The 72,089-nt window shown below is 32.7% G+C and overlaps 1 protein-coding gene, 1 long non-coding RNA gene and 2 pseudogenes across 2 annotated transcripts; 1 reads left to right on the top strand and 3 right to left on the bottom strand.

The window, feature by feature from the left end:
* Positions 1-8,610: 8,610 nt before the first annotated feature.
* LOC128172313 (CX3C chemokine receptor 1-like) lies at positions 8,611-9,933 on the bottom strand. The gene has a single exon (XM_052838106.1). The coding sequence runs from the start codon at positions 9,904-9,906 to the stop codon at positions 9,031-9,033; it is 876 nt and encodes a 291-aa protein (XP_052694066.1). The 5' UTR covers positions 9,907-9,933; the 3' UTR covers positions 8,611-9,030.
* Positions 9,934-27,110: 17,177 nt separating this feature from the next.
* Positions 27,111-27,992, bottom strand: LOC128172317 (uncharacterized). The gene is made up of 3 exons (XR_008242246.1): positions 27,863-27,992; positions 27,557-27,688; positions 27,111-27,140 (listed from the first exon to the last, which is right to left on the bottom strand). It is a non-coding gene; the product is annotated as an uncharacterized LOC128172317 (long non-coding RNA).
* A 6,423-nt stretch (positions 27,993-34,415) lies between these two features.
* Positions 34,416-60,707, top strand: LOC128172312 (uncharacterized; annotated as a pseudogene).
* A 9,765-nt stretch (positions 60,708-70,472) lies between these two features.
* LOC128174279 (uncharacterized) lies at positions 70,473-71,789 on the bottom strand (annotated as a pseudogene).
* Between the last annotated feature and the right edge of the window lie 300 nt (positions 71,790-72,089).

Raw genomic sequence — 72,089 nt, 5'->3', positions numbered from 1 at the left:
TAAAAAGAGTTCCTCTGGTACAATGGCAGAAAGTTGATTCCAGTAACCCAATGGTCATGATTGATACCCGTTTTGGGTACCTTTTTTCGTAAGCAAAAGCCGTTTTTAGTATTTTATTTAAACACTTTAATGATAAGCTATTAATTTATTAACCAAGTGCAATGATAGCATATTAATTCTTTTTTTTAAATTTTTATTACTTCCAGTTCTAAGCAAAATCTGCTAGACAGGTTTAGAATAATGTATGTTCATATAGAAGCAATTATTTTGTTTAAATCTTTTTTTAAAATTTTTATTACTTCCAGTTCTAAGCAAAATCTGCTAGACAGGTTTAGAATAATGTATGTTCATATAGAAGCAATTATTTTGTTTAAATCGTTGCTTCTTGTATCTCAACATGATTTCATTTATTCGTGTATATCCATGGCGAGAACAATTATATTGTGCATCAGTATAATAAAGCTGATATAGCTTGAACGTCAATTTTGTTGACAGTCTTGTTTTTATCAACCGCTCGCTGAATTCAGGCGACCATCGACGCTTCGTCGCCATCAGATTAACCAATAGACCAATGCACTGAATTATGTTGAAAGATTAGCTTAATATGCTTACATTTCAATTATTCAAAACAAATTGTTTATATAATAACAAAAGTGTGAAATCAGATGTTAATTTGTTATCCGTCTCTTTAGCTGTCATTAAGTTTGACATACGGGATTTACGTTTAGAATTGATGAAGACTTCGGTAGTTTCTCGCTTCTAGAGATCGACCCAATTATGTACAGTGGCTTTGTGGGGATTCTTCAAACACAGTCCATGCAACAACATTTCCAACCGAATCAATTTGTTGTACGTAAAGTCATGTAATTTCTTTTATTTATATTCATTCATGTATTATGTTTTTATTTTAGTTTTTGCTTTGAATTTAATTATTTTTTTCTTCGGTTTTTCAGTGTCGCTTTCAATAAACGATCATGCTCTTAAAAGTTTGGAATTTTGAATAACATTTGCTGGATATTTTTGCTTTGGTTGGTTAAATGTGTTTCTGCGTAATTTCCATCCAGTGTTGTTCTCAAGGATGGGGTATTTCGGTGTTTAATGTTAATCTTCCACAGTTGCCGCACTTCAGTTGTTGTTGTTTCGCATGAGTATATTTCTGTTTGGTTTGAGAACCATGAGTGATTTGTTCTTGGCATGTTTTTCGAAGTTGATACTCTTTTGCAATTTTCTAGCTTTGAGTCTCATGCTGATTTCCTTTCATATCTTGCCGTTGTGAAGGAGTAGTTTTGCTGTGGTTTTTATCAGTTTCAAGCATTCTATTGAAAACATAAGTGTGCTGGGGACATTCCTTATACTTCTAGAGTGGTGTTTCTATAGGACAACATTGCTCTGTATGGATCTCTGCCCAACTTGAGTAGAATCTTGAGAGTCTGTATGTTGCGTTCTGCTTCTCGATTACTTTGTACAAATTGAGGGTTGCTGATCTTTTGAACAAATCCATAGCTTATTGAGAAGTTGGCAAATGTCGTACTTGAGCATTGGGGGCCGTTGTCTGAAATCACTGTATCAGGAATACCATATTTTGAAAATAAGCTTTTCAAATGAATCACGGTGTTTAAAATGACTTGTTTTCAACTTCAGTAAACTCCGATCACTTAATCACAAAATAGTAGTCAACACAAAGGATAATAGTGCCCTCTTCTGTATTCAACCTGGTAAGTAGACAAAATGAACTATAGTCTGTCTACAGTCTCACTGATAATCATTGAGTTATGTTTCTGTTTTCAGACACCTGAAATAAGTTAGAACGCCAACAAGCAGTGCGCCACCTATCTTTTATATAGGGGAAATAACCGACAACTGTCGGCAACTATTTCCAAATTAAACTGACTTCATTGCCAAGTCAGAATTACTAGTGTTTCACATTTTAATCAGTAACTTATAAAAAAGACATTTCTTATAATGAAAAATAACCATTGTGTTATCACTGGATAATTGAAAATAAGTTTAGTATTCCTAAAATTGTGTTATTTTTTACATTATTTTAATCAAAGCAACCCCCCCCCCCCAAAAAAAAAAAAACAAGGGGGGGAGTATATCATTTTAAGATACCAAAAATGTGGATAAACAACGGCCCGCTAGACTGGATTGACGTCAACAGCTGTGTATTGGTGTCTTTCATTTTAAAAGAGACATTTGGTCCCATGTACTGCAACCAATTAGAACAGAGCGGGATTGAAACTCCTCTTGGCCAGCAGCCTCTCGACCACGCTGTCAAAAAGTTATATGACAAATGTTATATACCTGAGTCAAGATATAAAGAAATATTAGAACCAAAAAAAAATACATAGTGCTGAATAAACAAAATACATGTAAATATACAAAAATTGATATACCATGTAGATAAGTACAGCTTTGTTATAAATGGCGTCATGTGGATACTAAAAAAAAATCTTAAGCAATGCATTAAAAATACAATCAAACCTAAGTTGAGATTAAATTATCAACAGTTTTAATTATACTATTTCATACAGTTTGTGTGCTTACATATATATATGCCTTGGATTTACTTATTAAAACCATGTTAATATGGATTTTATGCACACCTGCCTTTGTTTTTAATTTTCAAAGCTGACATGTAGCGTTTTTAATCAATTGAATCGAAACAGTTTAAAAATTCGTGTTTTGGATTAAAGTATTTTAAAGACAAATATTTCCCAGGATGGGCCCTTGTACATTCAGTCAACTGACTGTTAACTGAAAGGTTTTGAAAGGTAATGACAAGATGGCAGAACTATTACATTCAAAAATATTTCCCATATCTTTTAGCTATCTTTCAGTTTATTGAACGACAAAAATATCTATTGTGATATTTACGTAATTTACCGAATGACTGTGTTTGATTCAATGCTTATTATAAAAGTATAAACAAATGATACACAATAATTATTACTAATTGTTTTGATAGTGGTGAGGTAGAATATTTCACTGTTTCTAATGTACTGCTAGATAGAACCAGCTTTGTTGTTTAAAAATTGAACTGTTCTGTTATTCATGAGTATACACGATGTCATACATGTATAGCGAAGACGAGGGCTTATATAATATCAAGTCAAATCGAAGATTGTTTGCACTATATATGAAGTAGGCGCCCATTCATTTTTTTTAAATAGACTATTCATAGATCTGTGTCATCTGCATATTATACTTGCACATACATTTTCTTCCCGTTTTGTTTTACTTAACCATCTAGCATCGCTACTTTGCAATGCAAAAAGGAAGAAAACGACCAAACAAAGGATGGGAAATGGAATTCGGGTCATACTGAGAACGGTTTAAGAAGACTGTATAAAAAGGAAGCTTTTAGTTCAAAATTTTGATAAACGTTTCAAACCTATGGCTTTCAATGGAAATATAAAGCAAGCTTTATAGGTCATAAGAAGATATGAAAATATATTCTTCACTCACATAATACGATTATGTACCTTTTAAAGTGTTCACAAAGAGTAGTCAATTTACAAAAAAAAGTATTTTTGGAATTTGAAAGATAATGAGAACTTTTTAATTTTGGTAAAATTATCATACGTTTGAGCTAATAATCTTGTTGATTAACCTTTCCTTGCGCTAAGAATCTAAGAATGAAATATTAAACTACTTTTTGTACGTTATTAGACAAAACACTACGGAATAAGATTTTACAGGGCTGCCAAGATGTATAAGTTTAATCTTATGTTGACCACATAATCTTTGCTTGTACAATTTAAGCTTCAAAAAATGCATATATGTAACTTAAGATAGATAAACTGTTATATTATTTATAAAAACAGGTCCTTGTGACACAATTCTATTAGACAAAAATGTATCAGAAAACTTTTGGCCATTGAAAAAAAATAGCTGAGTTTTGATATGATAACTATTTCTATCCTGGTCATATATAAGTTAATACGGTACAATTACACAAATTTTTGCAAACAATAACATAACAAAGACAAAGTATATAGCATATTGTACATACATTAATACCAAATTATAAGAGTCAATATTCATAACGAATTTCTTTGAATAGATTATATATATATATATATATATATATATATATATATATATATATATATATATATATATATATATATATATATATATATATATACCTACATCTTTCTATTTATCTTTCTATCTATTTTTGTATCAATCGATCGATAGAAAGATATAAAGAAAACTATTTTTCAGGAAAACGCGTTTATAAGAAGTAATTCACACAAGCATTATACTCAAAATCAACAAAGATTCATTAACTGCAAATGATGTTGAAATAGTTTTAATGGAATTATAACAAAACTGAGAAAAAACACACTTTGCTGAAACGCACCCTCAAACTTGCCAAATTTCAAAGCACGGCTAACAAAAGTTTAAGGCGATTTTAAATTTATACATTTTTTTATTTCCCTAGATATACATGTACATGTATGCAATCTTTGAAAAGAATTCATATTGTATGTATAAAATTTTTCTTATATTATATTCTGCGTTTTTTAGTTCTTCACAAACCCTTTTTTTTGTTTCATCATACAATTTTTGAATTCCCGTCTCTGAAAAATGTGATTCCCCTGGCATGTCATACGTTGGATCTAGTGCACGGTTCATGTTTATGAATCCGCTATTTTCCAACATCGAGAACGGCCTAATATCCTTCGCAATAAAAACGCCGATATATCTCGTAATGTCACCATGTTTTGTCAATGATCTGAGGTTTTTATTTCTCAGACCAAGAGCTTCTGGTAAACGAAGTTGCCCAGTTGATATGAGTTTGTTTTTCTCAGAATTATCGGCTGCAGCTTTTGTTTTCGATAACGTGATCTCATGTCTTCGCAGGATATGAGCAGTCATAGTTGACGTTATACATTTACCAGTCATATATACTTTATCTGCGTTTTACAAATGTTACAAACAGCTATTTTTCTATCATCTGTTCCATCTTTTTTAAGGAAATCAAAGTTATCCTAAAACTGCCGACTTCTTCCCGGCCATTTTCGTGTATGATGTTTACTTTAACAGGTCGAGACCACTATATTTTGTGACGTCGGCATACATTTGCATACTAAATTATCCATCTGTTTACTTTTTCGACAAACCAATCAGGTCAATGAGTTGCAAGGCATTCTGGGCTACTATAAGTTTCACTGTATACAAAGCGTATTGAAAATATTTACCATTTTGAATTGTCCTTTGGAAACTCAGTTTGAATGATCTTTCAGAATTTATGAAATTAATATGGACAATTATGTCTGAACTTCAATTTCTATGCTCACATTAAAAAAAATATTGCATATGACGACTTATATCAACCTATTTAAATACCACATTGTCAATGTTCAAAACAGGGGTATGTTCTATTGAATTAGATACAGTGAGTACCGTTTTTTCGCGTGATACCCCATATTTGGGACAACATTGGTAGAATGCACGTTGATATTTTCTTCAGGGACATAATCAGAATGTTTAACGGACAAATACTTTATGATGCATAGCTTGCGCTTCTGCGTTTGTACATTTGTGCATTTCTACTACCGTCGCTATTCACGTATGTTAAAGTTAAAAATGAACAGTTACCTGTATTTATTTCTAGTGCACACACTTATTCAATAATTTCTTATGAAAGTTTGTTTGTACTTGTATGCGTATGTTTGTCAGTCGTTTGATACTGACCATTTTTGAAGCAACAATTGATCAACAAAAACAACAGTATTTTTCAATGTGAGCATGAAACAAAGTTAATGGTACGTAATATTTGCTTTTTTATCTTCAAAAGTAAAAATCAAGATGTACAAACATTCCGGCAAGCAATTAAATATTGTGAATGAAACATACAAAATTCACGTGCGTTTGTTGAATCGTAAATCCGTTGTAGACCGTCATGCATTGCAACTCATTCACTGGATTAGAGAATCTGTTTGACGTTAATACTGTCACGTGCTAAATAATGCTATCCATATAAGGTAGTGTACCCGATCTGTTTAACGGACTAGCCAATCAGAGAGAGCGTGTAAAAACCAAACCTCAATCGAATCAAAATCCGGGAAGAACGTGCCGAATCGAACCGACTTTTTTTCAATCGCGAAAAACCGATCTTTCGGTTAATCTTGACAGCCCTACTTACATGTAGTTCATATCTAATAATCACTTAATATGTCTATTTAGTCTGTAAAAGTATTATATTAATGAAGGCATTTTTAATGTTCAACAACAAAGCTAACTATATTGTGTATACTGTGATTTACTTAATCAGGCATTAATTAAATTAACAAAAAAACCTTCAAACCATCAACAGCGTGTTCCAATTAAAGAGCCAAAACCACTGCAGTAAATATATGCACTTATATGCCGTATAAAATTTATGTTTTATATGAACAGATCGGCAATAAGTATATAATATTCAGATAGCAAGAGTTATTCTTAAAGAGTCGTGCATGTTTTTTTTAATTAAATACAGGATTTCTTTTTTTCAGATTATTTATCATAGATTTAAAGGTTGTGTATTTTAAAACCCCGAGACATGCATTCATTGCATTATTTTCAAGTTTGGATGAAATCCATATAATCGTGTTTTAATATGTACAAGGGGTGTTCAAAAGGTTTGTGAATACATGCATTGTCATTCCAAATAACGCCGCATTTTTTTTTTAGAAAGTATTATGATATTTTAATATGTACTCTCAAATGTGTATGTATAAAAATAAGGGCATGTATCTTTTTACATTAGAGTTATCATTATTTATACGTTGTTTATGTAAGCTGCAGTCATTTAGTTATATCGACGTTTTTATAACGTCTAGACCCTTGGCTTCTATGATAGTAATATGCCTCATTCGCCCTCTGGGCAGAGGGTACAATAGCACACCCATAGAATAATTCCTCCTATAGTTTTCAAGATACGATGTTGTTCTTTTGTAGATCAATTGTACATACATCAGAGTGGTGATATTGCTAGCTAAAGATTTTTATTTTTGATTATTAATTCCTTTTTTAAATACCAGCTGTTGAACGTTGCCATGTTTGGCTTAATATTGCATATAGGGTACCCCTATTGCAGGGTTAACTCTTCCTACAGTTTTCAAGATAGCAAGTAAATATTTTCCCCTGTTCTTGTTTCTGTATGTCTTTTGTTATATTCGAGAATATCTGTGCCGTCAACTATTTTTTTTTATTTGATGTCCACCAATCCTAAATTGTAATGTTCTGTCACACCTCTTAAAACAAAACAAATGCTATTATTCAACCAGAGAGTGTACAAAGGTGCTTCAGGAGTTTCATTGCCAAGAATCTTATTTTCTTACAATATGTTAATTTCTTCGTCTGTAATAGCGCCAGTTTTCACTTGTCAGGGTCCGATAGGTATCGATAGGAGGTCATCTTTACAGGACTTCTACATTCGCATACCATCTAAATACATCCCAACTTATAACATACATGCCTTTATCTGTTTAATGAGAGGTGTAACTCTTCAATACTTTGCAGCTGGAGGTTCCATAGAAAACAGGTATGATTTATTTGCCTGTCAACTTTTACAGAGTTCAGAATGATTGTCTAAAGTCTTGATGGGTCAGATGTTAAGGTCGTGTGAAGATGACTTCCTATCAATACCTGTCAGATCCTGAAAAGTTTAAGGGGAAGTGGGTGTTTTTTTTAAGACTGATTGACAATCCCATCTTGACTTGAAGCTGTAATTAGAGACCTCCTCGTTTTTTGCAACGAGCTCAATTCTAGTTTTGTTGTATTTTATCACTGTTTCTTCCGATATGATTGGCTATATTTTATCTTTCGTTCAGGTATATCCCCAAAAGTTACAACTATCAATCGATTTTGTACCATATATTGTTCAAAATAAGAGGACAATGTGCAATAGTAAGTCGTTAACATAAAAGACATAGTCGCTTTCCAACACCTTAAATAAGCTGCGACAAGACTTTGACCATGCAGCTTTATCTCTCTCCGGCTACATTGGTTACAAGCAGCACTTCTTTCTCATGTTAAAAATTATGTCATGTCAACCAGTCATGGAGCGAATACACATACACCGTGCACCTCAAATATGTATATCTTTTTACGGGTAAACGCGATGGATCAAAACGATGCAGGTGTGCTGTGCATTGCATTGCATCACATCACATTCATTCAATTGGGAGGTTATTTAATTGTGAGCGCATACCTGTTAAAAGTAGCGAATGAATAGAGTACTGGATATCAATTCTAAGGATTTCGGATTCGAAACCCATTATAGACGTTGTATTTTATTCCCTTTTTATCCAAGATCAGAGATCGATTTTACAAGTGTTAGTACAAACTATCTATGTCCTCTGTTGTACAACTTTCATCTTCCTGTGCTCTCTGTTAACTGAATAACTCTGGAGTTTATCAAACACTGATATATCTAATTATAGCTACAGTATGCTGACCATTATCGAAATAAGATTTTTGTTATAAACTGCATCTTTATTAAAGTACTCAAGATTATAAGCCTTTCAGGTTAATATACAAAAAAGGACTTTTTCATATTTTAAAAATGACAATTTAAACGTGACTGACTTAAAAACAAACTTAAACACATGCAGTTACATTTACAAACTACAAACAGTAATATTTTGCGGTTAAAAAATACGAAATTGAATTCCATCATTATTTTTTTTTACAAGCTTAAATTAAGTCTATAAAACTTCTAGCTGCAGGTCTGTAGCTCCTTGTCTAAATAATTGATGGACGACCAATTTGAAAAAGCTTTATCGGTCAATAATTAGCCGAAGTTTTAGTTTTAGTGTGTTGTAAATTGCAACTTTTTTAACAGTACGAAACTAGATTCCCGGTCGCTCATCTTAAATTGTTGCAGATGGAGAACTACTTAAATTCAGTTATAAAATTGGAAGACGTATATTCAAACAATTTTATAATATTACCGGTTTTTTGTAGAACAATTTTTTTTGACGACGGAAATCACAATTACCAGAGAGAAGTGATATCAAATGGTACCGTATTTACTTACAGACCCGAACTAGGATTACTTATACATGGATATGTGCCATGATTACAACATTTTCTTAATCGGGATAGAAGTCTTAAAACAGGGGGTGAAAACATGAAATATACCAATGGATTCAAACAACTATTAACAAGCAATGAAAAGAAAAACATTTTATGAACGAAGTCTAAACTTCTATTAAGAAGTGACCTGTCTTTTAACACTGCAAAGTCGATTATGTAAAATACAGGATATATTGTGCTCAGGAGATAAATCACGATAATAATCCAAAACATCACAGACATTGAGTTTGCTATTCTGGTTCGTCGAACAGAAGCTGTTTGGTTGTACAGATAATACAACTTTCGAACATTAAAAACAATTACAATAATAAATGGTAATCCACAAACATACAAACCAAACCCAACCTCAGCAAAAACTGCTGTTTCGAAAGATACTACGTCTAATAAAAGTAGCACTTTATCTGCTCCGTATCCGATGGAAACGACAACAGAGCTTAACCAAATGGCAAAAGACATCAACAAAATTTGTTTACAAGTCAGATTCAAACTGTGCAGAGGATTTGTAATGAAAACAAAACGTACATATGATACTAATACCATATGGAAAAATGCCGAATGAATACATAAAAATGTAAATATCCCATATATAGAACCTGTATATTTATCATCAACATATATTTTTAGACCAGGTAGAGTACGAACATATTGCGTCACGGAGACGAGTACGTCAGACATTGCTAGGCAACCAATTGTGACGTATGTCGGAGTGTGCAGCTGTTTGGACACACCAATAAAACACACGGTGACAGAATTTCCAATAAATCCAATGCAGAACAAAATTGATGCAGCAATCAGAACATACGTATTCGCCATTGTACTGTGTGTTTTCCCGATGCACAATTTTATTCATATGAATATAAAACTTTTTCCGCAGTGCTGCTAGTATTGGTATATAAGTTGCATATGTCGTCTGTAAATAAGAATTGAAAAATAACTACACAACATTGAGATGATGACTATCTCAAAGGGCCCCCTTAAATAATAAACAGTAGGATGAAACGCATTTCAGAGAATTTTGCTTTGACCCTGACCTGTAACTTACAAATTTTCAAGCTGGCATAAAACTTTTAATTCAATCAATCTCGTTACCCCTGACATACAGGCATTTGTGTTTAACTTGAGCAGGATAAGGCAAACTGGAAATAATAATTGGAAACGATCTTAAACTGTTTATCAGGAGATCTGCTAAGACTTTCACATTGACTTTGTTCAAATTATAAAGTCAATGCACACCATTAACCCAAAAGTGCTGTTAACGTGAAGAAGGAGCATAACAGGGCCAAGTAGAGAGTATATTTATGTACATGCTCTGAAAAAGAATTTTGCGTGATCAAATAAGACCTAGACACTTGGCCAACAAATATTATTCAAGGTTACTGCACACCCTTGATCGTAGGCACACTGTGTGAGGTGTGAGCCAGATTGGACAACCAGGAGAACAGATATATACCGGACACGGATTGCTCATGGAATTCTGCTGTGACCTTCACATTTGGCCTTGGAACTTTGTTTAATATCACTGCACACCTTTTACTCAAAAGAAGTATGAGCCCAATAGGGCAAAGTGGAGAGTATATTTATGCTGTGAAAAAAAAGTTTTTGTGTGACCAAATATGACATATGACGTTATGACATTGACCCGTTGACCTACGAACTTAATTCAAGATTACTGAAACTCGTTTGACCATAGGCACTCAGTGAGTGAAGTTTGAGACAGATTGGACTAAGGGGAGAGAAGATATGCTCCGGAAAAGGATTTTTCATATAATTCTGCTAAGACATTCAGCTTTGACCTAGAGACATGGTTCAAGGTCACTGCACACCCTTTAGCCAAAGGCAATCTGTGGGTGACTCAGGATTAATGACCATCTTTAATTTCCCCCTTAATAATAGCTTAAAGATGGCTTAATGACGATCTTTAAACCACCTTTAAGCTATATATGCTGCTTAAAGATGGCGTAAAAAAAGCTTTAAGATGGCTTAAAGGTGCCTAAAGGCAGCTTAAAAACTATCTTTAAGCGACCTTGAATGACAACTTATTTGTCATTCATGTCCAAACCTCTTTAAGCCACATTTAAGCCTCTTTTTAAAAACTGACAGTCTTTATGTAATATTCTGCCTACTTTATCAACAAAATGTATTAACTTTATGAAAATTTAATCAATTGTGATCAATTGACAAATATATTTAACCTTTATGTGAAGTATTTATTTTGAAAAAAAAACCCATAGCCGTGCGTCTGGGCAAAAGACACACCTATGTGTATATTATGTATATTTATACCCCCGCAAACAAAGTTTGGGGGGTATATAGGAATCACCTTGTCCGTCCGTCCGTCTGTCTGTCTGTCTGTGCAATCGTGTCCGGTCCATATCTTTCTTATGGAAAAACATTGGAAGTTCTTACTTCACACAAAGATTGCTTATGACCTAAGGGTGTGTCATGATCTTGACCCAAGGTCATTCGGGCAAGGTCAAGGTCACTGGCAGAAAAAATTCAAAATTCGTGTCATGTCCATATCTTTCTTATGGGGAAACATTGGAAGTTCTTACTTCACACAAAAATTGCTTATGATTAAAGGGTGTGTCATGACCCTGACCCAAGGTCAATTGACAAAGTTCAAGGTCATTGTTTCAAAAAAGCTAAATTCTGTCTGTGTTATGTCTTGTATTAATGGGAATATTAGAAGCTAAAAATAAACAGTTTTCAAAAAAAAAACAGCTGTTATTTATAGAAAATGGACAGTGAAATAGATTCATCCAATATTTTCTATAATAACAAAAATACACGCGTTATGATTTTTTTCTTAGCGGGGGGGGGGGGGGGGGGGTATCAATTGTGAGCTTGCTCACAGTACCTCTAGTTTGTGTTAGTTTCAGGGTTTTTCTGAGGTTTAACATACGAAGATCTAAATTAATTATAGACAAAAAAATTAAAACATGTCAAGACACACAACGCAGGGGAAATTGACTCTACATGAACATGTACGGTAGTTATGAAGTGAATAATGTATATACTATCAAGTTTCAATGATTTTAAAATAGAAAAAAGTATTAAAAACGGAGTTTGCTCTAAAAAAAATTAAAAATGCCCAAATTGAGTATCCATCCTGGGATTTTGTTACTAGAATCAGCTCATTCCACTGCTTCACGGTAGCTCATATGTGGTAAGGTTTTTATATCTAATAAATCATTGGCTATTGAATTTACTTTAAATTTTTTGACTTCCATTCAGATTATAATAATCAATTATACCTAATTACATGCATGCATGTATTAAGAATAAATTACGGTACTTGTTCTACAGTGAAAAAAGTATATTATACCTGATTGGAAACTGTTAGGCTTACTAGAACTCTATAAAATTTAAAGCGGTTAGATGTACGTTCACCTAGTGTTAGATTTAAAGTGTCGGTCATTGAAAAATAATCTTGTCTTTACCGGCCTTTGAGATGAGACGAACAACGAGGACACAGAAAGGAAACTCCGTGACTTCATATATCACGAGCTTGAAATCGAGAACAACATTTAATTTAATAATGTGCACCGGTTTGGTCGTTTCTACCCCGGGAAAGATCGTCCTATTGTCTCTCGTTTCTTGTACCACGGAGATTTAGAACATGTTTTGAAAAATGTCCACAAACTTTAATGGAAGCGTCATGGAATCCATGACCAGTTTCCATATGGAATCGAGGACAGACGTCGCTTTCTGTATCCAGAACAATCCAATACAAAAACGATGTTGAGGAGCCGGTCATAAGACAAAACAAGTGATGGACAAACTCTTCATAGATGGCAAATTGTACGAACTCCAGGACCCCGCTGTAACCATCGAATCCGCTCGCGGCGCCTCCTTGGCATAGGAATTTCGTCAGGATAGTGAATTTTCCATTCGTGAAAAAATATCAAATCCCCGGATCTGTCTCGTTAAACACTAATAAAGTCTGCTCCTGGAACATAAACCGTCAGATATACCATAGAATAAAAACAAAGAACTTATATCAATTATTGACTCGTATTATATCATTTTTCTGTCCGAGTGTTGGCTCGATTTACATATTGATATTAATGATAGTCTTATTAAACACAACTACTCATATAAGTGTTTTCCTAGAACGGCATGTAAAGGTGGATGTTTTATACTTATATACACAGATGAGCTGCACAACGTTTGGTGTGTATAGAATATTGTACATGAATCTATTTTGTGGATCAAGCTAAAAAAAACGGTATTAATGATGATAATACTGACCTGTATATCGGATTTGTGTATATACCACATGAATTGGTTAACCCACCAACAACGCAATGATAGCAAAACATTTTGTCAACTATTTGAGTTTTAAAGAAACCTGTATTGGTGATTTCAATTAAGTACAAATATGTAATAATCGTTTTGTCTTATATTTCACTGTATAAATTTGGTGAACAAACCAAAAATGAAAACCGCAGACAAAATTTTATATCCAAATATTTGCTGGATCCACCAAAATGAAATTCAACATACAAATATAGAATACAGAGTAAGTGCATTCACCAAAAGTTTCTAAACATTTAGCGATGGCACTAAATAAACAGAAAATCCTCAACACATGTGAGTTTCAATCTACATACAAAACAAGACGGTTGACGAAGCCGCCAGAAAGGATATCAAAATTCAAAATACCCATACTTGGTTGATAAATAACAACACCTAGGTTTGCAGCATATCAGCTGTTCGTCGTTTTTCATATTATCGACACATTTGAGAGGATTACAACAAAAAAGCAACTTCATATTTACTTTGAATTTGCGTTTCGTTACATATAAGTTCAAACAGAACTTTCCCTCTGTCACCCCATGTATCACTAGACAATAGTTGACTACAATCCTTTCAAACCTATTATTTTATATCTTCATTACCTCGTTAGTATTTTTGTAGCTTCGTTTGCTATCAGTCATGACCATGGGACATAACAAATCTCATGATGGCCAACTGAAGGAGGCTTCCTTTCAAATGAGAAGATAGACCAGTTAGTAAAGACTCTGTCTTCATTTAATATCAAACCGAAAAAGCTGACATTCCAGCAGACTTGCTTGGATGAATGTCCAAACTTGTTGATGTTTGCAAAGAGACGGAAGCAATCCCTAAGATGCCAATCAAGACAGATCAATTTTTACTTTCCAAAGAGACGGCAGATGCTACATCGTCATCTGTTTCAGTTCAACATTTTATTAATAACAACATTCAATGACGTCATACACAAGTACACATCCTAACATCTCCCTTCCTTTAAAGTTGAATCAATTGAATGATAACCAAGTTAACACACAAACATTAATAAAATGATAATACTGTTTTGACATAACACGAGTATAATTCAAGCATGAGTATTTCTGAGCTAAGAAATGAAGGAAGAAAAAAAATTATCAATGTACAACATACGTTCGAAACAATGCATAAACATTTTGCAACAAATGTTCACATGACATAGTGCGCAAATTTCCTTGGAAGTTTGTGGTCCCGCGAACTTGTACGGAGGCTTGTATGTGGATCACTGGGCTTTTGCGAAGACGGATCTTTCACGTGTTGGTCTTTCGGATTCGAACTGTCGGACATGTCTGGGGGTGGATCTACCAAAACATCATATTCTGGGAGTGGCTGCGTATTGGCATTCTGAGGTTCCTTTGTAGCGCGAAGATCTTTGCGGTTTCTGCGATATTGTCGATTGTTGACCTCAACTAAGTACGATCGCTTTCCGACGTTGTCCACGCAAGTTCCATAACTCCATTTCTTCTCTGGGTCAGCGGTTGCTCTCATTCTGACCAGTTGTCCTATTTCCAGTTCTGGAAGTTCCTTAGTGGTTTTATCATAGTAGAACTTTGCCTTTTGTCTCTTAAACTTCACCTTCTCTGTAACATCATCCACGAGTTTTGGTTGGAATAACTCCTGTGACATTGGTAATGAATGACGAGTTCTTCGTGACATCAGACGTTGTGACGGACTGCTGGCCATGTCAACCGTTGGGGTGTTCCTCCTATCAAGGATGCTCTTCCAAAGGTCATCTTGATTTGTTGCATTTCTTCACCATGTTCTTGGCTATTTTTACTGCTGCCTCGGCTTTGCCGTTGGACTGGCTGTGATAAGGGGAAGAGGTAACGTGCTGAAATTCCCAATCACATGCAAACTGGTGAAATTCCACTGCTTTGAACTGGGGCCCATTATCTGTGACAACAACTTCCGGAGTTCCATGGCGCGCAAAATGTTGTTTCAAACAGTTGATGACTGTGGCTGCTGTCGTATCTGGAAGTAGGTCAAGCTCAAAGAAATCTGAATAATAATCGACTGTAACAAGGTAGTCATCAGTCTTCACGGAAAAGCTGTCAATTCCAAGTTTCAATCAAGGCTGCTCTGGAATATCATGTGTCATTAACGGTTCTTTCTGTTGCTTATGTTGAAATGTGCTGCAGGTGCTGCACTGGCTTACAAAGTCTTTGATCTCTTCGTTCATTAAGGGCCAATACAGTGAATCACGAGCTTTACGTAGGGAAGCTTCGATTCCAAGGTGGCTTTAGTGTGTACGTCGAAGCATATCTGGACGAAGGGCTGTCGGAATGACAACACGGCTACTGTGGTAGATGATACCATCTTGTACTGTGAGGGTGTCTTTGACGTTCCAGTATGGCCGTATTGCTATAGGTGCGTCGTCTTTAGTATCAGGCCATCCAGAGAGATGGATTTTGACTTTTGCGAACCACTGCTTTCCATGTGTGGTCTTCACAGTATAACACGCTTCGCAATCACTACTGTCACAACGATCATCAGTTTCATCATCAAGCTGAAAAACAGCTGAGTTAGAACTCAGACACACTGATGCAAAGTGATTTTTCTTGTTGCACTTGCCGCAAACCTGTTTGTATGCAGGACACTTCTCTCTTCCTCGCTCATGTTTTCCACCACAGTATTTGCATCTGAAATCTGCCTTCTTTGGATATTCTGGTGGCTGTGCTGTAAACTTTTATGTTGGTGCTTTACATCTTTTATGTGCCTCTTATGTCCTCCTCTAGCTGCGTAATTGACTTGGGCTTGGTTGCTGTGTGTTTCACCTTGTCCCTGTAGTTTCTTGAGCTGACTTGCAGTTCTCTCGCTGGTTCTACACATGTCTACGGCACTGTTGAGGGTGAGCTTAGATTACCTAAGTAATCTTCCACGGACGCTTTGATCATTTGTTCCCAATACTATCCTGTCACGGATCATCTGGTCTGCAATGTAACCAAATTCACACGTCTTAGCGAGTTCTCGTAAGCGGCACAAGTAGTCGTCAAGGGATTCGTTGGATAACTGGTCTGCAGTATTGAATATATAGCGTTCATAAATGACATTTGTCTTGGGCATGAAATGTCCATCTAATTCTTCTAAGATTTTGTCAATATCCTCTCTATCCTGAATACTTAGAGGTAAGTTTTCATATATTTGGAAACAGTCTTTACCCATCACTGTCAGTGAGGTTGCTAGCCGGACAGGCATTTCCTTCTTAACGAGGCTTGTAGCAATTTGATAGTTAGACCACTGAGATTTAAAAAATTTCCAATTGCCTCTCATGTCACCTTTCACTACCATCGGGGCAGGTACAGGTAAGTCTTTAGACGCCATCGTGCCTTACTTTTGGACGGTACTGTACTCTGAGAAATGTGCGTAGTATTCACAGTTTATGAATGCACAAGGTTATAACTGCAATGTTACTTGATGAAATGTCCTTCACAATGTACTTAGTGCAAAATATATCGATAACAACACCTAAACAAGGGTATGCGCATATGTGGATACTCTTTGCGGTTTTAGGAAATATGGCGGCGGCCGTACTGAGTACGTGTGATGCTGGGGCGAACTACAAGCGAAGAATGTGATGAATTTACGGAATGGTCGGGGCTGTGATACAGCCGGTATACCCGGTATCCTGGCTTTGTTTTCTCACACTCCGCGAAGGCTTGGTCCTGTTCGCTGGCTAGGAATTATGCGGCGAGGTGAATTCGTTGGAGGACTTCTGACACCATGTTTCAGTTCAACATTTTATTAATACACAACATTCAATGACGTCATACACAGGTACAGCGGATTCTTTGTTCTATGGTGTAACAAGTGATTCAGCCTATGAGCTTTGGCGATATGAGGTAACATGCCTTAGGAAAGAAGGATATTCCAAGAAGACCATCTTAAACGCTATTAGAAGGTCATTTAAAGGTGAGCCACAAACTGCCTTGATGCTATTAGGTAATGTTGACAACAAAAATGAGATTTTGTAGAAGTTCGAAAGTACATATGGCAATGTGTTTGGTACCGAAGGTATTCTAGCTAAATTCTACAGTGCTCAGCAAAAGGATATAAAGAATTGTGCAAATTGGGGTATTAGGCTAGAAACCCTCTTAACAGAGTAATCACCAATGGTTAGGTTTATAGTGCGATTGAAGCAAAAGAGATGTTCCATAATGTAACGTGCGCCGAACGTAGAAATCATAAAACAACCCCAAATCTAAATATAGTGACATTTACAAAAGACAGATGTCAAAACAATTAAATTCTACACATTTAATAGATTACATACATAACAAAACACACAAAAGATTCAAAGAATACAGATTCGATCAATCATAAGAAAACTTCACATATACTCAGCTGATGGAATGCCGACGGAATTGACAGGACTGTGTAATTGTATGGGAAGTTACGTACACACGGACGAAAAACAGTTTACAGACGGATCAAAGTTCCCCGAAAAGTAAAAAGACAGTCCAACAGTCAGCTCGATTCCGCACGGCATAGCCGATTTACCGAGGATTCTTTAAACTATATGTCCTTCCTATCTGAGGCCTTGGCGTCTCTTTCTCCTCGCAGACGACACTACCAATCCTGTCGCGCGTTTTGACGTCACACACATGAATAAAACATAAACACACTAGACACCTGATAATCATAACAATATCGTGTTCTAAAAAGGTCTTAAACAAGATTTACGAGACATATAAGGACATCTTTTTCCGCACCATTATCGACTTTATCCAGTTGTACGTTGATGAACACATGTTGGAATTAGAACATTAGTGATCCAAATCAAGAGAAGCGACAATGAAAACATTGTGTTTCTGATGAGTAGATTGACACAATACAAGTTCAGTTTAATCAACTATCTGACCAAGAGGCAGTGAAGAATTACCATATTCCATGTATCAAGCACCGAGGATATGTCCCAAGACAGGATTACCAGAGAAGCAGGGAACTTACAAGAGGGAGAGGATTCTCGATTTGTTAACAAATTTTGAACATAATTTCGCACATTGAAATTTGGCTTAATTTACTGGGAAAACTACTGCAATGTCGATTTTTATACATAAATTTAGCATAACAATCGTTTAAAAAGGTGGACAAAATTTGAGAGAAAATCGGACCAAGCAGCGTTCGGAAAAATAATTCTTGAACAAAATCGTGACCCTGCCCGGCCCTTTAATTGTATAATATAAAAATTGTTTATGAAAGTTGAAAACAAAATGGTAATGGAATTACCACATATGATTTGCATTTTGCTAGTACAGAATTGCCAATTAAATGTCACAGGCAGTATACAGATATATTATTGTTTAACGCCAAGCATTTATTTGTACATATACACTCTACCCAAGCTGTCAATCTGCAAAGGAAGATACTTACATTCGTCAAAAATATCTTCCTTCCTAAATCCTTGCTCTTCGTATAATGGCGTGGGTTTTCAAAAATGCCGACCTATTTAGATAACAAATCGAGCGGAAACTGCAAAGCTAAGATTATCTGCTTTCATTCTGGCTGTGGTATTTTGCTGTGGCATTGAATTTACTCGCAATAAACACATTGAAAAGGATATTAAAAAAAAACTCCCCTGCACTTTAAGTATGTTTCATGTATTTTCCACAGATGTTCGGATAAACTGCAAGTTTAAAATATTATGCTTTGTCTTTTAAATATTATATTGTCTTTTAAATATTTTTTCAAACAATTCTAACAAACAATATACATATAAACATAAATTAATCTTTTTTTTTTTAATAATGATATCGGAATATACTATAACATGATTATTGTTTTTCGTCCGCAACTGAAATATGTCAATCCTAAGCATTTTAAAGATAGAAACATTTGATTACTTCAATGTTTTAAATAAATGTGCAAGCATTGACGGGCTCTATTTCTTTCACCCTGACATAACATTTTTGTCTGTATGATAATCAGTTTTCCGACGATCAAAATATATTCATTTGTATTACTAACAGAACAAGCATTCTGAGAGTATTGTGTAAGCAAAAAAGGAATGGTACAAGTAATGCACGATATTTTTACTGACCACATACTTTCCTCGTTTATTCAATACACATCGAACCCAATAACGAACCCAAACATTAAAAATATGGAAAATAAAAAAAAATCTCGAAAATATGTCAACCAGGAGCTACAAAAGTGTAAACTTGATCTGTAGTTTAGCATGTTAAAGCTGTTCAGCAAATTTCATATAATTCCTTAAACGCATAAAGAAAAAAAACTGTGGAAAACTGAAATGGGACAGACAGACTAACTGACGGACGCAGAGGAAAGCCTCCGGTGAAACTGGTAGGGGACAGTTTAAAACAATTCTGGTCAGACATTTCTCATGGATTTTGTTATAAAAATTACAAATGTTACATTTTAGAAATGTTTAACGCTAAAAAATTAAACATTTTTCGTTAGGATTTTACATCACTGTCAAAACTAAAAGAAAATGCTACAAAATTTTCAACGCTTAACCCGTGCTTGTTTACCTTCTTCGGTTGTCTTGGTAGAAAAGTCACCCATACCTTTGTAGAACGTCCTTCATCGAATCATTGTTTTTTAAATTGTAGTGAAGTGGACGAATGAATTTTCACAAATTGCTCGTACGATTTAGCATCAAATTCTAAATGTCATAATTCTATAATGTTAATGATCATGGTGACATTTAGAAGAGGCTCAATGAAATTACTACAGGTTTCGGAATTATTTCCTCTTTATGTTGCAGCCATGTTGCTGAATTTGGCATTGACATCACCCTGTGCATATCCTACAATCAATACAGAAATATCCACACGAAGATACATATTCTTCTCAGTCTTTTAAATCAAATCTTCGATAAATGCAACAAAACTATGATTATTATCAGAGAAATGTTTCCTATATCGAAAATTATAATGCATTTCTATCTTAAGAAATCAAGACATATTGTCAATAAACTAGGGAGGTAACTGCTTACCCCTTAGTATCTTAAGACGTGTGAGAAAATGTCCGTTAACTCTGTATAATTTCACGTTTGCTTGATAAATAATTATTGTACAATTAATAAAAGGCCTACATGTTCGATAAACCATTCCGAAAGATCACAAATGAAAGTAAGGTGGTGGACACGCTTTGGCGGATCTAAGTCAGTTGGAGTAAACATAAAAAAATATATGTACTTGCAATTAAATAATGGAGACGTAAAGCAAACTAACATGTACGTGCAGGTGTACGTGTAGAACGTAAAATGTTCATTACGTCATCAGTTTTGTAATGACGAGCTTCTACACGTATATAAATAGAAATGAAAAAAAACCGTGTAGATTGCAAAGTTCACGTCAGGTCAAGCTTGTGTTTCTTACGAATGAAAACGTTCATAATACAATACATGTAATATTTAATTGATATATAAATTTGATTCTAACCACAGTACTCAAATCCAACATCCCTGGACAGAAAATATATATTCCTTTTATAGTCAAATGTACATTAATTGACGAGCATCTTCGCGCTTTTTTTTTTGTTCTTATGCAAGATAACTTTTTAAATGATGGTTTTTTCCAAAACCTTCATATGTTAGAAATTTGAAAAAGTTACAAGAAACAGCCAACGATATATAGGTTTTCAATAACTGGTTATAAAATGAGTTCCCTGGAGGCAGTGGCAGAGAGCATCTTCGTAGCCAAGGGTTTTCGGTCCACTCTGCTCCCCATAAACCTTTGGCGGATTTCATTACGAAAACTCAGTGACAAGCTCCGTTTTATTATAGGCTGCAGCTGCGAGTAGCTGATCCAATCGCAGTGGTTGTAAATATAAACTTTAAAAGAAAACACAAGTGTGATCTTTGGTAAAACAATCGGTGCTTCTAACAAGTTAAGACACAAATTCTCGAGTACAGTGCCTCCCAAGCGATGGTCTAACCAGATCGCTTTAAAAACCTATATATTTTACTGGGATTGAACATAAAACTTGTCAAGGCTCGCGTGATAGCATGGGAAGTAAGCATGGCAAATGTAGAATTTGCCTATCCCGTTGATATATACGTTCCAACTTATGGTTATTGCTTTTAAAGGTTCAATGAACTTTGTTTTATATAATTTCTTTGGTCTGCAATATTCAGGACAACGATACCTGGTTTTATGGCATGAAAACTTTCATATAAATCGGCGAAGTTTTCATTCCCGGTAAAGATCCTTACAAAAACACTATCAATAAAACATGCCGTGCCTTCCCTAGGCTATAACTTAGTTCGTATTTCATAGCATCGTTATATATGTTCCGATATTTGGTAGTTGTATTAATGCCATAGTGCAGTGGTTATATAACCCGTTTAATTCAATTAAAATGTAAATATGCAAGGGGCGTAACTCAAGTTGCTCGCTAGATAGCGCAACCACATCACCGAGTTTTCGGAATGAAATCCACCAAGGATTTATGGGGAACAAAGTGGACCGAAACCCTTGGTAGGCGAAGATGGACAGAGGGTTGATTTCAGTAACCCAATAGTCATATTTGATTTAAAAACTTTAATGATAAGCTATTTAATTTATTAATCAACTGCAATGATGGTATACGCATTTTTGTTCTAAATTTCATTTTTATTACTTCTAGTACTATGCACGATCTTCAAGACAGAGATATTTTCATATATAATCAATTTATTTTGTAAAAATCGTTGCTTCTTGTGTCTAAACATGCTTTTTTTCTCTTCGTGTGTATTTTTGGCAGATACAATTACATTGTGCATCAGTGTAACAAGGCTGATATAGCTTGTGCGTTGATTTTGGTGACAGTTTTGTTTTGATCAACTGCTCTCTGAATTCAGTCGAGTGTATGTATAGTGTATGCATGGTACGTTCTGCTTATCTATTACTCCGAGCAAATTGAGAGCTGCTGATCCTTTGAACTAATCCATAGCTTCCTGAAAAGTTGGTGAATGTCGTAGTTGAGCATTGGGGGCCGTTGACTAAAATCATTGTATCAGGAATACCATATTTTGAAAATAAGCTTTTCAAATGAGTCACGGTGTTTAAACATCAAAAGTTTTCAATTTCAGCAAACTCGGATCACTAAAAATAATGATCAACCCAAAAGAGATAGTGTCTTCTTCCGTATTAAACCTGGTAAGTCGACAAAATGAACAATGGTCTGACTGCAGTCTCACTGATAATCATTGAATTATGTTACTGTTTCCAGACATCTGAATAAGTTAGGACGCCAAGAAGCAGTGCGCCACCTATTTTTTATATAGGAGAAATAACCGACAACTATCGGCAACTATTTTCAAATTAAACTGACTTCATTGCCAAGTCAGAATTACTATTGTCTCACATTTAAATTAGTAACATGTAAAAGAGATCTTACAATGAATAATAACCATTGTGTTATCACTGGATAATTGAAAATAAGTTAAGTGTTCCTAAAATTGTGTTATTTTGTACATTATTTTAATTAACGCACCCCCTCCCCCCCCCCCCACAAAAGGGGGCCGTATATCATTTTAAGAGACCAAAAAATGTTGATACACAACGGCCCACTAGAGTGCATTGACGTCAACAACTATATAGTTTAAAGTCTGTTTTAAGCGAACAAAAAATAGATAAAATTAATCTATATTAAATAGAGATGCAGGCATAAATTGAGAAATTATGATGTTTTTAATGGTTTAATTTATTTTAAAAGAGACATTTGTGGTCCAATGTAGTGAAACCAATGGAACAGCGCGAGATTGAAACTCTTCTTGGCTAGCAGCCTTTCGACCACGCTGTCAAAAAAAAAAATTATATGACAAATGTTATATACCCGAGCCAATATATAACGAAATATTGGAACAAAAACAAAATACATAGTGCTGAATAAACAAAATACATGTAAACATACTAAAATTTAAATACCGTGTGAAAAGTTCTTAAAGGAGCCTCGTGGATACTAAAAAGAATTTTAAAAAATGCATTCAAAATATTATCAAACCTTAGTTAAGATAAAATTATCAACAGTTTAATTACACTATTTCAAACAGTTTGTGTGCTTAAATATATATGCCTTGAATATAACAAAAAAATACTTGTCAAAACCATATTAATATGGATTTTATGCACAACAGCTTTTTTTTATTTTCAAAGATGACATGTAGCATTGTTAATCAATTGAATTGAAACAGCTTAAAATATGTTTGGGAGTACGGTATTATGAGAACAAATGTTTCCCAGGATGGACCCTTGCAAATTCAGTCAACTGACTGTTAACGGAACGGTTTTGAAAGGTGATGACTAAATGGCCGAACTATACTATATAATAATATTTCACGTTCCTTTTAGCTATCTTTCAATTGACTGAATAACACAAATATGTATCGTGATCTTTACTTAATTTACCGAATGATTGTGTTAAATCCAATGCTAATCATAAAAGTATATTGCAAAAGCGCAAAGGATACATAATAATTATCATTACTTATTATTTGCTAGTGGTCTCGTTAAATATTTCACTTAATTGACTGTACGATATAACCAGCTTTGTTGTTTAAAAATTGAATTGTTTTGTTCCTTATAAGTATACACACTGTCATACATGTATATCCTAGATGATGGCTTGTGTTATTTCAATATTGTCAATATAGTATTATTACTGTTGTCTTTTGATGTGTTTAAAGTATAATTTATTTGAAATGTCAAACTCAAAGATTTTTTACTGGTGTTGCACTGTATATGAAGTAGGCGACCATTAGTTTGTTTAGTAGACTATTCATAGATCTTAGTCATTTGTATATAATATTTGCACATACATTTTCTTCTGTTTTGTTTTACTTAACCTTCAAGCATCGCTACTTTTCAATGCAACACGGAGCAAAATGACCATACAAAGAATGGGAAATGGAATGCAGGTCATGACGAGAACGGTTTAGGAAGACTGGAAAAAGATGAAGCTTTTGGTTCAAAATTATGCTAAAGATTTCAAACCTGCGGTTTTATTTAATAGAAAAAAGCTAACTCAATAGGTCTTAAGAAGATATAACAATTCATTTCTCACTCACATAATACGATTATTTACTTTACAAAGTGTTCCAAAGAGTAGTCATTTTACAGAGGAAAGTGTTTTTTATTTTGGAATTCGATAGATAATGAGAACTTCTTAATTTCGGTAACATTATCTGACGTTTGGGCTAAATGTATCGTTCAATAACTTTTCCTTGAGCAAATAAATCTAAGAATAAAATATTAAACTACTTTTAATACCTTATTAGAAAAAAAAACACCAATAGTAAAGAATGATATTTTTAAAAAGACTGACAAGATGTATAAAAGTATAATCTTATATTGACCACATAATATTTGCTTGTACATTTTAAGCTTCAACAAATGTATAACTGTAACCTAAGAAATATAAAATGTTATATTAGGTATGAAAACATGTCTTTCCGTTTGTCATTTCGTCACAGCTTAATTAGACACAAATGTATTAGAAAAGATTCAACATTATTCTCAAAACCATAGTTTTGATATTTAGTCTATATTTTCGTCAAAAGCATTAAATAGGTATACATTGCTTTAATGCAATAGCCCTTCAAAGTGCTAGTTTTGAAGAACACGCATTTAAATGATATTGTGACTTGTGATGTTTGTTCAAATAGTTACTGTACTTTTTTCAATGTTTAATATCTATATTAATATCTTCTTATTGAAAACTCAGAATGGCGAATTAATTCAATTATTATTTGGTTTGATCTCTCTAGCACAATATATCCTCTATTTAAGGACGTTGGATCCTACGATCAAAAGGTTTTTTTTTCTATAGTATTTTTTAACATCTACACACATAGCTAAACAAATATTCGAAACAAAATGTTGGGGTATATATGCTCCTTTTGGTGCACTGAATGTGCAAATTCCACACAATGGCTTTTTCCTCTATATTTTTTATCGCAATGAAACAAGGTATCAAATACAAATTAACGTTATTTAGAATTAATAAAATTCAAATTATCATAAAGTTAAAGTTTCCAATTGCTTACCCTAATTAATATTTTGACTTTTTTGCACGAAAAAACCCGCTTTTTTTGTATAAATAATTCAACATGCAATGAAATTATTTAAAAGACTCAAACATTTTCTTAAATTAGGACAACTTGTCAAAAGAAACTTACAAATTCAGAAAATTTAACCAAAAGCAATAGGTATATAATGTTAATTTTGAGATATGGTATGGAATAAGTTATTTTAGGGAAGAATAGAATTTCATTTTTTCTTGTTTTCTATGATATCATTTAAATTTGCCAATATATGCCGATAAAAATATTGACATATTGTTAAAATATGGGTTTTTTTTAAACAACACGAAGATATGCATCAATGCATAAACTATCTGGAAATTTGCTCTGAACTGAAAATAAGAAAGCAAAATTACGTTACTTAAAAACAACTAAGTTATGAGAAATGTTCTGAAAAACCTTCCGCCACAAAATATAATCCCTTGCTGACCTCGCTAAATGTTATTTTTCCTTAACTATTTTATTCAATTTAGTTTATTTTGCACATTTAAAAAGATTTTACAAGTAGAATTCATATTTGACACAGTTATTCCAGACTAGAGGTGACACCCAAAATGGCTTCCCAAAATAAGAGGAACATACCGCTTTAACACAATTGACTGCAGTGTTAAGAAACATCAGGTGATTTCTAAATGGAAACAAACTTTCTGTTCATAACACGAGCTACAACGTTTTCTTCCATGACCAAACTGCAAATGGTGCTGTGAAAGTGAAAAAAAAAGTGTGCAAGCTTCACAGATTCAAAAACAACTTTAAAACGTAAAATGCCAGAGTAAGAGAACCTGCTTTGAATGTTGGATATTTTTTTTTTGGGGGGGGGGGGGGGGGGGGGCGTCGTCGAAAGTGAATAAACTTGTATGTTAAAACGATATACATGTATGTATATATGTTACATTAGTTCTTTTTTAAAAAGCGACGTTTTAGAGATACATATTCAGGCAAAATTATACTGTGTTCATTATTTGCGATTGTAAGATTGTTATATGTCAGATTTCACTTTAATATAATGCACGTAAATGCAAATTAGGAATTCAAGCTACGGAGAATCTTAATATGTTGAAAACAGATCAAACAAGAAATACATTCTGCAGAAATACAATTTATTATTAAGATGCCTCAAATATGATATATCAGAAGTGCTAATTTTATTTTAGAGAATTAGAGAGAGAGAGAAAGAGAGTGAAAGTCAAGTAAAAAGTGGATTCAAGATGTTTCAATTCGTATCAAAAATTTCATTTTCGCCATTTTTAGAAGAAAAAAAAATCTGTGTTTCATTGAAAACCTTTAAAGACGACATTGCATAAGACAAACTCATTTGTTTCTCAGTACACCTTGCTGTGTAAATATAGTACTTTAACCAAAGAGAAATGAAATTTACGATTATCTTTGCTTTGATTAAGGATGCCTAAAATTAAAGTTTTTGTTTTGGTAAATGTATATTCAACAATAATAGACCTCAAAATACAATACTCCTTTTTCTAGAGAATTTTTAAAATATCAGTCTGGTTCCAGATAACCCCTTATTTATCAAATTTTTAAACATTTCTGTTTTAAAATTCTTATGAAAGTGAAATGTCATTAAGTTTAGAAATAAAAGACAAAATCATCATGAATGAAGTTTGTATGATTTTTATTGGAATCCACATAAATATGAAACTTAAATATAAAAAATTCTTTTTAGGCAAACTCCTGGACAAAATCCCACAAAAATCTGAAAATATAAACAATATTCATTGGTTAATAGGATGAAAAAAAGAAATTGAATGACATTGAAAAATTAAAGAAAATACTGAATTATTGCAAAAATCTTGGTATGAAAGATCCTATTTAAGAGTTGTCTTTCTTTATTTTACATGGTCTCAAATATCTTGGGACCAGTTTTTAATTAATAAAATTCACGAAGAAAAATTTAAAAAAAGGAACAAGTCTATGCTAAATATGTACATGTGTATATATAAGATTTGTAGTGCTTATGATGATATTTGAAGATGAAAAGTTATAATTTTGATGAACGCATTAAATATATTTAACTATTCAAAAAACTAAATATTAGTAGTGAAATTGTCTTTTCCTTTTTTATATACAAAAGCAATTACAAACAACAACCATACGCATATTAATACATACATAAGATGTCCATAGTGATACACATGTACGTGTGGAAATGAAAAACATGCTCCTTTTCAGAATTCTGTCCTTCCCTCAACTGGCTTGCAAATACGGGCTTCCACTGCTATTGCTACATGTACCTAGCTTTATCTATTTAAATCAAAATACATTAGTTTAATGTCTAAGTTTCAATGCAAGTAGTTTTATACTGCAAATGTTTTACATTTGGGAAATTGGGATTAATTCAAGAGATCGTACTTCGGTGCTTTCGTTTTATATTCATCGTACATATATAGTTTAAGTGAAAATATGATATCTGCCTACCTATATCGATAATCCGTCACAAATGTATGATCGTCTGTTGCAGATGACATGACTAAAATGTATAGCCAATAGCGGTGAAACAGTAAATTATTTAAATTCCACGTTTTCCGTACAAAACAGCTGATAATCAGTGTTAGTTGAAAGCTTTAAACAGGAAGAAAATTGACAAACTTAAAAGCGTTTTGGTGACTATTCCTATATCATCTCCCTAGTTAGAAGAGTTCAATTTAACGGTGTATAGCTATTTTGTACCACGACAAAATATTATCAATCCGGAACAAAATGGCGTTTCGAACGGATGTCAGACATGTTGTGACGATGTAGCCTTCCACCTTAATTCATATTTTTCACCCGGTGCTGACAGGCTCATTACTGGACATTCAAATTGCACATTTCTCATTGAGCAAAAACGGGATACGTTTTCTTTATAATGTACATCCAATTCCTGTGTGTAAATACGTCTAAACTGAAATAAACAGAAACATTCTTTAACGCTTTTCATGAATCACTAAAAAATGGAAGGAACAAAATTAAATATATTTCGTTTGTGACATTCCACTTTGCGTCGATACAAACTTGAAATACCGTAGGAAATCAGAATAGACATGTATCTTTGGAACTAGGCTTATAACTACTCACATATATTGATAACTTTTACTAATTATCACATTGTATTTTTTCGCAATTAAAAGTACATGTACTAAGTAAACAAACTGCCTTCTTCGTGTACTCATGATGCATTTTTTTTTACATTCGATCAGGGATGTATATATAAGAATAAACCTTCCTTATTCACGCACAGTTAAAATATTTTTCAAAAGGGATGGATTCTGAGATGAGAAGGTCAAAGGCCTATTTCGGTAACTTTACTTTGTGAATTTAATAAATTTACATTTTTTTAGGTGCCAGAGTTATCTTTATTCGCGTATAACATTCTTTTAAAAGAGTTTCAATTAATATTGAAGAGAATTGGCCATTATTAGCTTGGGTATTAGCAATTATATCACAAAAGCCTTTGTTATCAAAGGCATGTTTGCATCGAGTAATTATCCTCAGATATTGATTATCTTAGGTACAAAATGATATGATACCTTGACTGACTGTTTTTCAAACGACTGGAAGTAGCGCGTGTCCTTATCCTTATAAAAAAAACACATTTTCTAAAGAAGATGGGAGAATAAGATGGCGCAAATGCCCATTCGGTTTAGTAGTGAAATACAATTTTGAATTTTGTTTCCCCAATTAAATCTATTCAAATATATTATAATACAACTTTGCAAAAGCAAAATGTCTAACTATAGTCAGTTTTTAATATATTTAACAAAAAAATAAGAAAAAAAATATTGTCAGAAATTTTTAGTGGTATCGAACCTGTAACATAAAAACTCCAGATATATAAGGTTAGCTTATGCCAGGTACTCTAACCACTGAGCAATTTCCGACACAACAGAGTGGGCTTTTTAAATATTATGTGTGACTAAGGCCACGAACTACCGGACTTGTATTATTTTTTCAAACCGTTCAATTGTTAGGATACAAAATGATATTTTTTAGTGAAGTGGGTCATCTCTCCACGTTTTTGTTGATTGAAATCGGTTTGTTTTCCAATAGACCTTAATTAGACTATGAGAAAAATAAGGAGCACAGACCCACTCTATAAAAGAAAATGCCTTGAAGTTGTAAAAAATGACAGTATTTGCAGGTTTTGATACGTATACGCCTGTTTGAGTCAGCATATCCCAAGTACTGAACATACCTTTAGTTTAAAAATCAAGGATTCGTTAAATATATATTGTTTTAAATGATTTAAAAAAAACCATCAGATTTATTGATACTTTAATTTTTCAGTAGCCTGTCCGACCGCGTATGGGCATTTTACACGCCTTATCCACCCATCTTCTTTAATTTAATTCTTAAAAATTACCAAAACAAGAAAAACATACAAATGATGATTTACAAATGGTTATATACAATATTTGAAGACTCAATATCTGAATTTACATTTCTCTGTTACTGCTTTAATAATGTTATTGGAAAACACACAACCATAATTGCATGGAAGCACTTACAGGTCGAACAATTATATAGTCGCACCGACAAGAAAGTAAAGGAAACGTTTACCGTGATATGACACAAAACAAAAAAATAATATTAATATAATACTGAAGCCAAAAAATAATAACAAATTATTATTATCTTTTAAATCTTAATTAAAGAAATGTTTACTTGATCAAAACGTGTTGTTTTTCTGTAGTCTAAGAAATAATTAATAAATGTTCAAAATAATAAGCAGAAGTCATGTCAATTTCAACCAAAGCTCATTTTTTTTATGTTTTTTTGTAATAGAAGACTAACTAAACTCAAATCAGCGGAATGAACTAGGTGCTTATAATTGAATTATAATTAGCTCATCTGAGCTAAAAGCTCAAGTGAGCTATTCTGATCACATTTCTATTGTCGTCCGTCTGTCCGTTCGTCTGTCCGTAAACTTTTCACATTTTCAACATCTTCTACTGGGCCAATTTCAACCAAACTTGGCACAAATCATCCATAGGCAAAGGAGATGCAAAGTTGTGAAAGTTAAGAGTCACACCCGTTTTCAAGGGGAGATAATTAGATTAATTATATTTATGAAAACTTTCGACAAATATTCAAAAATCTTCTTCTCAAGAACCATAAAGCCAGGAAAGCTGAAACTTGTGTGGAAGCATCCTCAGGTAGTGTAGATTCCAAGTTGTGAAAATTATGACCCCAAGGGTAGGGTGGGGTCACAATGGGGGTCGACGTTTTACAAAGGAATATATAGAGTCAATTTTTAAAAATCTTCTTCTCACAAACTAATCAGCCAGGAAAGCTGAAACTTGTGTGGAAGCATCCTAAGGTAGTGTAAACTCAAAGTTGTGAAAATCATGATCCTTGGGGGTAGGGTGGGGCCACATTGGCGGGTGGGTGTTTAACATAGGAATATATAGAGTCAATCTTTAAAAATCTTCTTCTCAGAAACTAATCAGCCAGGAAAGCTGAAACTTGTGTGGAAGCATCCTCAAGAAGTCTAAATTCAAAGTTGTGGAAATCGTGACCCCCAGTGGGTAGGGTGGGGCCACAATAGGGGGTCGAAGTTTTACATAGTAATATATAAAGAGTAAATCTTTAAAAATCTTCTTCTCAGAAACTAATCAGCCAGGAAAGCTGAAACTTGTGTGGAAGCATCCTCAGGTAGTGTAGATTCCAAGTTGTGAAAATTATGACCCCGAGGGTAGGGTGGGGTCACAATGGGGGTCGACGTTTTACATAGGAATATATAGAGTCAATTTTTAAAAATCCTCTTCTCACAAACTAATCAGCCAGGAAAGCTGAAACTTGTGTGGAAGCATCCTCAGGTAGTGTAAACTCAAAGTTGTGAAAATCATGATCCTTGGGGGTAGGGTGGGGCCACATTGGGGGTGGGTGTTAAAGTTTTACATAGAAATATATAGAGCAAATTTTAAAAAATCTTCTTAGAAACTAATTAGCCAGATGATTCTTTATAATTGTTAAGACTTTGTCTCCGGACAATTCTTCAGCCTCACAAGAATGTTAAGAGTTTAATGTAGCTTTATATCCCACATATAAACAATTGTTAAGGATTCTTTTGAGAACTGCAATACTGAACATGTGATATGACTATAAAATCATCCTGTTAGAAAAGGGACTAATGATTATAAACATAAGGATATCCAGGGGGGGGGGGGAGGATTTTATTTATACAGGATCTACATGTATTATTGTACATTGTCCAGATTGTTTGTATTATGACTCCATTAAGCTGATTTTATCATACCTATTGTTCCTCAGGTGAGCGATGTGGCCCATGGGCCTCTTGTTTAAGGATACCCCCTTGCCTTGCAATGTTGAATATTGCATATCACGTGACTTTTAAATCAGACACCATTACTAAGTGAAATCGTTGTGGCATTTAAAATGCTCTTTTATTTAACGTCAGATTTTTATCATAATATTATAACTTTATATTAACAATACCTTTTTATATATTCACCTTTTTGGAACGTTAAAAGTCCGTAATATTTTCGTAGTGCCTTGTAACAGTGCTGAGAATACAGAATATTGAGCCCTTCGGCTTTCCATACATTATTGGATTTCCCGCTTGGGGTCTACGCTGCTCAAAGAATGTCAAGTGATAAGGAAAAGCTAATTAGAGTAGCCAAAGCAGTCCTGGTATGTAAAATTTATGACCATTTTTTTAAAATTTTTATATCATGTTACTTAACAGTACTTCGTACCATTAACTAAATATGTGCATCAATAACATGACTAAGCATAGAATCATAAATTCATGAAAACCATTTTTTAAAATTTTGATCTTAATTTCTGATGGATTTCAAAAACAAGTCGTCGTTTATCTTAACGCTTCTTGTTAAATAACTTTTTAATATAATTTTGCTCCTGTTGTTATAGAAAAATACATTAATTTACCTTACAAATCTCGACAAACAAACAACAATGACGCACATACAAAATTCAAAACTTGAATCGACCGGGTTATGAATAAAAACATTACGAAAACTCGATAAGTCTTAGAAGTAACTATTTACAAATTATTTACAATCTGTGAAGACTCAATTACAGGAAAACATATATCTGTTTACATTTAAAGAATAACGTAGTTAGAAAACACAAATACATTATTTCATACGCAGCACTGTCAAGGTCAGCTATTTAACTGCATCAACAAAAAAGTACGGGGAATGACACGACATAAAAACAAAACACGTCATCAACATTGAATAAAAAAAAAGAAAAATAAATGTGTAATTTCTATCTAATCTAACATATAAAACAAAAAAAAATTAATATTATATTATAACCAGGCCGAGCATTATATATACCAATCTGTTTTTAATTGTTTGACCCACCATGTACTTATTTTAAAATATCAGATCGGTTAATTTATATTTTTGATGTGTTTGACAATAAAAAAAAAACTCAACGTTTTACAAGAAATGCATATAACATTATTATTATTTATTATATACAACCTACAAGAGTGTTTAATTATCAAAAGGTGCTGTTGTTTTGATAAAGTCTATAGTATAAAAAAATATAAATGCTCAAAATATTAAGTCATCGCAATTTCAAGCAAAGCTCATTTTTATGTTTATTTTAAGTACATATGAACATATCATAGTTTTAATTAAAATAAGAGTTTTTTATTTGTGATGTAATGAAAGTTAAATGATAGTACACCTCAACAGTTATTGTTAAAAAGAATATTGAACCCTGTGGCTTTCCATACTATATTGGATTTCCCGCTTGGGTTCTCCGCAGGTCTCAACATGTTTAGTCACAGAGCAAAACTGAAACCAAATGAAATAACAAAAGCAGTATTAGTACATGCATGTAAAATTAATGAATATCTTTTAATTGTTATATCGTGTTATTTTGTGCCATGGACTAAAGATGTGCATCAATGGTTTTACTTAGCATTGAATCGTAAGTTCATGGAAACCTTTTTTCATTTACATTTATGATTAGTCCATAAGTAGTTTTCTTTTAAACTAAATGCTTTTTGTTAAGTAATTTTAAGTCGTGCTTGGTAAATGTCAAATCTGATATCAATCAGGGTAATGTAGTTTTGAACAATTGTATTTAGTTTCTTGCAAAGAGCTAGCCTTTAAATGGATCACTTTATTGATTATACATTATTATGAAATAGTTTGTCCCTTTAAAGTCTTTGTTCCAACAAGTTGAAATGTTTGTACGATTGACTGATTTTCTTTATATATTGTAATTTATAACATGAAATCTCCGCAAGGGGGGAAATGAATATTGAATGAATGAATGTTGTGCTGCATTACAAATAATTCACAACAAAGGAGAAATAATAGTGCAAGGCCATCACTTTTCTCAATGTTAATTGAATGACACCTACTGTATGGATAATTCTGAAGAGTGTTCACTGATTACAATGGTTTACGATCTGTACGTATCATAAGATAATAACATTATCTCAATTAATGATTAAGTCGGGATTTCATTTAAGGTAGATCCTTACTCACCAAATTTGTGTATAGCATATACTCTCTCAATTAATTTATATTTGTTTAATGCATAAAAGAACTGATTAACATAAAATATGCATAGCAGGCTTGGGGTAATGCTAAATGTAATGGTAATGCATTGTAATGCATTTCATGTTTTCAAAGTAATGCTAGTAATGTGTAATGCCTCAAAATTAGCATTAAAAGTAATAGTGTCATGTTTCCTGGAATGACAATCGCCCCTTTCTTCAATATTTATCAGCTGAGGACGTTGGTTTAAAAAAATATTTCCCCCTTCCTTCTCGAACCGATTTTTTTTTCCATATACATGTTTAACCGGTTCCATTTCGCGCAGTGTGAAATCAAAACCGATAACGGTAAATTCTGGCTTCCGGTTTAACACCAATAGGCACCTACTTTAAAGCAAAGAGCATTCACGATAGAATATCAAACATAACAATTTAGTCATTGGTGATTTTTCAAAAAATATAGAATGCTTATCAAAACCCTAACATTAAAAAAAAATATTCATTCTGACATGTTAAGTTTCAGATACAGGAAGAATAACGACCATTTGAATAATGGGACTTTTACTGTTTCGTGCGTTTCTTGTCATTAACGCATTAAACATCGCAACAGAAAATCCGGTAAGTATTAAAAAAAAACTTTAATATTTCTGATTGTGCAAGATTATATTTAGTCAATACAAGTATGTTACTTTAAAAGAATCATTTTTATGCAGGTGTGGTGTAACAATTCTAATCAACAAAAATAATGATTTGGCCAAATTTTTAAAGGGTTTCTTTCTTATACATGTATCATATATATTAAATATAACGTTTCATGAACTTAAATGTTATGTAGTCGATTTGAGGTTCTTTGGTAAATTCCTTTAGTGTCTATTTATTCGCTTAGGTAAAGTTCATGCTGAATAGGATTTAAACAATGCACTATATAGATTTATATTACATTTTTAGTTTTGACCATACTATATTTATTATCTTAAGTTATTCGATATTTGTTGATACACCATGATTCAAACGTTCGTTCAATGCTATTAAAACTATCTAATGATTTATATTCTAAAACACCCAATCAATCTTTACAAGTTTCAATAAAATGGTAGAAATGCGCCAGGAATAAAACTATCCTGATGAAAACGTTGAGATGTTTGCTAGGTAATACGAGTTATCTCCATGGGAGAAAAGATGTCAATATTTCCCATTATAAATTTGCGTAAGAAATAGTTTTTGTTTCTTTTCACACGATGACCCTCTGCCATTCAGTCAACTGAATGTTAACTGAATTTTCTGAAAAGGTGACTGAATGGCACATCTATGCCACCTTTCAGTAATCATTCAGTCCCATTTCAGTTGACTGAACGGCAGAGATTCATCCTGTGTTTCGCAGTAAAAAATTATAATATGCCATTACAAATGTCTTGGATATTTTAAATTGCCTTTTTTTCAGAGGACTGATTTTTTTTAAAAGGACAAATGCGCTGCATGAATACCTTTTGACTTACTATAATGATAATGTTACAAGCATCTAGCACAAAACAATATTATATATATATATATATATATATATATATATATATATATATATATATATATATATATATATATATATATATGTGTGTGTGTGTGTGTGTGTGTGTGTGTGTGTGTGTGTGTGTGTGTGTGTGTGTGTGTGTGTGTGTGTGTGTTATTTACTTTTATTGCATGTATATGCATTTGCTGTGCATGCATCACAAACAACACAAACAACAGCAAAAACTTCTTTGTAGCACGAGATCAAAAAGATCAAATCTTAACTTTGTCATAATTGTGTGCAATATAAAGGTAAAATTAATGTTGTTGTAAATTCTGTACATAACTCAATTCAGATATCCATGTTTACATAGAAATAAAAACATTTCTTTGCAACCTACATTTAGTGACTCACTAAGTTAAACGATAACGTAATTTGAACCAAGTTTTTGCAACCAACCCCGTCATTTCTAGTAATTAGCTGATCATGACCCCTGAGTAAGACACTAATCCTTACGCATTATTACGCATCTACAGGGCATCCCCAATGATTTTCCCATAAATGATATTTGATACGAGGGTTGTCCCAAACTAATGTAGACAGGACACATCATTTATAATTTGTTCACTGCAATTTTATTAGACTTCTATGTTTTTCTCAATGACCCTTTGGCTAACAATACTGAACAGTTCAAATCTGTGCTTTATTTATTTCTCGAGAAAAAACCTAATTATTAAAAACAAGTTTTGTCAGGCGGCGCGATGTGCGACGTCGAAAAATTCCAGTTTTACGTTGCTGCTAAAACCTCCACATCGTTTTACGATAACATTTACGTTTTATTTCCGAAAATGTCTTTAAAAATAAAATCTTTGAACATGTACCCTGAGTGCAAATTTAACATACATTTCTAATAAATATTTTTTAAGTACAAACGATATGTTGGCTCAAAACTTGTCCTGTATTACATGTTGTCCTACGTCCGTCTTACCAAAATGTGTCGTTCTGCATTTTGACGTCCATTGATATCGTTCGTGGTTTCTTTTTTTCACTTATTGTCATCATACTTGTTCAAATATTCCAATGGTGTTTAACCACTTATTCAAAAAACGCATTTCTAATCGATTTTGTTAATTTCAATTCAATAGCCAAAGCCGCTAAGGATTTATTTCATGTTTTTTACAAAATTGTATCAGCTACTGCTGCGCCGCCTTAAACGCTGACATCGTCATTTTATTACGAGTTAACTTTTCAACTTGTCACAAAACGCGCTATATAATATTTAAAAGTTTTGTTATAGACAAAACATTTTCTGAGTAACTAATAGAATTATTATCAAATATCAATGTATGTTTTATTTGTTTTTTTTTCTTTCAAAAAGTACTTTTAATCGCAATTTTCATTTCATTATGTTGATTTTACCTTTTTGTTTTTGACATTGTGCCGCATGTCGAATTCCTGATCTAACATGCTTTTATTTCACTAATTTATTCTCAAACAATATTTGAATTTTAAACATTATTTGAATGCAAATATCTTGAACCCTTTGAGGCACAAATGTCATCTTCCTTTGTCTTCGATTAACTGAATAACGCCACTTGTCTATGCTATTTTGGTACAACCCTCATAATGTGTAAAATAAAGAAGTTTTGGAAAGCGGGTGTTGTAAAAAAAAAGGCCCCCCTTTAAGCTAAAATGCTGCGTGTTGTAAACCCTATTTAAACATCAAAAGAACACCCAAAATCATAACCTAAGAGATGATAGGTGAAATCCGTAAAATGTAAGAGCGGTATGAAAAATAAAAACGTGACTTGCAGGCGGAAGGAAAAACAACAATAAACCCGAACTTTATGAAGAAAGTGTAGGCATAATCAATAGGTCGAATTGAAAAAAAAACGTCAACAGAGTAACTGTGAAATAATTTAACTAGATGTGTTCAAAGTATCAAATCATGCGTTGATGCACAGTAGTTATAGTTACAAAAAGAACACTGCTGAGACATAAAAACACTTCATAGACTCCCTTAAGAAAATTATTATAAAATAAAAAGATTTAAACTGATCTTGATAGTCATATATATATCTCTTATGGATGTTAGGGTCTAATTTTAGGGCATGATAAATGAAATTGAAATAAGCACTCAACAAAGTCCTAAATGTTCACCTCATTATTTTGAAATCTACTGAATTAATCAATTCAAAATGTTCAACGTTTCGTAACTGAAATGGGTTTTTATTAGTGGCACAGAACAAAAGACAATAGCGATTGAAATCAAATACCCGTAACGAAACGTCAAAACATTTAATTGGTAATTAGTCTGTACATGCTTAATATAATTGACTTTTTTATGATTGATACTAAACTTTGGTGATAGTTTAAAAAGATGACAACCTAAAATGGCCATAATGATCATTCAGAAAACAGCCAGAGACGTTGAGATGTTGATGTTTGCATTTATTTTACAACAATATTTTACACATTTTACCAACTTTAGATTTTCTGTTTATTTTGTCCACAGCATTCTTTAACATATTAAGCAATCCGAAGAAAACGTTATTATTATATATATTTTTTCCTAACTAAGTGTTATCTCATTTCCATAGGCAACTTGAACCAAGCCAAAAACTCTGAGCAAAATTCAGTAAAACCGGACGTGTTTGTGATATTAAACACAGGTCAAGGTCTCGGGTCGCAACAAAAAGTCAACATCAATAAATCATTATTAATAATTATTATATTAATTTAAGTAGAAATCAGTCACCCCGTTAACAAGACAATTACAAGTGCCTATATCATACACTAAATACATTATACTGGGCGAACGCTTAGAAGTGTTGATGAGTCAAATATTATATCAGTTTGTCTCTACAACAATAAAATTCCTTTTTTCTTATGTGGCTAGTGTGTCATTTAAAGTTACGATATGCAAAAAATTGTGTTGCAATCAACATAACGTTAAATTTAGAACTATAAAACATAAATTATATCACATTAAATTAATATCAAAAGTCTTAATTACAAGTGCATACATGTGTAACCTAATTATTTGTGATCAAAATGGAAATACATTTGTTCTGTAAGAACTAAAATTAACTATTACATATTTTTTTTCTCTGAATAATTGTATCAAATTGCATTGTTGACAAAGTTGCAATAAATCAGAGTATCAATTTGTTTATCAATGTGCTATATTTTAACAATACAATACTCTCGTTGTTGATTCGAATGGGATATGTAGGTAGTGATAGTGCAATATAAATATCCTACGTTAGCGTCTTGTACATTTTTTGCAACACGTGCTCCCTTTATAACTCATAAGAACATAAAAAAAAATGTTATCTTTATATCTTTCTTTCGACAAAATCACAATAACGCAGTTATTGTGAATGTTCATCCATACGTTGATTATGAGATACATGTATAGTCAAATCGTCCTTTATGGAATTTGAGCCAGAATTTATCAATATTATTTTGTGCAGTCCTTGATTGTTCTAGGTTGCTGAAGGTTTCAACCGATCGATAATCTGGTACATCTTGTAATCTGGAAAACATGTTTCTCTTATATCTTCATCAGTTCATAAAATTTTCATCAGGTATATGCCAGTATAAAACAGGAAATTGCAAAAACTAGAACTATAAAGACTTAAATATTAAGATAATATTGTTTCCTCGTACTACAGTGATCGATTCTCATCATTTTCGAAAATCTAATCACATCATTGTCAATAAGGAGATGGAGGAATAAGATAGCGCAACTGCCCATTTAATTTAGTCGTAAAATACAATTTCAAGTTTAACATTTTTATTTTAATTTAATATATTCGCTATGTTATAATACATTTTAAAAAAAGGGTAATTTCTAACTATATTGAGTTTGAAATAGTTCAGAAATGAAAGCGATAAAAAAACAATATACATTAAAGTTTTCGTTGTATCGAACCCAAGACATAAAAACCCAAGTTCTATAAACTTACCTAATGTCTAAAGCTCTAACCACTTAACCATTTCATTCTCAACAAAGTGCATCGTTTAAATGCTATATAATATCTCTCCACATTTTTATTGATTGAAATTGGTTTGAATTCCATTAAACCGCATTAAGTCTATGGCCGAAAAAAATGGAGCTCAGACTCACTTTTTAAAAGAAAAGGCATTGAAGTTATAAACATGACACTATTTTGAGTTTTTGACAACACATACGCCAGTTGAAATCAACTTTTTTAAGTTTTTAATAAATATTTAAGGGTTACAAACCGATGTTACGTTAAATTTACATTGTTTTTAATTATTTATTTATAAGAAAAAATATCAGATTTAATGATATTTTAATTTTGCAGTATCTACTCATTCCTAATATGGCCATTTTACACACCTTATTCACCCATTTTTAAATTTATCAAACATTTCATAAATTACTTTCTTTGCGAGACAAAGTTCACATATTAGGCCTTTCAGCAAACCGACATGTATGAACACAATCTGTCTTTTTTCGAATCAAACGGTTCTTTTAGCTTTTTATTTACTTACAGTAAAAACTTATGAGCATTCAATGCACTAGCATTATTCTGACCAAGTATAAGAAACTCGCTCAAACCGACAATTATAAATTTGTTTAGAAAACTTAATTCTGCAAAATATAATGTTCTTTTTTTTTATTAAAGGTTACAGCAAAACCTTATCGATTTCCTGTTTATCCTGTTAACGAATGTCCTAGAAGCGAAGATGAGTTTAAAACAGCAGCACAAAGAAGAAATTGCACAGAAGGGTTACGATATCTGTGTGCCCCCAATAAATACCTATCATCTCTAATAGAATTTTGCACAGACCGACTAAGAAGTCTTTATCAAAAAGGTAAAATGACGAATATTATCTGGGTGATAATTATTCATTTATCATTAAAATAAAATGACAATAATACACGTGTTTACAATTCATTTTATTTAAAACAATGACATCGATTTTCTTTGTACCACGTTAGGAATTTCTAGAGCAAGTTGTGTGACTAAAAATCATGTAATAATTTGGACTATAATACGTTATAACATGTGTATTGTTAAGTCATCTGTAACAAATATGTAAACTTAAAAAAAACCGGTTATGACAATGACACATAATTATTGATTACAGTATTAAAAATCACCAAGTATCCAATGCCATCTTTGTTTCAATTTACTCTAGTATCTCACAAAAATTAAACACTTAACAGGTAACTGTGTAATACTGGAAGGTACAGGTGACCTGGATCACTACAGCTGGGTGGAAAAATTCAATAGTAGCTGTCCTTTTGAATTTTATTATGACGAAGAGATCTATAAATGTGAGTGATATTTACTTTTTAAAAATGAATATTTTACTAGCAATACTTTCGAACTTTAGCATTTTTTTAAATTGTGCTTTATTTCTTTGTCGAGAAAAAAAGTAGATGTAAAATAAACTTCTTACTTGTAAAACGATGCTTCTTGTTTTGACCATTATTAAGGTGGTATGGGACTTCTAGCGATATTATGTTTTTTATAATAATCAATCAAATACTTCAACGGTTTTAAAATTTTCAAATTTTACAAATATTTGCCCTAAATATAGGTTAAAAAATAGAGGTAGAAAAAGGTAGAAATAAAAAAAAACCCAAGCATGATTTAAACTCGAATCTTAAAGATTCGTACATGTAGTATATGGAAGAGAATTCAAGCCAAAAGTCTATGTATCTTGTCTTTATTCCAATTATGCTTACTTCTTAGTTCTTCAGTACATTTACTCTTGCATCTTACTTTATTGTTTTTATAATCATGTTTATACGATTTCACTTTGATTCTCTTTTATTCTTTACGGTTTTCGTAATTCTGTATTGTGATATTCTCTTCTTCTTGTAAATTCTTACTTCTTTCTCTGTTATAAACGTAACTTAACACTCTCAATAAAGACGAATATAACTTGTATGAATTTAGTGTTGCATTATGACGTCATGCGGTAGTGTGGATGCTACAATTGCTGCTTCGGATAATAAATTATTACGAAACTAACAAATGACATGAATATCATGAATTGATGACAACAAGCTATGATATACGAACGCTCAATACGATACGCTTTTATATATATACATGTATATGTTATAAATGCACACAACATTCATTGCTTTTCTCATAAAAAATCATGCCAAAGGTGTCCACATAGGAAAAGGTAGGTAACAGGCCAACGAGGAACATAGGGGAATTCTTTTTGATAAAAAACAATCCTATGAGCAAAGTATAAGCCTCGGATATTCATTCAGTTTTCTTGTAAACAATAGTCAATACACTGAATACAAATGATGCCAAAATGAACATACAATTACAGTGAAGAATGGTTGGAAATGTCACTTCCAATTATTTAGAAGAATGGTTGGAAATGCCACTTACATTTGAAAAGAAGAATGATTGGAAATATCACGTACAATTACATAAAATAATGATTTGAAATGTCACTTGGGCGACACATGTACATTGCATGTATTTTGTATTTTGTGTTTCCCCCCTAAATTTGGATTTTATATATATATATATATATATATATATATATATATATATATATATATATATATATATATATATATATATATATATATATATTATATATATATATATATATATATATATATATATATATATATATATATATATATATATATATATATATATAGCCTACTCCGGATATATTGAAATTCAGGGGACCATGCAAATTATTTCAATTTATCCGTATTTCAATATAAGCGAAATTGACTGACGTGAGGCCGCCATTATTTTAAAGATCAATCCTGATGTTAGCATAGAAAACCTAACCCGAACAAATTATTTGGGCATCATTTATCTATAACAGTGATCAGATTACATGGATATTAGTTCTTGAAAGTTTGATTAAAATTTTATCCGTAAGTTTTGTAAGTTTCATTTTGTTACAATCTTAAACCTCATCATAATCTCCGATCGCATTCTTTTAATACGCGGGTAGGTTAAGGCAACTCCGAGTTAAATGACCGTCGAAATTATAATCAATTTAAACAATGTTACTATTCATGAAAACAGTGCTGAATAATAATATCAAGTAAATGTGTTCGCTATGGTACTATTTTTCTACTTTGGAATCGAGTCGATCTTTGAAGCTGTCGTGCCATGGTATCACGTGACAGTTAAAAATAGATAACCTTTTTACCTTAACAAAAAATCAAAAAGTGTAACAGTACCCCGAAGTTCATGTGTATGTATTATACAATAATTCGATCAGCAATTAGTTCATTTTTATTAGTTTTACTGCTAGAATCATATTGTTAAACGCATAAAATAAATATTGTCATTATTAATCGGAAACCCCCTCGACTTAATCAATTTCATTGAAAATACTTCGTATTTTTTATTTTCAGCAACGAAGCACGGGATTCTAGCAGCACTTTTCAAGTAGTTTTAGTCATATGCTTTTGATATTTGCCTAATTCAACTTTCATGATATCCGGGATAGTGTTACACTTTTGCCTTTTTGTACACACTGACAGAGGAAAGGCTGGTAAAGTCACATAAATGTCTATCTGCTTACCTTATAACACTCGCCGCTAATAAAAAAAAAATACCCATGCCCGTATTATCCTGTTTATATCCAAACTGACATTTATCTAAATCTTGTGAATAAGTATTAAATAAGTCATATTTCGGCATTGTTTACACTGCATTCCGATGAATTGTCTCCCGACATTGATCTTCTCTACTAAACATGCATGTGACGTCATCAATGATAACTATACGAAATACAGAGAAATCGAAGATATATTCAGTTAGAAGAGTACCTAGTGACATTTAACAACTGCAGTTTTAATGATTAAAATCAGAGATAAAGTATGAATTGACATGTTTCTGTTTAAAATATGACATCATGCTGCTTATTGTGGCGTCATATCGATCCGAGGAAATTTGATCGCTGAGAGTTGCTTTATCATACCCGCGTACGTTTTAGAGAAAAATCACCAGATTCAAACGCTTCAAATACTGCTGTACACTGCTTGTATATCATCGGAAGTGTACTCGCGATAATCTCAAAATCCTTAGCTATTTCGTATTCAGGCTTTTTCCTTTTATCAATAGCCATAACTAGTTCATATTTAGTGTCTGAACATAAGGTTTTTTTCTTTTCCGTGGAGTTTCCATATTACGGCTAGCCTCAATACATCCGTATGCGTAAAAACAAAAAATTCAACAGTGTTATTCACATATTATTTCACATTATTTTACTTTTTAAAAGAAGTATAAAAACACATGATGAGAACTTATCAATTCACACCTTTGTATATCAACCGGTCAGTCTGGCATAATTACTGTCACCAACCGTGATGACAGCCGCCATAAAGTACTTCAATATAACCGTTATAAAAACAACTATATATTACCTATGGGGACCGATCAGTGGCTTCAATATAAGCGATATTTCCAAATAGCCGATTTCATTTTATCCGTTACACCCCTGCGGATGTTATTGTCATTTAATTTTTAGACCACGTGGTTTTAATTGACCCTTTCAGTTTCGCAGTAAAAATCATGCCTCGTGTTTAAAGTATATTTCATAGAATCCATAGGTACTTGTAATACAAAATCCAGACGTTTGTTGATTTTAAACTTAATTTTCATTTATTTGATGATAAAACGAGTTATAGAAATAAATTTGATAATAGAATTTATAGGTTTTTTTCTGCTATTGCAACAATTATCATGCTTAGTAGCGGGCCCCTTTTAGTGTTAATTTTTGATCCGCGCCTGACCTAGTAATAGCATCAATAAAAAGACAGACTATAATATTTTATGCAGAATGTTCCTTGAAAATGGCTCGATATACTAAGTTTTTATGCAAAACAGACACCCATTCTTTTTTTAAAAGCATGGTATTGCACACCAAACGCCTCAAACATGGCTATGATTTTATTTAGCAACCCAATGTTTACACTTTCAATCACGTGCAGAGTGGTTTAACACGAACGATAACTCTGTTCTAAATATCATCGTTTAGTTTAAATAACCTCTAGATAATGACATAAGACATATATTTTAATAGACTTTCATGTTTTAACATCATTCCAAGTAGGATGTGATATAAAAAATGACAAGTACATACGTATTTTGAGAATATTATCCGAACACTTACACTTCCGCTCGAAATTTCACAGGAACTGAACAAATCTAGGTGGAGTCTCGTGAACTTTCATTCGAGCACCTCTGGATTTATTACATACTTAGCAAGGATAAAGGAAACAATTGCAGGGGTGCGTTAAATCAATGCAAAGAAAATGAGAGGCAAAAACGGGGGATTTATTTCTATTTAAAAATTAGCGGTTTCAATATAAGTGGAGTGCGTTGTGTGTATATATATATATATATATATATATATATATATATATATATATATATATATATATATATATATATATATATATATATATATATATATATCAGTATTAACATTGCATAATTTCTTTCGGCAATTATCAAATGCCCTCAGAATATTGAGGTAAATCAAGAGTCAACTTAATGCTCCAATATAGTTATTTGACATAACTTAGGTATAAATGTTTACAATAGCAGACCCTCCCCACCCTTTCATCTTCTGCCAAAAAAATATTGACCATAAATGGATAATGCAAAGCAATCGATGTTTGTAATAAAGGCTCATTAGAGATACAGACTCATTGAGGCATACTCTCACAGAAAGTTTAATTACATTTTAAGTCAAATGAAAACACACAAACACATGTAGGGTTGTCGCCATCCACTGATAATATATGTAAGGCACTGTACTTCTAAAACTTGCCAAAACATATTAAAGGTATCTGGATAAATTCAACTAGGGTGCTGAAGAAGCTGATTGAAATGGGTCCCTGGAGCAAACAGTTCATGGAATCAAGTACAATGACACGGATAGACTGCCCCTTTCACCTTTTTCTACACAAGTATTATAGGAGTCTACAAATGAAGTAAATGTATAAGCTACGGCGTAAATTAAATCATCAAGCTACCAGTTTTTTTAGACTTGAACTTCAATCTTATGCAGCGACACAAGTAGGTGATAAGTATGCAGTCTTTGGGGCTGGCGATCCATTAATAAAGGTGTGAGAGGCAATAATAGCACTACATATTTTTAAACCTCAAAGCTACCGCTCTTTTTATTTCCATGTTATATATTCATGTCAAAATTTTACAGTGCACTAAATAAAAGCTTTAAATCGGAATTGCCAGGCTAACTACAAATAAGTTTCAATGAAATGTTTGCCGACCTTTGTCATTTACATCAAGGTGTACTTGCATGATGCAAGTTAAATGAGAGCGATAATAATCTAGTTGTAGCTTTTTACAATGTAAAGCTACCTAACAAGGATAATTGTATTGTTTTGAAAAATATTTTAATCATCTGCAAAGACAATCTACATGCCTGACAAACAATTTCATTTAAAAATTGTTATAATAAATTAAGCATGTTAAAAACATGGTGATGTTGATAGTTATCACAGATTAGCAATACAGTGCAAAATTAAATTTTAATTCTCACAGCAACTTATACTTATTGTATCATTTTTTTTTTATTTTAGACGATAGTTTTAAGTACTGTCTTATAACAAATTATGACAGTTATATTCAAATTAATCATAAAATAATATTTGACTATATTCTGGAAAGACGATCAATTATTAAATGATAAAAATAGATTAAATTGTGTTTGGTATCTTGCAGAGCATCAATGCATACTAGTACATATGTCACTTTGATTAATAGATCAATGAAATATAATATAATAACTTAGTTGAATTTTTTTTAAAAATACAACTACATTGCGTATTAGTCTTCTTTACATCGACTCTCTCTCTCTCTCTCTCTCTCTCTCTCTCTCTCTCTCTCTCTCTCTTCGGAGGCGATGAATATTATGTAAAGGAGCCGTTTTGTACGGGTTTTATTTTCACATGGGGATGAACTCATATTCTTGTGGTTAAGTAGATATTCCTCAAACGTTTTCTTCATGAAAACTTTACGAAAGTCGATTTGATTCCGTGCAATAAGCAAAATGTAAAAAAAGGGAATAATTTAAATATTGCTAAAACCATGTCAATTTCATAACCCATAAATTTCCTCCAAAAATGTGTTAATTAAGCTTTAAAAGGCGAAAATCATGTAAAATTGTATCCTACCTGAGTTATCTTCACCTCATCCCCTCTCCCCTTTACACATTCGGATATCCTTTTCAAATGATTTCTAAAACGAACTCGTTGGTTTGACAGTGGTCCACAGCACAACTACAAATAAATAGTATTTTGAAAAATAATATGATGTGCAGATATTGATTTCATTTTGTTGAATTTTTGAATGTATAATTCGCTATTTGTTATAAATAAAAATGAATTTAGCATTGCGTTTTGTCTTACAACATCTCCACAAAATCTAAAGCTTTTGCGTGCAATTATAAAGCAACCTATGAAACCTCCCGTGTGGTTTAATTGCGTTTATTTCTTCTTATTTGCGTTCTTAAAATCGAAAAGTAAACATCTTTATGAGTCACTGTCTCACTTAAAATAAGAGAGTGTCAATCATAAACCTTTCTTTTTCGCCTCACAGATTCAACGGAAGACATACTCGTTGCTTCGCAACAAGCTTTGCTCTAGTTCGTAAAAGAAACTGTTTATTAAATCATTCTTGATTTTATTGTTGATATTGATAAACAGTACGCTACAATATGCAGTGGCGGATCCAGCGCCGGCGCGCCGGGCGCGCGCCCCCCCCCCCGTTTGATTTTTTTTTTTGTGGATGATTTTTTTTCTGATCATATAAAGTCATGCTTTACTTTAATATTAAATTCAATTTGTAAAATGAAAAATACAAAGTTTTATAATTTGTAGGCATATTCATGTAGAAGTGTTATTTCATTCGATATAGTTTAGTAATTAAAAAAAAAATAGGAACGGCTCAACTTGTGTAAGAGAGGACTTCTTGTGTAAGACTCGGTTTATGTAGTACATAATATTCACAGAATAATTACTCTTCTATTACTTATTCCTGTGTCGAGTGCTACTGTTGAACGAGGAAACTCAGCAATAAAACGTATTAAATCGTCCCAGAGAAGTACTATGGGACAGGACCGGTTAAACGCCCTTACTCTTCTCCAAATTCACAGAGATATTCCCCTAGACTACAAGAAAATTGTCGACATCTTCATTAACAAAAACCCAAGAAGAATGGTGTCTAACAATCCATTTAAATAAAACAGCTATAATTGTGTACGATATTTTGAAGTATTTCTTGTTTTTATTTATTTTAATTATTTACGACCGACAAACTCATTGGTGCAAATTTTCTCCTGGACAATTATGACAAATAACAATATTATTGAGTAAAATTGCAAAAGCCTACAAAATGAACAATATTTAGTTAAAAGTCTTATCCCAGATACAATGAAATAAATACTTCTTATTTGTAAGAGCTCAATTGAAACTTTCTGCAACTTTTGTTACTTCAAAATTAAATGTCTCATAACATTTTGGTAACATTTCTAGTGACTAAAATGACGGGAAAATAAGTAAAAATTGGCCCACCAGACAACATGATTTTGCCTTTCAAAATATCTAGATTTCAGGAGCTTCCGGGGGCTTCGTCCCATGGACCCCCACCAGGGCTTCGCCCTGGACCCACTGGGGGCCTCAAGGCGGCCCCCAGACCCCCTGCCTTTAACTGCGCCCCCCCCCCCCCCGTTTTCAAATTCCTGGATCCGCCACTGATATGGAAGTGTTCTATACGACCTTAAAAAACAATAAGAGCAATGAAACTACTATCCCTTAATTTGAAGAGAAAAAAAACCCATAACTACATACATTATTATATTGTATTATATACGTTTATTACGAAATGTACATGTATTTAAACAGATCCAGCGTGCCTAGAAATTGATAGGGAGCTCCGGTGTTTTGTTGCTGATAACGATTGCAAAAAAAGGTAGTATTTGAAAACGGTTGAAAACAGATTGTATTGTTAAATTTTCAAATCATGTACAGTAAAATTCGTTTAGTACGAACACGGATATAGCGAATTCTCGGATATTGTGAAGTTGTTTTTGAGTCCCCGGTAAAATTCTAATCATATCTTTGCAAAATTTTACGGTTATTACTTTTCTTTATTTTTTTTTCTTCTTTACAGTTTAAAAAGTTTTCACTGCCATTATACATAAGGGTTTGAATGAATTTATTTTCATACATTTTTTTCAATTTACAATCCGATTATTAAAGGTATCAAAGTAATTTTCTTTTTTTTTTTACATGTAAGCCCCAATTAAAACAACTTATAGTCTTGAGAAAAAACATGTATAGAGTGAATTCGCTATCGTTATCATTACGAATTCATTTTGCGGATATTACAAAATACTAATATAACGAAGTAAATTCACTGGTCCCTAGGCCTTCGCTTTAACCGAGTTTTACTGTATGAAGTACCTACGTAGATGTTTAGGATAACTTAAAATATATTTAACGTTTATTCATATTGTAGAGAAGTTCATTCTACAGAATTAAATCTCAACATTTCCAAAATGGAAACTGTCGGGAATGAAACTTTTAGAGGAGCTTCTCATGAATGGCTTGCAATTGGTTACATAATTGCAACTGCTGCAGTTTTAGCGGTGATAATACTAATCTGGATCATTTTTCAAAAAAGAAAAAAAGGTAATAATAACAGATATAATCCACACACCAATGCAATTTTTTAACAGTTATAGCTGTATTGCGAGTGGTATTTATCAATCATTTAATATTTATTCATTTGTTAAGAAATCAGCGCTTCTGATTGGTCGAAAGATTTCTTTGATACCTGCATCAATAAAAATTTTGCCGGATCTACTTTTCTCAACTGTTCTGATCTAACACTATTTATAGAACGGGAATTTCCAAGATAAACACTGTCAAAAAAATGTAAAGTTGTGTCTGTTTTATTGTCAGCAAACAAAATGCGACCTTGTGAATATAAAAAATTGAAAGTTTAACCTTCAAAAATAAACAAAACACATTATTTGATTCACGAAATAGAAAATTAAGCGTCTTCTCACGATTTCGTCTGCTTGAGATCAATCAACATCTACAGCGAGGCTGGTTATTCCTTTTTCAGGAATATCATAACGAACATATAGGCCTACACACTTTCACGGTAACACTGCTGTTCAAATTTGGTAACGATAATTTTAAAATTTACACACTTACATGATCGGTCATCAGAATAAGCGTCGTAAAGAAAAGCTATGAGTGATGCATCAACTCCTTCTGCGCATTTCAAGCGATATACCATTTAGTACATCACTGGCTATCTAGTTACCACAACGTTTACAAAAGTCGCTTATACATACTATTCTCTGTCTACATATCAGCTATTTTCATCCACGATCGCCTTTCCTTGGATGGTTATGTCCAGTTGCATATTCCAGCGATCTCACATGAAAACTAGTCTTATTACGAGTTTTTCTGCACAGTGAATAATATCACAAGCTATCGCATGTATTTTCCTTTCGTTTTCAATTCAGCCGGTTCAGATTTAAACTCACTATTTGTGTTTAATCCTTTAATTCAGCTCAATAGCTCTGCATCAGCTGAGGCGCATCCATTTTGAATATTGTTGCTGTTGTTGTTTTGTATTCATACGCGCCGCTTCATTTACATTATTTACATTTTTGATCAATGACACATCACATTTTTTTATTTGAAAATGTTTTATTAAATGATAAGAATTGAAGATAATAATTTTTCTATTGATCGACGTATCAAAGAAAAAATTGACCGGAAAACTTTTTCATCAATGCGCTACGTGTGTAAATTTTAAAATTATCGTTACCAAATTTGAACAGCAGTGTTACCGTGAAAGTGTGTAGGCATATATGTTCCTATTTTTTACACGACCATTTCTTCTGATACCTCTTAGGTGATAAATGCCTATTTGAGCTGCTCCAATTTAACTCAATTAATATCTGCAATATCTGCAAAGGGTTGTAGAGGAGATGAATAAATTGTAAACCCTTGGCTAGCAAACATTGCGTTTAATTAGTGCGAAAGCATTCTTACGTGGGAGAGCTTACGGTTTGTTAGAATGACAATATCCAGGAGTAGGATAAGAAGAATTTGGCCACAATGAGGAGATCGAAATTTTACATAGGAATATACATATAATATAATGAGAAAAATCTTCTTTAAAAATCTCAAATCTCAAAAGCAAATTGGATAAATTGGTTGTAACTTTTTTGGTAAAGAAGATTTAAAATTGTTCAAATCATTAATCCCTAGAAGTCGGATTTGGCCAGAGTGAGGTAAGGACAAATCTTTTAAATTGGAAAACAGATCAAAAACTCTCGAAAAATCACAAATGATATGATATATGGTATCACTTATGTGCAAGCATAAATAAATTTTATGATTCTAAACTGTTTAGACTGTGGTCCGTGGGCAGCGCACGTGTATAAAATTTGATAATTTATATGAACTGTTTAAGGTTGTACTGAAAAAAAAGAACATATTTTAGATATAATTATGAAATCACCAAAGTACAAAAGGGACTCAATTTATAACATAAGAATATCTTCAGAAAAAAAAAACTATGATAATATATTTTAACAGAATCAATTCTACAATATTTTCCAGATAGTTTGTATAAAACTGGTAGATCAGGCGAGATACGTAGTTGCCTTTGGTTTTAAAGAAGGGTTTCCTTTAAAATATGAATATTGTATGTGCCGGTATACACAACAAGATGTGCATATATATAATCCTTTTATCATGTAAACAATGTGTTTTTATAAAATGAAGAAATAATCACTTATTTATAAATTATATTTTATTTTTTGTAGAGCAAATAGAGAAATGTAAAGATAATATTGAAAATGAGTCTTTACTTAAAGACGTAGAGCCTCTAATAGATGAAAACAATGTCCCATAATTAGACCGAACATCAGTTAATAAGTCAAAACAAAATCAGATGCAAATAACAAGGACAGAAATGATATCTGAGACAGCAAAACGAGAGACACGATCAAAATCGATAAAAAAAGATGAGAAACAAAACAAGGAATCCGAACAAAATGCAGTAGCGATAGATGTGATACAACAGGATAACCCGGAAATAGATGATGATAAACTCCGTCAGTTCCTAAGTAAAGGCGAGATTACCGTTTGCCATGTAAGATGCATCATAGTTGGTTGTGCAAAAGCGGGGAAAACGACTCTTTTAAAACGATTACAAAATGTTTCTTTTGACGAATTGATGCAGATTGAACAGACAGAAATGGTAGACTTCCACGTTAACAGTTTTGAGGTTCTTTTAGAAGAGGAAACTATTCAAAGTAACATTCTTTGCATTTACATTTGTAGCTTCCCTATATCAAAATGAAGCTTTCATTTTTTTCTGAAGGTGATTTTAATAGAATTAGACATAAATTGTCATTTCAAAGTTTAAACAAAAAAAGTTTCATTTTTTCAAGCATAAAAACGACAGAGGGGGTGTGTCATTGGAAGACTGAATTTTAGATTGTAAATTATTAAAATAGTGTTCGCTAATCAAAAGTGGGATAGAGCGATAGGTGAAAATATCAACTTTGAAAATAAAAATGATATAACATCAACAACGGGCATTGCTTACAATAGGAGGGTTGAAAACTTTGCATATTAAAAGGAAATTACACATTTTTCATCTTGACAAATAGGACTTCAATTTGTGAGAATATCACGAAGCATCTTTAGTTAACTTTTACTTTAGAAGTTGTCTGTTTTGTATCTGTGATACAGAACGATCAATGTATAAATTGATGATCAATATTTAATGAAGACTCCTCGCATTGACACTGGGATATTAAAACAAATCCAATTTTAGGGTGCACTTTTCTTCCGTTAGTGTTTCTCCTATTATCTCATCATGATGTTGGGTTTAATTTGTTAAAAAAACCAAATATTTCTCGGCATGAACAAAATTTATGAATTCTATATACTTGAATGTGTGAACCGTTTTATTTCTTTTTTCGCTTTTAAAATATATGTTACTTTTGATAATTTTACGGAGCATACACTTAAAACCTAAACATGGTAAATTAAATTTCTTTTCATCATTCCTCCCCGAGTTATGAGTTTAGAAAAAAGTGTTATTTTCCGAAAAGAAGAAATGGTTTATTTTAGAGCTTGAATGGATAACTGTGAAATGAGTCTATTATGGGCGTAAAGTATAACATTATTTGTCGATTATTTTTTTCTTTTTATAACACATCACCATTCAGAAGTCCTCTACAACATTTAATATTTTCGTAACTTTTTTCTATCTTTTTAAGACAGATATTTTGACAGAAAATGTATCCCTCACTCTTTTATAGAATTTCAATTTGTTTGGCAATTTCAATTCTCTGCAATGATATTTTAGTTGATGGAAAACACTTCGGAGAATGTTATTCAACAGGTCCAGTTGCTTTTATTGCTAATTACCTTTTACCTATGAAATCTGAATATTGTTTCTTCTTTAATTGATTATCCCATAATTATCTCTCATATCATTTTGTTCTTTTGAAAAAAAATCTTTTAAAAAATCTTTTAGGCAGTTTGAATTTTTATTATAATAATTCATATAGATCATTTTAACAGCAATCATTTGTTTTTCCTAAGCAAATGTTTACGCTTAAGAATATCTATCTATTTTACATGTTTATAAGTAAAGCTCTTTTAATTCACATCTATATTATATATATTGTTATATAATATGCAAACATACTATTTTAACAAAATAATCGTTTGTTTTGTTGTTTACTGATCCTAATGAATTAAAGACGTCCTTGTAAATTATTTAATGATGATACCATGTACAAAATAACAGTAGTGTGAACGACATTTTTTTTTTGTGTTGAACCCAAAATCTACGGCTTACTTAGATATTCAAACTTACTTATTATAAATGACTTTATGATTAGGGCTACTTTTTTGGGATGAGTAATTTCTTAGTTAGCTAGGAGCATACGTACTAGATGTACCTTGACATTTTGAAAGATTATCAAATAGATATATTGCATTTATGTATATGATCAAAATACATTGAGTTTATATCTTAAAAGGGCTATGGCCACGATCTTGGTCAAAAATTATTTTTTTTCCGATTTTAATGTTTACAATGGTTCAGTAAGGCATTTTAATATGCAACGAATACTTGAGTGTCATTTGTTGAGTTTTAAGCGAGTTGCAGAGCTTACAACTCTTTGAAATGTTTACATTTTTAAATGTTGAAACGAAAATTCAAGTTGTAGACATACAACGAATATGCTGAACGTTAGAAACTGTTTGTGTATGCTTAAAATAAATAGGAACATAGTCAAATCAGCTTGAAAAAAGATTTTTAGTGGTAAATTGAGCCTAAGTTAACAAATACAAGACACGTGCCGTTTTTATATGGCAAAGAATTGTGAGCGCTTTATCTTGCTAATAACTCTACGAATGATAATCAAATTTCATTTGATTATTAGAAATGCATTCCTACGGCGTTGTTAATAATAAAGGCAGAAAAATAGAATTTGACCAAATTCTGACTATGCCTTTTCAACATTCACATATAATGCAGGTTTAGAAAAAGAAGACACATTACCAACAATTTTGTTCTCGAAAGAAAAACTGGAGATGCCACTCAGAGAAAATGATGAAAAAATGGCAGAAGAAACACGCCAACCAAGTATGTTTTGTACTGTGTGTTCAAATGTCTATAAATAAAGTCTATTTATATGATAATGATAAACTTAAGAAGCAAATATATTCGTTGAGAATTTAATTTCGATATTTTCGTTGGCTGTATAAATGGATAAAATTAAATCGATAACGACTTTTAAACCCAAGTATTGATTAATACAGAGTTGATACGCGATACATTGAAGGAATTACGATGTGACAAAATTAAATGTGAACGGGTTTGTATTTGGTTTTAAAAACAACGAAAGTTTAACCCAACGAAAATATGTGCTTTTACAGACAATATAAGAGGATGAGTCCTGTTGCGATGACAACATGGCGTATTATTATATTGTCTAGTTTTTGAAAGGTTTTGCTCAAGGGTCAGTAAGTGAACGAACGTGTGCAAGTTTGCATATAATGTCGACATGGACAATAAACAGAAAATAAATTATGTTTGCAAGATAGTTAAACTTTCAAACAGCTTGATTGGTTTGAACCCTTCCGGTTAGGACCGGATGTGACGGTCGACAAAATGAAAGTGGTTTAACACATTTTCTATCAAATGTTTATCATCTTTCTTAGTCTGGTGTATTGATCTCTTGACTTTCTGACATCTTGTTGGTAAAACAGTTATTTAAAAAAGGCAGATATATTTGGGATATCTCACCGAAAATAGAATTTTTTTTATTTATTTAACATTTGATAGATGACATATGTAAGGATTATTACTTATACTTTAATTCTCTATAAAATAAAATTAAAGCAAAAAAAAAATAATTTTTAGAGTGCTTCCGGTGACGACCGGAAGTTAAGACGAACAAAACAAAATAAATTAAATATAAAACAGTATACACGCACGATAGGATAGGATAAACGCACGTTAGAACAGTATACACGCACGATACGATAGGATTGATACATGATACGATAGGATAGGATTGTGAAAAATAACGTTGCGGGTACTGTACACGATACAAAACAGCAGCACTTTTCAGATCTACCACAAAAGTAGAATTTAATTATCATTTAAATTCTTAATTCAAATACGAGTATGCCCTTGTAATACTGAAAAGACTATATATGGTTTGAGCCTAAAATAGCCCCCTTAAATGAACGTTGTCATTTTACTGTAATTCTTTGTTTTTTTTGTACACATATACATCTGAAGTTTTTTCATAATTTTCATTTCGGTTTTAGTGCCCACAATTTAAAAATATGACATCATAAAGTTTACTCCCCCCCCCCCCCCCCCCATTTTCTCATTTTTAAAATAAAACGGCTTGTTTTCAGACATTTTTCCTTTAATGAAGCATTGAGCGACTGCTTGAACAAACAAAATATTGTCACCAAAGATGTATCTCTCCAAAACCTATAAGTGACAAAATGTTTGTTCTGGTTCAAAGAGTCGCTCTATATTTCCCATTCGAAAAAAGATAAGAATAAATGTCAATTTTTGACTGATTTTGATTGAATTTTAAAAATAGCGTTACTTCTGACGTCATATACTGCCAGTTAATGCATATAAATCAATTAATAGGTGAAACAAATTATCTTATGTCGACTCTTTTATAAAATTACACAACAAATTAATGTACCTGACTCATTTTAAAAACGCGAATTACAGGGGGCCAAATTTGACCAATATCATATATAGTTCTTTGTTTATGTTTATAAGAAAAAAGGATTATCATATTTAACGTTAAAACCGTCTTGAAACTCAAACCAAGACTATATGAAACCTTTAAGAGACTATACACTCCTTTAGAAAATACTCCTTAAATTGTATGCAAAAATTAAAGGACATATCTATCTTTGAACAACGAAATCATGTTTCGAAATTTATATGAAAACGATCCATACGAAGAAAATACTGTTAGGCATTCTACAATCACATGTTTTAGGTTTCACGGCAAAAACATGCCGCACTACATTAGATGTACTAATTTGTTCCTGAAAGAATACGTGAGGAAAGGTCGGGACATCCTTTTTTTCCTCAAAGATATGATATATTTCAAAACGGTTCGGATTTGTTTCAATTTATTCATTTTTTTGAATTGTTTACCTTTTTTCTTATAAAAGGTATCAGCAAAATAAATTTTTGATATCGTGTGACTAATTATAAGTTATTTTCAGCTTTAATTTACTTTTCCGATTTATATATATATATATATATATATATATATATATATATATATATATATATATATATATATATATATATATATATATATATTATATCAATTAAAAATTCGTTGTAGGTATCGAAAAAAAACATGTTTCTGAGAAACCCTCACTGAAAAATACAACACTTGACCGGATAGAAAACATAGCAATGGATAAACTTAAAAACCAAGCCAATAATGATAATGCAGAAAATGTGGAAAAATTGGTATTCGGACCATACTCTAAAGATACAACAATTGTTCAAAACCAGTTGTCCTCTGAAACGAATGAAACACATGACGAGGACATTGATGCAAATGTAGATGAAATTGATTTTGAAAAATATGCGATTTTAAAAATAAAGAATGCTGTGAATGAGTTACTGAATGAAACAGATTTGCGCCCGCGAATCACCTTTTTAGATTTTGCAGGACAAAGTATGTACTATGCTTTTCACCAAATATTTCTTCGTCCAAAATCATGTTCTATCTTGGTTGTGGATATGACAAAAAGTCTCAATGACAAAGTTGATGTTAAGAATATGAATGAAAAGGAGTGTAGCCAATTTTATTCCTGGAGATACAGAGGTAATGAACTAGATTATCCTTTCTGCAGCAAGTGCATTAAACATTACCATGCCTGCATGCGACATTATATTTTATTGTATCTTTTGTAGATTATTACAAATTTTGGTTGAAGTCGATCGACAGTTTTAGTGATACTGAGACTCCAGTAATTATTGTAGGCACTCATGCAGATAAGTTATCGATAAAAGTAAGTTGTAAAGATGAAAAATATATAAAATAATCAAATAGCGATCAAACCTATTCAAGTAAAGTAAAGCAATATATAAAAAAAATATGGATTCGATTGTTTAGTTTTAATACCGGAAAATGTGAAAGAAGTGTCTTAGATATTTTATATTGATTAAGGTATGAGAAACATTGTACCAAACTTAATTTTTAAATAAAATAATAGATCCTTTTCTTCAACCGACGATACAACGAACATTTGTTCGTCCGACCATAGGACCAAATAAGACTTAGGCATAAGAATGTCAAAAAACAATACATAATATATATGAACAAATACAGAAAAATATATTTACTTCAAATTACCCGTTACCAAATTTCATGATAGTCGGAAAAGTTTACAAACACACATATGTACATCTGTACAAAGAACATAATTAAACAGCATTAAAGGGGCTTGGTAAAAAAAATCAGCATCAGATATATATCTTAAACTTTGGTACATGGTGGTTTTGACCACAATGAATCTAGTAGAGTGAAAATTCCAATATTTAGGCTTTGGAATTCAATCATTTCCATAGATCTTTTTATAGAACTATTCTTCTTAATAAAATTGAAATAGTCTAAACATGACAACAATTATTTGGCACTTGCAATATATTTAACATGTGTTGTGGCATTTTGACTTAGTATAAAAAAATTAAATAATTATAGTTTTTTACTTTAATTATTACGAGTTAATAAAAAAAACACACCATGAAGTTTTCATTATGAGAAAAGAAAAAAAGAACTGGTTCTTCATTTCCTTTAACATTTACGCACAATGGTAATATTTCGATCGACGGTGTCCTACAAGTGCAGAGTAGCTTTTGACCAAAACATGACCAAATTAAGCCATTAAGTAGAAGTTATCCCATATAATTTTGTTGGTAATGTGCAGATACCCGATGGGCGTGGTCATAATGACACGAGGGAGCGTAGCCCATCGGGTATCTGCACATAATCAACAATATTATATGGGGTAAGTTACTTGTACCATAGTTTACGATTATTCATTATATCTTATTATCATAGTAATATCGGGAGTGCACCTGCCTCTAAACTATACGGTGCCAATACGTTGGTCTTTATATATGCACATTGTACTTCGTGAATTTCCAAAATGACTTTCTATCCCTGACAAAGATTAATTATTCATTTTTTTTAAATTCATAGCCCTAATGAAATGATCGACTTCTCATTGTTGCTAAAAACAAATATCTAATTTAAAAGCTATTTAGCAAACTAAATCAATAAATACAAAGGATATCAACACAATTATATAATCATTAATCATTTTTCTCTAAATTTCACATAATATACATTTAATACTTTTAGACCATAGGCATTTATTAATGGATTTGATATTGTTGATTTTCAATTAATTTTTGCAACAACTTATTTAATTGTATTTATGTGATATAATTGTTCCTGATTACGACAAAGAGCACACAGCGGGTGTGACCGGTCAGCAGATGATTCTAACTCCTCCTTGGCACCTTATCCTATCTCTATTTTTTTTTTTAGGTCCGTGTTTGCTCTGATCTTGTTTTGTAATTTTCCTTTCGCCTTTTGAATTTTAACCCTGTTCGTTGTCAACATATGTCAATGTATTGTAATAAATGATTTAAAAATAAAACGTCGATATTTGAACAACGTCAAACATTATTTTTTTTATAAATTAAGTTCTTTGGTTTCAAAAATCAATAACAATACTAGCCAATTATTGAATTCTTTAAAAATGAATATTTCAAATAACAGTAATTCAATGTGGAACCTATTTTTCAACTTATGGATAACATTTTATATTTCAGGACTGTCGCAAATTTGTTGATGATCTCTTTGATTTTTTAAATGACTGGCATCATTTTGATCTTCGGAGACATCTTAATGCAGACCGAATATATACAATAGGTTTTCCGGAGACCGGTTCAGAGTTTGAGGATTTAAAGGACCTTAAAAAATGCATCGCTAATATTGTAAGGGCTCCTTGTTTTTTGGAAGAAAATATCCGACCTGTCTGGGCATTATTTGAACATATATTGATAAAAATGAAAGAAACCGAAAAAGTCATTCCACGAAAAATATTATCATATTACAGTGACCAATTGAGCGCTCAGGAATTAAGGATAGACGAATCGGAAATTTCTAAAATGTTGATCTTTTTACACAGAGTTGGTATTCTGTTATATTATGATAAAGATGGTTTAAAAGAGAATATCATTCTTGATATTCAGTGGCTCCTTGATGCATTCAAGTCTATCATTAAATACCACATTAGTCCCGAAGTAAGCGACATAAAGCGTAATCATTTTTATCGCACTGGTGAATTAGATGACGTAGAACTGGATAGAATTTGGCAATTTGAGGAAAAAGATTATCTGAAGCACAAAACAACAATAATAGCATGCATGCAACAGCTAGGATTATTGATGCCATTAAAAGCATTACGTGCCGTTGACTCTATGGTATATTATATCCCTAGCATGAATAGCAGAAGGTTTAACAAGACTGGCGAGAACAACGCAAAGTCCTCCATTCTTTGCTTTAAGTTTGATGAGGAAAGACAGCTTCCAATAACTGTTTTTCATGGCATAGTTTTTGAATGTCTACAACTAAATGATTGGTCTATATTGACAGAGGGGACAAAGAACAACTTTTGCCTTTACCAAAATGCAGCATGTTTCTCTTTCAAAAAACATGTTGTGGTTTTATGTAATTACAATTTCGAAATTCGGGTCCAGGTCTGGGCATCGGAAAAAATATATGATGCAAAACTTCTTAAAAAGGTGAAACATTCAGTCGAGCGTATTATAAAAGAGGTCGAACGTCCCTCTTATGAAATCGGTTACAAATGCGGAAAAGATGTGCTGATTGTTGAAGAAGATGTTTCATTCATTTCCCAGAATACATTTCCAGTCTCTAACCATTTGTGTGAAACATGTGATGTTGATAAGAAACATGCAGTGGACAATGATATGTGTTGGGTAGGTTGATAGCGACTTGGACACGATCTCAGATCAACGATTTTATTTTTATTTTTTTATGTATAAAATGGTTTACTGGTGCATTTTAAATGATATACCAAAATATTGAATGTTAAAATCAAGTTACACGCAAGATACAGAGGTAAAAATTTATTGTTATGTAAAAAAAAGCTCGAGTCAGGTTTTAATCAATATAAACTAATTCAATATCTTCATAAATACTATTATCACAAAAGAAAAAAGTTTAACTTGATTGAAACTTACACCAATACAACACATATGTAAAACACGACAATATTCGAGCTTTGTTTACCAAAACAGAATTTATGAACTCTTACCTTGCTTATAGCTTGATATTTGACTTTCAAATTTTGACTTAACATTATCATCCTCTATATTTATCATTATAAACTGTAAAATTGGAAAACAAAAATTGAAGATTTAAAGTCAAATCGTATCTAAGTCATTTAAAAAAAGGCAAACTTGTTAAAGTTTTGATTTCATTTTAATCTTAATTTATATTTCGGGTTTGAAAATATGTTGCTTTAGTATGTTGACATGCTTGATAATTTCATTTATATTTTTTAGGACTTTGAAGTGAATGATGAAAATCAAGGTAAGTAACAAACTTCATGTCTCCTTTAGAATTATTAGTTACTATTGTCTGTTTCAATTACATCTTTGATATTGAATATGTACAGTAAAACACGGTTATAGCGAACACGCTTATAATGAATTGACCCTTACAGCGAAGTGAATTTCATTCACCAAGTCTCTATTTCATGTTGTAAACTTGACGGATATAATGAATTACGCTTATAACGAAGTTAAATTGGCCGTCCGTGGGACTTCGTTATAAGCGTGTTTTACTGTATTAATAACTTCGAAATGTGAATAAAATGGTTTCATATAACTAGCTAAAAGATAAAAAAAACAGAGAGTAAACATTATTTCATAAAGTTACATTTCACATATTTTTTGCTTGTAAAGTAAGTTGAAAGCTACAGCAGTTATAACACTGTAATGCACACTGGGTACTCAAAGGTTAAAATGACGAGTTTTATTATGACGTCACAAACGTTGAACGCTGATAACTTGCAATGTCACAAGCGAAAATTAAAGTTCACGCTTGCGGCTGTTACTGTGGCTCTTCCATTAATATGAACTTACCCCTTAGGATAAGATAGGAATTTTAAGGTATAAATCACATTTTCAGACAAGGCATGAAGTTAAAGTAATGTTAATATAAGTAACTGTATAAAATATCAATACAATAGAATCTGCTTTTGTGAAACATAATATCAGGCGTAAGTTTAAACAGTGAAATGTAAAGGTAGTATATGTATTTGGAGATCTGTCAGTCTACGGAAAAAAATGTGTGTTGGAATGCATTAAATACTTTTGCAATTTATAGTGTATAGTTCCGCCAGTTTTTGGACAAATGAACCAAACCCCAACACTTTATTCTTAAACACAATGCACCATAAAATTTGTAAAGGCTTATTTCAAAAGAATTTTCCAAAAATCGATTTTCAAAGAAGCAGTTTTAGGTATTTTCAAGTAAAAATGACGACTTAAGACTTGACTTGCATTAAACTATACTTCATTGTTAGAGATCAGTGAGAATGTCAAAGGTGTGTGTGTGGGGGGGGGGGGGGTAAAGTCATTTAGTTAATGACAAAGTAGTGAAACGTTTAAAACTTTTTTTTGGTAAATGCATTAGGCTCTTTCTTGCGTAAGTCAATACCAACACTCGAGCTAAAAACAGGAATATGAACATTCTTTATATTAATTTATATATAAAAAAAACAACGTAAAAATATACTTCATTTAATGAAAAGCCATTATTGACTAAACAGTGATTGTACATTTGATATTTTAAATAAAAAATAACAGGCTTACCAGTTTCCTACTCTGATGATGGTAGTGGGACATTAAATGCACAAACAGAAGACTGGGAAGATGCAGAAACCTATGTCAAAACGTCTGTCCAAGAAACCGATATTTTACAGAGTAACTCTGATTTAGTCGGTGATATTGAATTGTTACCCAACAGCGAACAACACAATGTCACACATACAGTGTCAAACAAACAAACTGTTATCGAAGCACAAAACACCAATATGCTTAATATCATTTGCGACAATGATATTACTGGACTGCCAAATACTGAGGTAGATAGTGGAAATGATCATATCCACAACATAGATGAACATGCTTCACCAGCAATAGGAATTGTTGTTGGACCACCGATGAATAGAGGTAATCATTCTTAAAACATTTATTTTGCAATATATAGTGCAAAGTTAATATCAGTTAATATCAGAGGAGTTATTATTATACCCCCCGCAAACAAAGTTTGAATCATATAGGAATCATCTTGTTCGTCCGTCTGTTCGTCTGTATGTGCAATCGTGTCTGGTCTATATCTGTCTTATGGAGAAACATTGGAAGTTGTTACTTCACACAAAGATTGCCTAGGACCTAAGGATGTGTCATGACATTGACTCAAGGTCAATGTCACTGGCAGACGCAAGAGACCGGCAGTACCAATAAAGAGTAATGATTTGGATAATGTGCTGGACTGTGGTAGACATTTTCTTGCTTGTATACAATGAATTTCATTTTCATAGGCTTGTTGTTGAACTTTAATAAAAAGATGCTTCTTCGCTGCGTCAAAGGCATTAACTATCTTCCTTTTGAAACATACATGCCATTCTGAACAAATCGGGTCAGTTACCGATAGAGTTATGTGTTGTAGGTGAGCAATAGTTTCAACTAGTTCTCTTCATCTCAAATGTCTACTTAAACGATGAGTTCTATAAGCTGGTCATGAGGTTGATCCATCAGACTGGTTTTTATAACAACTACCTCAGCTCTAACTTCTTTATCCTCATCTAGGTTCTATGATTCATGCATTTCCCATGTAGAAACATGTTTGTTTAGAAAAAAGGCTGGTCATACGCACCAAGGATTGTCCTGCATTTGACAAGCGACAACACACCGTGATGCCTGATCAATTTGGTTATGATTTGGCGACACATGGTACCACTGTCGGGGTAAGTTGGAACTTCTGATCGTCTCAATTCGATTGGTTACATACGTTGGAGGTGTTTAAGTGACATTTTGAGTGTAACCAGGAATCACGTTGATATCGGTGTAGGAAGTGAGGTCCTTAATGTGAAGGTCTAGGTAAGTAGCAATGGATTCAGCTATTTCAAATGCAAGTACTTCACAACAGAGTTCTAATATTAGTGTCATATGACCATGCTTTGGTGCAACATTCGATTTTCCAAAGGATGAAACCAAAGTCATTTTTTCCATTTTCGATCGATTTACAAGATACCCTACAGCAGCAACTGCTCGGTCAGATGCGTCTGAAAAAATATGTACGGATTTGTTGCTTGCACTTGTCAATAAAACCGGAAGATAAGTGCGAGGAATATTTAAACAATGAAGAATTTTTAAAGAGCTGACCAAAACATGCCCCCGTTGTTGATTACTTTAAAGGTAGTGATTGAGTTCATCCTACTAATTGGCGCATATGTTATTTCTAATAATGTTGACTGGTGTTAAGAATCTTAAGGGATCGAAGGTGAAGTTGAAATCATTCCTTTTCCTGTACATTGTTGTTCTTTACTTGAAATGCGGCACAAAAAAGCATGCGACTCTTGATTCGAAGAAACGCCAATAGTAATTGGTTCGGGTAGGATTTCAATGCCAAACCCCAGGACCTTGAAGTCTTTCGACAGGACTACGTCTCGATTTGGAGTTATCTTGTGTAATCTCACGTTTTCTTTAGTTTTCTAATGCTTTCTGTGTCAGATCAATGGCTTGTTTGACTGTAGGTATTGATTTAAGTCTATCGTCGAAATATAAGTGGCTGACATCAGAACCAAGACAACTGTGATTTACTGCAAGTCTAATGCCTTATGTAGCTATTGCTGTAGAGGCTGTGTTATCAAAAACATGCGATATTCAACAAGAGGTTTGTGTGGTTCATAAATGTACTTACTTTCAGACTGTAGAACGTCTTGTGGTTTTTTTTTCACATACTCAAAAATAATTTTGGTAAGGATAAAGCATGGTACCACGTCCACTATTAAAAATGTTTGTTTTAATGACGTTGAACTCTTCTGGCAAATGGATGTTCCATTCTAAAGGCAGTTTCTGTGCACAAGAGTTATCATCTGGTCCAAAACATAGTGAGCGTGAAAACATATTTCCAATCAAAAGCTTAATGTGGGTGCTTACATGGAGAAGTGGAATGTACTGGGCGATGTCATGTAGATGACCGTGTTGGAATTTCCTCGCGATTATTAGGAAGATTGCTACATTCATTAGCAAATGTAGACATGTATTTCACGTTATGTCCTTCAATTCCGAGTGAATCGAAGAGTTGTGAACTTTCCAAAGTACGGTTATTTTGATCATCTAGCACAATGTATGCAGGTACCCGCTTGTCAGGACGCTCTGCCAGATGTACATTGGCTAACAGTATTTTAGCACAAGATATACCTGTAAATCTACACTATATCTGATTGCATATTAAGGTAATGTCAATTGAAGCCTCCTCGTTGTTAGTCGATGCAGCTGTATGTAGAGTCCGTATGGTGCGTCACTATGTAAGACTGTAGGATGACTTTTACTGTCGAAATCTTTGCAAGACACTTTTTCCTTAGAGTCTTCCTTGATTCGAGTAGTAGAAGCACACTATCAAAAACACATCGTCTTTTCTTCCAAAAGTTTCATTCTTCACTGATTACTTGCGATCTAAAGGTTCAAAAATTAATCAAAGGATGGTTTGTGTTGTGTACTGGACAATTTCTAAACACGGAAACGTCTTCAGTTCTAGTTGTTGTTCTCTGAACTTTATGGTGAGGGTTAGTTTCTTCACAACAACAGAGTTTTCATGGACATAGTTTGACACATTAGTATCTTTTCTGACAAATGTTGTTTCATAAAGAAAATATGGGTCATTTCTAATGCTACTATTTTTTCGTAGAAATTTAGCGAAATGTGTTGTAACGTGGGGAATGCCATATGTTCATTTATCTAATCGCTGAGGATGTCCGTTTTCCTGACGATTGATTTGTGTGATGATTTTTTTTTTACGATATGGTTCACATTAGTTCAGTATTCATTATGATCATGTAGTGATTTTATTCGTTCATCACGCTAAATTGACTCAATTGCTGAAACTAAGTCTGACACTTTATAAAGTTTCTTCGAATTCTTTGTAGTTAGCTTTAGGAACGTGTCTATTCTACTTTTTAACGACTACTATATCATTTCCGCACAATCAAATGGTTCTTTAAGTTTCTCCCATGCTCTCGTTAGACTTTGTAATGGTTCAGCAATGTTTGGAGACATATGCTTAAAACATATCTTATAGAGTCTGTTACTCGTCATTGTCTTGAATGATACTTTCAATGTCGTACCTTTCCGGTCGATCATTAAAGGCTGACAGTCATAGTCGAGAAAGCAGTAAGTCGTTCTTAAGGAGATATCGTGTGATATCACCTGTGATAAGTTGTTTGGTGTGAATGAAGAAGGTTTTGGATTTGACTATTTTATCTAAGGAGGATGTACACTTTATCTGTCACTTTCTTCCTGTACAATTGGACCACGTGTCTTGAATATGTGTCATTTTCTTCCTTTACAATTAAATAACGTGTCATGAATGTGTGATGTATCGGTAAATTGTCAAATGGTGTGTTGTTTTTAACCGGGTTTTCCGAAGGAAAAATCCGGTTAAAAAATGGCGGGCGGGCAGGCGGCTGCGAAAAGGGTACCCTCATTGTACGGATAACTTTTCCTACAGTTTTCAAGATAGGAATTTGTTCTTTTGCAGATCAATTGTACATATATCAGAGGTGTGCATATTTTACATGATTTTGATTTCTGATATTTTATGAAAAAAATACCAGTTTTTGAACATAGTCATTTTTTGGCAAAATATGCATATACGGTACCCTCACTGTACGGATAAATCCTCTTACAGTTTTCAAGATAGGAAGTTGTTCTTTTGTAGATCAATTGTACATATATTAGAAGTGTGCATATTGCTAGGATTTTGATTTCCGATAATTTATGAAAAAAAAGCAGCTTTTGAACTTAGTCACCTTTTGGCAAAATATTGCATATAGGGTACCCGGCCTCATTGTACGGATAAGTCCTCCTACAGCTTTTAAGATAAGTAGTAGTTCTTTTGCAAATCAATTTTACATATATTAGAGATGTGCATATAGCTAGGATTTTGATTTCCAATAATTTATGAAAAAAATAGCAGCTTCTGAACTTAATCATTTTTTTGCAAAATATTGCATATAGGGTACCCTCATTGTACGGATAAATCCTCCTACAGTTTTCAAGATGGGTTGTTGTTCTTTGCCGATCAATTGCACATATATCAGAGGTGTGCATACTTTCATGATTTTGATTTCTAATAGTTATTAAAAAAACTAGCTTTTGAACTTGGTCATTTTTTGGCAAAATATTGCATATAGGGTACCCTCATTGTACGGATAACTCCTCCTACAGTTATCAAGATAGGAAGTTGTTGTTTTGCAGATTATTTTTGCATATATTAGAGATGTGCATATTGCTAGGATTTTGATTTCCGATAATTTATGAACAAAATTGCAGCTTCTGAACTTAATCCTTTTTTTGCAAAATATTGAATATAGGGTACCCTCATTGTTCGGATCACTCCTTCTACAGTTTTCAAGATAGGAAGTTGTTGTTTTGCAGATCAAATGCACATCTGTCAGAGGTGTGCATAATTTCATGATTTCGATTACTAATAGTTTATAAAAATTACTAGCTTTTGAACTTGGTCATTATAAAAATTACTAGCTTTTGAACTTGGTCATTTTTTGGCAAAAAAGTGCATATAGGGTACATTCATTGTACGGATAACTCCTCCTACAGTTATCAAGATAGGAAGTTGTTCTTTTGCAGATCAATTGTACATATATCAGAGGTGTGCATATTTTTATGATTTTGATTTCTGATATTTTATGGAAAAAAAAACCCAGCTTTTGAACTTAGTCATTTTTTGGCAAATTATTGCATATAGGGTACCCTCATTGTACGGATAAGTCCTCCTACAGTTTTTAAGATAAGTAGTAGTTCTTTTGCAGATCAATTTTGCATATATTAGAGATGTGCATATTGCTAGGAATTCGATTTTCGATAATTTATGAACAAAATACCTGCTTCTGAACTTAATACTTTTTTTTGCAAAATATTGCATATAGGGTACCCTCATTGTACGGATAACTCCTCCTACAGTTTTCAGGATAGGTTGTTGTTCTTCGCCGATCAATTGCACATATATCAGAGGTGTGCATATTTTCATGATTTTGATTTCTAATAGTTTATAAAAAGAAATACTAGCTTTTGAACTTAGTCATTTTTTGGCAAAATATTGCATATAGGGTACCCTCATTGTACGGATAACTCCTCCTACAGCTATCAAGATAGAAAGTTGTTCTTTTGCAGATCAATTGTACATATATCAGAGGTGTGCATATTGCTAGGATTTAGATTTTTGATAATTTATGACAAAATACCAGCTTTTGAACTTAGCCATTTTTTGGCAAAATATTGCATATAGGGTAGACCATTTCACTGGATTTGGGTTAACATGGATTATGGATACAGTTCACATAAAAAAAACCCCGGATTGCTGTCACATTGACAGCTTTTCACTTGTTTATTTTATGTTCCTAGACTGATATATCGCATACAATGGTTATATTTGCATACCATATATGTGACATTTTTGCACAATAATGAGATCTCTCTCATGGTAATTGGCCATAGAAAACGCACAGTACTGGCAACAAAGTGTATCCAACTAATGGTAAACTTGAAAAAGTAATTATAAATACGAAAGTTTTTATTTCTTGAACAGATTGAATCAAAATTTGAACAAGTGTTTAAAATGTTACGCTATACACATTAGTCATTCTTGTAAAAGTAGTCCGAGTATCGCACTACGTCATAATACGGATTTTACAATATTGGTTCGACTTTTACAAAGCGTTTTAGATACCCGGTATTGATTTTGCTCTACATCGCTGTTGTAAACAATGGCAATAATAAGCAATTAGAACGGTAATACATGTATATGTATTCTCTGAGAGATAGAAATGATTAATGTTGAGAAACTCGATTCTGTTAAAGTTAAATGAAAAACGAAGTTTCTGATTAACCAGGATCTCAGGTATGCTTATATCGTCTTTGTTTTGACCCCCCTCCCCCCCCCGAATTTTTCTTTTACTAAAACCGATTTAAATTAAGAAACAGAAGCTATTTCGAATTTAATCAATCGTAAATTGATTATTTTTTAAATGATATCTAACATTGCTGACAGATCTAGGCAGAAAACTGTAGCAAAATGTGATTTTTACGGATTTTTTCGTCAGGGTCTACTTGGTTTAGAGCTTATAGCGTGAAAAGTAATCCGTCAACATATAATTTATTTTACCAAATCTTTTTTTCTAAGATGTCAATCTATAGAATAAACACCATGAATTTAAGTTTGAGTCCATCAAATAGTAGAAAAAAATTACCAAACGCGATACTAGCATTGCATTTTTTGTATTATATTTTGATACATCAGGTCCACAAAGCGTACTTACTTACAAAAATTGGTGCAAAATTATTGATGAGATATGGCTTAAATAAATATTTATACTCTATTTTCTATGTTCAGTTCTAATTTTCCCAAAATTGGTAATTATTTTTAGGAAAAACGGACGTCTGGCAAATTTCATAATTGTCAATAATTTTCGCAACGGGGTACACCCGTCTGAGAGGTGATAACAAACAAACTAACATGTAAACATACATATTATCTTTTGTATATGTATTGTTAGAATGTATATTTATCATTTAAAGCTAAGCTTTTAATGATTTAGCCCATTTAGTGCCGAGTATAGGACTACCTTAATTGCGTTGAAAATATGGATATTACAGTTATAAATGTTAATCATTGGGATGGGCATTAGATCCATCATTAACTGCCGTGTTTTATGTCCTGTTATGGACATGGACACTACCAGCTGTTCCCATAAACTACGCCAATCAGAGAGAGAGAGAAAAAAAAACAGATAGAGAGATAGACAGAGAGAGAGAGAGAGAGAGAGAGAGATACCTGATAAAAATAAATTTGTAGCACATGTTCAAGTCCCAATTATGTCAATGTAAGTTTGGTACACATTGAAACAAGAATAGAATTCCTGGGTCCCCCGCCGGTCAAGCTGTCTAGTATCGAGTCCATCGACCAAGGCTGATTTAGGAACTTGACCAAGGTATTAGTGGTATAAACATTTAGTATAAATTTAATGAAAATCCGTCAAAATTTGTAGGCATGAGAGCGCTTACAAGGCCAATTTTCAGATAAACTGGAGTCATTATTGTGGTCAAAGTCCCATAACTCCAACAAAAAGGATCGACCAATGCTGATTTTCGAACTTGACCAAAGTATTATTGATATAAACATTTGGTATAAATCTAATGAAAATCCGTCAAAATTTGTAGGCATGAGAGCGCTTACAAGGCCAATTTTTGGATAAAACGGAGTCATTATTGCAGTCAAAGTCCCATAACTCCAACAAAAAGTATCAATCAATGCTGATTTTCGAACTTGACCAAGTTAATAGTAGTATAAACATTTGGTATAAATTTAATGAAAATCCGTCAAAATTTGTAGGCATGAGAGCGCTTACAAGGTCAATTTTTGGATAAAACAGAGTCATTAATGCGGTCAAAGTCTCATAACTCCAACAAAAAGTATCGACCAATGCTGATTTTCGAACTTGACCAAGGTAATAGTGGTATATACATTTGGTATAAATTTAATGAAAATCCGTCAAAATTTGTAGGCATGAGAGCGCTTACAAGGTCAATTTTTGGATAAAACGGAGTCATTATTGCGGCCAAAGTCCCATAACTCCAACAAAACGTATCGACCAATGCTGATTTTCGAACTTGACCAAGGTAATAGTAGTATAAACATTTGGTATAAATTCAATGAAAATCCGTCAAAATTTGTAGGCATGAGAGCGCTTACAAGGTCAATTTTTGGATAAAACAGAGTCATTATTGTGGTCAAAGTCTCATAACTCCAACAAAAAGTATCAACCAATGCTGATTTTCGAACTTGACCAAGGTAATAGTGGTATATACATTTGGTATAAATTTAATGAAAATCCGTCAAAATTTGTAGGCATGAGAGCGCTTACAAAAAAGTGTGACGGACGGACACACGGACGCACGGACGCACGGACACACGGACGCACGGACGCACGGACGGACGCCCGGCATTTCTATGTCCCCGCACCGCGTTGCGGCGGGGGACAAAAATGACGAGGTCAGTCAGTTCCACGAATCGTATTTTACTTCCTTGGCAGTTAGGTTTCGGTGATTTAATCCCCCTGCAAAGTTCTTGGTAGTACGACCGTAAAATGTAATAAACATTTTGTCACTTTTCTTGACGAGCTTGAACTGCTACATCACTAATGAACGATGTTCACCTAGAGCTCTAAGTCCAAAAAATTTACAGTTGTAGAAAATATTGTGTTGGTAAATGCATCTACAGTTTTTTATACCAAGATGCCCGACTTCCCATCACGAGCTATCCATTTCAGGGGACATTGGATACGCCTGTCGAACTGTCTAACCTATTACCTCCGTGGCGAGTGGTTTCATTTGGACATCAATTTTTTGATAAACTTTCGACTTCTTTAGCGTCAAGAAAATTCTAGTCCATATCATAATCTCACATAAATCTTAAAAAAAGCACTTAACTGGAACAAGGTTTTAGATTAATAAGAATTACCATCAGCTCTGCGGCTCTTGTTCACAAAGCATGACAAAACATTGACTACATCTTGTGATATCCACGGTAGTAAATCAGGAAGTTAATTTCTAAATCTGAATTAGCATTTGTCGATTCTCGCAAGTCGTCAAACACTTTAACTTCCAAAGATGCTGTGCGTCGTGTATTGGTACTTTCCTGACTCCTGTGAAACTCCTTAATTTCTGTAGAATTCACTTTTTGTTTGCCAAAACGTTCCAAAGAGGCGGTTCTGGTGTCATCTTGTTTAGTTTTACTGTTACACTGTTTTTCTTTTAAAGGGTCAAAAACGTCTAAAGTTCAACATTTTCTTCGTCCAATTCATAATTGTTTTCTTTCAAAAGATTCAAGCGCTTAGCTTTACATCAAGTCATCGTAGTCACCGAGTACGTCTATCTTCCTCCATTGAATTTCTGTAACTGCGTATTTGATTTGTACCGTAGAGCGAGAACAAGTAAAAATATAACCGGATGGCGGGAAAATGTACCAAAGCAGGTGGACAAATCAGTTACAAGATTCATTGTTCGAGTATGTTCGAAATAAATCGCCTCACCATCAAGTGGTGTTATTTCTCATTGCTGTGCGAGTAGCTCTAGATTTTTACTGATAAAAAAAATTCAAATGAGTTTAAGTACGACGAAAACAAAAATACTTTTAAAGTTTTTTCTTTTGACATTGCATTACTTTTATAAGTTCTTTTTTAAACAACCGATTATACCAAGGCGTTGAAGAATTTGGTAAAAAGGTAAAGGTAGGATTTTATAGTCTTGCTCGCTAATTATATTGCCTTGCACGACTTTTACATATTATCCCCTGGCGAGACCCGTACCATCCATAGCACCCTCAACTCCCTAGGGAGCACACAAGCAGCTGCAAAATTACGGTGCTAATGCTTTACATTCACGTAGCCAGATCGTCCCATGTGCCAGGTACCCATTTTAACCCCTGAGTGGAGAGAGTACACTATATAGTAAATAGGAAAAGGGGGTGTCGAAAAGCCCTTACTTTTTGTTAAAGACAAAAATAGTTCTAGTTCAATTTGCTTTTTATTTACGTTTTGAAAACACCAAAGACTTTATCTCCTACTTTCAATTTGAAATCTTTGTTAGGTTTATGTCAAATTATAGTTTGACCTC

This window comes from Crassostrea angulata, chromosome 2 (genome assembly GCF_025612915.1).
Source record: "Crassostrea angulata isolate pt1a10 chromosome 2, ASM2561291v2, whole genome shotgun sequence".
NCBI classification, from domain to species: Eukaryota; Metazoa; Mollusca; class Bivalvia; order Ostreida; family Ostreidae; genus Magallana; species Magallana angulata.
Note: the sequence above shows the minus strand (reverse complement) of the source record. Positions and strands in the feature narration are given on the sequence as shown.

Bases quoted from the DNA above. Each gene is read 5' to 3' on its own strand.
- LOC128172313 (XM_052838106.1), bottom strand. From the start codon at position 9,906: ATGGCGAATACGTATGTTCTGATTGCTGCATCAATTTTGTTCTGCATT.